Source organism: Triticum dicoccoides, chromosome 7A, assembly GCF_002162155.2.
Source record: "Triticum dicoccoides isolate Atlit2015 ecotype Zavitan chromosome 7A, WEW_v2.0, whole genome shotgun sequence".
Taxonomy (NCBI): Eukaryota; Viridiplantae; Streptophyta; class Magnoliopsida; order Poales; family Poaceae; genus Triticum; species Triticum dicoccoides.
In genome coordinates, this window is record NC_041392.1 from 314,018,607 (window position 1) to 314,090,695 (window position 72,089).

Genomic DNA, 72,089 nt, shown 5'->3' on the forward strand with positions numbered 1-72,089 from the left:
ACACTGGTATCAGAGTCTCTGCTATAGGATTTGGATTCAGATCGTATGCATATTAGATATGTGAAGGCGGCAGATGGGATATGTTGTCGTTTATGAAATGGGCTATGTGCATGGTTGATGAGATCAACTACACATGGGGATCGAGGTGGCTATGTTTTCTGATGATCGGAATCGACGAGGTCGTGACACAACCTACCCCTACCGGTCGGTATCCGTCATCGGGGTTAACAGTGAAGCATAAATCCGAATCAGATTCGTAATGATCGATAAGATCGGTCAGATCAGAAAATTCGGCGTGATCATAGTACACATGGGATCGCCGTGTGCATAGCGCTTGTATTCCGTACACGATCACTCAAACCGGTAGAATGCGATTTTATGCATAACTTTATTTTGCAGGCTTTGATATGAATAGTATGGCTCATGTGCATGTGATGCATGTGTGTAAATTATACATGGCCTGTGTGTCATGATTTGTCAGCCGGCAGGAACCAAAGTGTTGTCATTATAATGTATAACGACCAATGTGTCGACTTGTGGTTCTCTATAAAATTCATTACTGGTTGTAGTAGTTGGATAATAGAGATCAGGTTGGTGGCTTGGCATCCCGGTGTGACAAACAAGATGGAGTTGCTAGATGGTCATTGGAGTCAGAGCTGACCTAGAAAAACATCCATGAAGGAGCCATACTATTTCACAATATATGTTTATTTGTGATTGTCATGCTTCTTGTTTTCTATGCATGTTAAAATGGTAGAATGATCCCTCATAAATATCAAGCGAACTGTCATTCCCGATGTTGCACCTTCACACGTCAAGTACGTCTAGTAGTGGGCTCATTAAATTGGGGTGCTACTAGGTGTCCTTGAACTGAAGGGTTCATGTCGGACACAGACATGCACTGCATCATATTAACTTGACAAGGCTATCAAAACGATTTGAGCCTTGTGGAAAAGAAGGTTGGGGGCCGGGGTATGAGATACCTTTCCGACCGACAAGAGTCATATAGAGATACAATTAGCAAAGAGTTGCTATCCGGATAGGTATGTTGGCTAGTAGTGATGCTAAAGCTCACTAGTCGCATGCGCTAGTCGGATCCTAAATCACTGAGAGTTTTGATACATCTCCAACGTATCTATAATTTTTGATTGTTCTATGCTATTATATTATCTATCTTGGATGTTTTATATGCATTTATATGCTATTTTATATGATTTTTGGGACTAACCTATTAACCTAGAGCCTAGGGTCAGTTTCTGTTTTCCCTTGTTTTTGAGTTTCACAGGAAAGGAATATCAAAACGGAGTCCAATTGACCTGAAACTTCACGAAGATTGTCTTTGGACCAGAAGAAGCCCCTGAAGCCAAAGAGTTGGGCCAGAAGAGCCACGAGGCCTCCACAAGGGTGGAGGGCGCGCCCTTCGACCTTGTGGGCCCCTCGTGGACTCCCCTGACTTGTTCTCGATGCCAATACCTGTTATATATCCCCAAACCTCCAGAACAGAACCTATATCGGAAGTTCCGCCGCCGCAAGCCTCTATAGCCACCAAAAACCAATCGGGACCCTGTTCCGGCACCCTGTCGGAGGGGGGAATCATCACTGGTGGCCATCTTCATTATCCCGGTGCTCTCCATGATGAGGAGGGAGTAGTTCACCCTCGGGGCTGAGGGTATGTATTAGCAACTATGTGTTATCTCTCTCTCTCTCTCGTGTTCTTGATTTGGCACGATCTTGATGTACTGCGAGCTTTGCTATTATAGTTGGATCTTATGATGCTTCTCCCCCTCTACCTTCTTATAATGGATTGAGTTTTCCCTTTAAAGTTATCTTATCGGATTGAGTCTTTAAGGATTTGAGAACACTTGGTGTATGTCTTGCATGTGCTTATCTATGATGATAATGGGATATTCACGTGATTCACTTGATGTATGTTTTGGTGATCAACTTGCGGTTTCTGTGACCTTGTGAACTTATGCATAGGGGTTGGCACACGTTTTCGTCTTGACTCTCCGTTAGAAACTTTGGGGCACTCTTGGAAATTCTTTGTGTTGGTTTGAATGGATGAATCTGAGATTGTGTGATGCATATAATCAAACCTGCGGATACTTGTGGTGACATTGGAGTATCTAGGTGACATTAGGGTTTTGGTTGATGTGTGTCTTAAGGTGTTATTCTAGTACGAACTCTAGGGCTGTTTGTGACACTTATAGGAATAGCCCAATAGATCGATCAGAAAGAATAACTTTGAGGCGGTTTCGTACCTCACAATAATCTCTTCGATTGTTCTCCGCTATTAGTGACTTTGGAGTGACTCTTTGTTGCATGTTGAGGGATTTTTATATGATCTAATTATGTTATCATTGTTGAGAGAACTTGCACTAGTGAAAGTATCAACCCTAAGCCTTGTTTCGAAACATTGCAATACCGTTTTAGCTCACTTTTGTTATTAGTTATCTTGCTGTTTTTATATTTTCAGATTACAAAAACCTATATCTACCATCCATATTCCATTTGTATCACCATCTCTTCGCCGAACTAGTGCACCTATACAATTTACCATTGTATTGGATGTGTTGGGGAAACAAGAGACTCTTTGTTATTTGGCTGCATGGTTGTTTGAGAGAGACCATCTTCATCCTACACCTCCCACGGATTGATAAACCTTAGGTCATCCACTTGAGGGAAATTTGCTACTGTCCTACAAAAGTATGCGCTTGGAGGCCCAACACGAGTCTACAAGAAGAAGGTTGCGTAGTAGACATCAAGCTCTTTTCTGGCGCTGTTGCCAGGAGGTTAGTGCATGAAGGTATATCTTTAGATCTTGCAATCGAATCTTTTAGTTTCTTGTTTTATCACTAGTTTTGTTTCTAAAAGAAAAATGGAATTGAGGTTGCCTCATACGCTTCATCTTTATAATGTCTTTTGTGAAAATGATGGAAAGGAAAATCGTGCCAAAGTGTTAGAAGAAGAATGCATTAAAATGTTTGGCACTAAATCTTTGAATGATGAGCATGATTGCAATGTTGTTAGTATGAATTCCTTGAATATCCATGATGCTAATGATATGCAAAGCCACAAGCTTGGGGATGCTATGTTTGATGAAGATGATATTTTTTGTCCCCCAAGTTTTGTTGAGCAAATTTATTATGATGATAGCATGCCTCCTATTTCTGATGATTATATTGATGAAAGTGGGTTTGGAAGAGTGTCAACTTTAGATAATACTTATCCCACTATTTTGGAGGTGTTAAATCTTATTGTGATAATTATGAAAGTGGATTTGGAGAGTTCATGACTTTATTTAGTGATGAATCCACTATTTCGGAAGAGGTTCCAATTGATTATGAGAACAAAGTTGCTATTTATGATGATTATTGTGATGACATGTATGCTATAAAGAATAATGATAACCATGAGACTTGTCATCATGATTTTTAATTTTAAACTAGCAAAAAGGCCCGTGCGTTGCAACGGGATAAAAAATTCCACACGCTCTTAATTTACAAAAAATGATCTACAATATGAGAATTTGTAGCTACATCCCAAACAAAGATGGTCTTAACCTATAAAAGCGCAGGTTAAGATTCTACAGGTGTTCTATTTCAACACGGATTGCATTTAGATTTAATCCGTAAAAAGAAATGGGCAAGTGATCATACATTTATTCAGTCATGTTCAGAATGGGGTGTTGTTATGCGCGAGTAAAGAAAAAGGACAAAACAAACATTGACACATTAGCACACTGCAGAGACATATGTGCATCAATGGCAGTTTTTATTTTAAGAATCACCAACTTAGGGAACGCTTGAACACTTTTTTCACATGCATATTTCTTAAATACATGAAGAGTTGTTAAAAAGATACATAATTTTTTAATCATAAAAAGAGAATTTTATTTTGACTGGAAAAGAACATTTTTGTGTGGTCTCCTATGGACGCGGGTACTTGCGCCCCTATTTCATCACTAATTTTTGCTATACATGTCATATGTATTGGTCTCTGTTTCATCACTATTTATATATTATCAAACTTGTCTTTTATTTCATTTTTTTGTCGTGCATCCTTCTTTTTACTTTTTTTCATGGACGTCGTGTCTTTTTTATTCTTATATATAAGAGAATAGCGCAACATCTCATCTTTATCAGATCTCCTCTGCATTTTATTTTTTATTTATTTTATAACAGACATCCCATATTTGTTGGATCCTTCTTTTATTTCTTGTCATGCATATTCTTATTTTTTGGGTGTCGCTAGCAAATTTTCTTCAATTTCATCTCCAATCCTAATTTTGCTAAGGTGTTCGTCCCCAATCTGAATCAGTACCGGTATGAAAAAAAAGAATAGCGCAACATCTCCTGATTAACATTGCAGCCTATATAGTATTTTTAAAAATTGTTAACAGGTAAAATAACATCATATTCAGATTCTACATATTTTTCTAATAAAATTCCATATATAACATGTGGAATTTAAAGTTATGGTTTAGAAGATATGAGTATTTTAAAAAACATTTGATATCTACTGTGATTTTAACGTTAGAAAAATCAGGGGGTTTTCTATAAAATAGCATGACAGACTAAGAATACTTATTTCTTTTATTAGTAGGTATAGATTGGATTATGCCTCACATGATAGTTGTTTTGTTGAATTCGCTCCCACTATTCTGAATGAGAAGAGTTTTGCTTATGGGGAGAGTAGTAAAATTTCTATGCTTTTGGATCATGAAAGTAATGCTTTATGTGATGGTTATATTGTTGAATTCATTCATGATGCCACTGAAAATTATTATGAGAGAGGAACATATGCTTTTACATATTGCAATAATATCAAGTTTCCTCTATGTGCTTAAAATCTTGCAGTTTTGCTTGTTTTACCTTTCTATGCAAGATGATTCTTGTTCCTATAAGTTATTTTCTCACAAAATCCCTATGCATAGGAAGTGGGTTGGACTTAAATGTGATAGTCATATGCTTCATGATGCTCTCTTTATGTTTTAGTTCTTGTCCTTTATGTGAGCATCATTGAAATCAACATGCCTAGCTAAAAACACATTAAAGAAAAGCGCTTGTTGGTAGACAACCCAACACTTACCCCTACTTTTTTTGTGTGTTCACATGATTATGCTACTATAGTAATCATGTTTTATAGCTTTTGTTTCAATAAAGTGCCAAGTAAGACCTTTGGGATGATCTATGGTGATAGTTGATTTGATCTTGCTGAAAAATAGAAACTTTTGTGCCCAGGAGATTAGTTTTCATTTTTAACAGAAGCACGATAAAATACTGATTCTTTTTGCAGAGGATTAATAAACAAATTTCCTAGGACTTCCTAATTTCTAAGGATTTTTGGAGTTACAGAAGTATTTGAGAGTTATAGATTAATACAGACTGTTCTGTTTTGACAGATTCTGTTTTCGATGCATAGTTTGCTTGTTTTCTAGTTTCTATGGCTTATATTGCTTAATATAAATTGTAGAAATAATAGGGTACAGTAGGCATCATGTGACAAAAATTATGAATCTTTTCTTGACAGTACCTAGGTGGTGATTTGATTTATTATACTAATGGAGCTTACGAGTTTTCTGTTAAGTTTTGTGTTGTGATGTTTCCAAGTTTTGGGTAAAGTTTCGATGGACTATGGAATAAGGAGTGGCAAAAACCTAAGCTTGGGGATGCCCAACGCACCCCAAGGCAATACTCAAGGACAACCAAGAGCCTAATCTTGGGCATGCCCCGGATGGCATCCCCTCTTTCGTCTTCGTTCACCGGTAACCTTACTTGGAGCTATATTTTTATTCACCACATGATATGTGTTTTGCTTGGAGCGTCATGCCATTTTATTTTGTTTTGATTGCTGTTTGAATAATATCCCAAGATCTGAAATTCTTAAATGTTAGAGAGCCTTCACATAGTTACATAATTATTCAACTACTCATTGATTTTCACTTATATCTTTTGGAGTAGATTGTCATTTGCTCTAGTGCTTCACTTATATCTTTTTAGTGCACGGCGGTAGTTTTATTTTGAAGATATTGTTGAACTCTCATGCTTCACTTACATCATTTTGAGAGTCTTTAAACGGCCTCTTAATTTGCTTAGGTTATGAATTTAGTCCTAATATGATAGGCATCCAAGAGGGATATAATAAAAACTTTCATATAAAGTGCATTGTATACTATGAGAAGTTTATTTCCTTATGATTGTTTTGAGATATGAAAATGGTGATATTAGAGTCATGCTAGTGAGTAATTGTGAATTTGATAAATACCTGTGTTAAAGTTTGTGATTCCCATAGCATGCACGTATGGTGAACCATTATGTGATGAAGTCGGAGCATGATTTATTTATTGATTGTCTTCCTTATGAGTGGTGGTTGGGGACGAGCGATGGTCTTTTCCTACCAATCTATCCCCCTAGGATCATGCGCGTAGTACTTTGTTTTGATGACTAGTAGATTTTTGCAATAAGTATATGAGTTCTTTATGACTAATGTTGAGTCCATGGATTATACACACTCTCACCCTTCCACCTTTGCTAGCCTCTCTTGTGCCGTGCAACTTTCGCCGGTACCATACACCCCCATATACCTTCCTCAAAACAGCCACCATACCTACCTATTATGGCATTTCCATAGCCATTCCGAGATATATTTCCATGCAACTTTTCATCGTTCCATTTTATTATGACACACATCACCATTATCATATTGCTTTGCATGATCATGTAGTTGACATCGTATTTGTGGCAAAGCCACCATTCATAATTATTTCATACATGTCACTATTGATTCATTGCACATCCCGGTACACCGCCGGAGGCATTCATATAGAGTCATATTTTGTTCTAAGTATCGAGTTGTAATTCTTGAGTTGTAAGTAAATAAAAGTGTGATGATCTTCATTATTAGAGCATTGTCCCAGGTGAGGAAAGGATGATGGAGACTATGATTCCCCCACAAGCCGGGATGAGACTCCGGATGAAAAATAAAATAAAATAAAAAAAGAGGCCAAAAAAGAGAAGGCCCAAACAAAAAAATGAGAGAAAAAGAGAGAAGGGGCAATGCTACTATCCTTTTACCACACTTGTGCTTCAAAGTAGCACCATGATCTTCATGATAGAGAGTCTCCTATATTGTCAGTTTCATATACTAGTGGGAATTTTTCATAATAGAACTTGCCATGTATATTCCAATGATGGGCTTCCTCAAATTGCTCTAGGTCTTCCTGAGCAAGCAAGTTGGATGCACACCCACTTAGTTTCTTTTTGAGCTTTCATAAACTTAAAGATCTAGTGCATCCGTTGCATGGCAATCCCTACTCACTCACATTGATATCTATTGACGGGCATCTCCATAGCCCGTTGATACACCTAGTTGATGTGAGACTATATCCTTCTTTTTGTCTTATCCACAACCACCATATTTTATTCCACCTATAGTGCTATGTCCATGGCTCACGCTCATGTATTGCGTGCAAGTTGAAAAAGTTTGAAAACATCAAAATTATGAAACAATTGCTTGGCTTGTCATCAGGGTTGTGCATGATTTGAATATTTTGTGTGATGAAGATGGAGCATAGCCAGATGATTTTGTAGGGATAAGCTTTCTTTGGCCATGTTATTTTGAGAAGACATAATTGCCTTGTTAGTATGCTTGAAGTATTATTGTTTTTATGTCAATATTAAACTTTTGTTTTGAATCTTATGGATCTAAACATTCATGCTGCAGTAAAGAAAATTACATGGCTAAATATGTTAGGTAGCATTCCACATCAAAAAATATGTTTTTATCATTTACCTACTCGAGGATGAGCAGGAATTAAGCTTGGGGATGCTTGATACGTCTCCAACGTATCTATAATTTTTTATTGTTCCATGCTATTATATTATCTATCCCGGATGTTTTATATGCATTTGTATGCTATTTTATATGATATTTGGGACTAACCTATTAACCTAGAGCCCAGTGCCAGTTTTTATTTTTTCCTTGTTTTTGAGTTTCGCAGGAAAGGAATATCAAAACAGAGTCCAATTAACTTGAAACTTCATGAGGATTGTTTTTGGACCAGAAGAAGCCCCCGAAGCAAAAGAGTTGGGCCAGAAGAGCCACGAGGCCTCCACAAGGGTGGAAGGCGCACCCTCCGACCTTGTGGTCCCCTCCCGGTCTCCCCTGACTTGTTCTCGATGCCAACACCTCTTATATATCCTCAAATCTCCAGAATAGAACCTAGATCGGGAGTTCCTCCGCTGCAAGCCTCTATAGCCACCAAAAACCAATCGGGACCCTATTCTGGCACCCTGCCGGAGGGGGGAATCATCACCGGTGGCCATCTTCATCATCCTGGCGCTCTCCATGACGAGGAGGGAGTAGTTCACCCTCAGGGATGAGGGTATGTACCAGTAGCTATGTGTTTTATCTCTCTCTCTCTCTCTCGTGTTCTTGATTTGGCACGATCTTGATGTCGAGGTTTGCTATTATAGTTGGATCTTATGATGCTTCTCCCCCTTTACCTTCTTGTAATGGATTGAGTTTTCCCTTTGAAGTTATCTTATCGGATTGAGTCATTAAGGATTTGAGAACACTTGGTGTATGCACTACTAGGGAAAACCCTAGTAGTGGCACTTGAAATATGCATAGCAGTAGCGTTGGGTCTAGCGCTACTGCTACCGCGCTACAGCTAAGTTGTAGCAGTAGCACTGGTATTGGCAGCGCTACTGGTAAGCATTGTTAGTAGTAGCGCTTCCCGGACCAGCGCTACTGATAACTATCTGTAAGTGCATCTAGTGCCACCCCTAGTTGGTTTTGGAGTATTGATGACAAACTTGGTTGAGGGACTAATGTGTTTGTGAGAATTGCAGGATAACACAGGTAGTAGTCCCTCATTGATTCGGTTTACCTACTAGAGATGACCCCTAAAAATGTGTGAAGACATTGAAGACAATGGTGGTCTGTGAAGAGATTCACATTGAAGACTATGACATGAGAAGACATCGCATGAAGACTATGAATTGCGAAGACATAGTTATTTCGTAGTTTCCTTTTCTTCTTTGTTGAGTCATAGGAACCACCGTACTGTTAAGTGGGGTCCAAGTGAACAAAGTCAGTGTGACTGAAGTGATGCTCAACCAAATCCTATGTCTTCAAGTGAAGACAATGAGAGCAAATCTTATCCAGAGCTGGATGAGTCAGCTTTACTTGTAGCCCAAGTCAAGCTGCCGCCTGTGTTTGAAATCTGACCATTGGACACATGTCAGTTCCTTAGTGACCCAGGGTCATTTCAGACAAATCAGGTCGGGTTGCCTCCTGGCTATAAATAGCCCACCCCCTACACCATAAATTGGTGGCTGCTCAGAGTTAGTGCACGACTTTTTTCGTTTGAGAGCAACCCACCTCCGAAGCTTTTGAAAGAGAAATCCTTGCGAGGACAAAGCCCTAAACACACAGAGCCAAAGAGTGTTAGGCATCACTGAAGTCTTTCTGTCTGCGTGATCTGAAGACTTGTTACACTTGAGGACTGTGAATCCTCCAGCCGGTTAGGCGTCGTGTTCTGAGCATCCAAGAGTCATTGTGGATTGCCGGTGAACGAAGTCTGTGAAGGTTTGGAAGTCTACCTTGAAGACTTACCAGAGTGATTGGGAGAGTACTATGTGTCCTTAGCTCAAGGAGAATAAGGTGAAGACGCGGTCTTCTGAGTTGAATCTCAGCCTCCCTAACCATATGTACAGTTGTCACAACAACTGGAACTGGTCCAACAAATCCTTGTCCTCACCAAGCAACTGGTTCTATCCTTTACCTCTCTTTACTTACAGTTTGTCTTCGTGAAGTCATTGCCTGCTTGCATGATCTGATTGACTTCATTGTGTGAAGACTGTTGTTGTTTAGCTTCATACTATCTTCCGTTCTGATCCATACTACCTAGCTGCTGATAGTCTTCGCGCTTTCACTTCATTGCTTACTTGACTATGGCTTGTCTAGTGTAGTCTACCTTCCGCTGTATATCAATAGGTTCATTTCTACTGTTTGTCATCAAAGCCCCTATGTTTTGAAGACTTCCATAAAAATCATCTATTCACCCCCCTCTAGTCGATAACTAACACTTTCAATTGGTATCATAGCAAGGTGCTCCCTTGTTCTGTGTGATTCGGTTTAACCACCTGGAGTTTTAGCTATGTCGACTGCAGGGATAATCAAAGTCTTTGCTACGTGCCCTGTCTTCGATGGAACTGATTACCCCTGCTGGAAGAATAAGATGCGCATGCATCTTGAAGCCATTGATGTCGACCTCTAGTATATCGTCAAGAACGACGTTCCCAAGGCCGATGAAGGTGTCGTTCCTGCTGATGTCAAGAAGTTCATTCAACTGGATTCTACTGCCAAAAACATCATCTATGGTCATCTGACCAAAGGACAGTATGGTCATGTGAGTGCTCTGGAAACTTCGAAGCTAGTCTGGGACTGGCTCTCCAAGGTCAATGAAGGCGTCTCAACCCAGAGAGACTCAAGGATCAGTGTTATTCGCAACCTCTTCAACCGCTTCAAGAGAAATTACAATGAGAATGTTCAGCTGATGTTTGACCGCCTCACTAACATCACAAATGAGCTTCATGCACTCGACGCCACTGAGATCACCAAGCATGAAATCGTCAAGACACTCTTGAGATCACTCGACAGCTCATTTTACACCCTGGCCCTAATGATTCAAGAACGCCCTGACTTCAAGACTCTCGATCCGTCTGACATACTTGAGAGGCTCAACACACATGAGTTCCAGTTATCTGAAAAAAGAGATATCTATGGTCCCAACTATGGCCGAACTCGTGCTTTGAAGGCAAAGGCTGTTTCCTCATCTGAAGAAGAATCTGACTGCAGTTCTGAGGATCCTAAAGACATTGGAAAGGAACTTGCCATGCTAGTGAAGAAATTCCAGAGGTTCACCAAGAAGAAAGGCTCCAGACAGTCTTCAAGATCCAGCTGAAGCTTCATCCCGTGACTACAAGAAGAGAACGTGCCACACGTGCAAGAAACCTAGTCACTACATCTCTGAATGTCCTGAATGGGACAATGAGAACAACAAGAAGAAGAAGAGCAAGGAATATGATTCTGATGACAAGAAGAAGAAATCCTCAAAGTCTTCTTCCAAGTCTTCATTGAAGTCTTCATCACACAAGAAGAGCTCATCCAGCAAGGCTCGTGCGTTTGTTGGCAAGGAGATGGATTCAGAGGAGGAGCCTGCATCTGAGGAGGTGGAGATGGAGTCTGAAGAGGAATCTGATTCAAGCGTGGCAGGCCTGGCTCTAGCTTCAGCATACGTTGCCAAGTCCATCTTCAACACTGAAGACAATGGCCTCATCACCAACGCTGATGCTAATGGTGAGGATGACTCTGCACCCACCTACTGCTTAATGGCACGTGGTGCCAAGGTAAACTCACGCGATGCTTACTATCAAACATCAAGTGAAGATAACTCTGAATGTGAATCCAAACCTAGCTACAAAACACTTGCTAAAATTATAGCACAGCAACATAATGCTATGGAACATATTCAAAAATTGCTAGACAAAAGCGATGACTTGTCGGACGCAAAAATGAACCGATCTCAGTCCTTAATTGAAGACATTAAAAATCTTCATGTTAAGTATGGGGAACTTGAAAGTCGTCATGAAACACTCTCAACAACTCATGAAAAGCTTTCCTACGATTATCTTCAAAGGAAGCAAGAACCTGAGAACTTGACAACAGCTCATGAAGATCTTCAAAAAGAGAATGAGTCACTCCACGCTCAACAGACCAGTTCTGCTCAGGAAGGATTTGAACCACCATGTCTAAAATGCCTTGAGCGTGATAACGCTACTTCTGTTGCTGAATGTTCTACTACTGCTACTGTTGCAATATCTTCAACTGCTGATGTGGTAACTAACCCCTCTACTGAGGATGCCACTACTTTTGCTGATGAGAATGCCAGGTTGAAGACATTGCTTGAGACAGGAATGTACAAAAGTCTCAAAGGGCATCAAACACTATGTGATGTCCTCAAGAAACAGATTCTGAACCGAAACCCTAGGAAAGAGGGTGTAGGGTTCGGGAGGAAAATGAATGTTGATGGTTCTTACTGGAAGCCTGAGCAGTACCCCAAAACCTCATGGGTTGCTGCAAAGGGACCTTCAGTGGATCCATCTACATTATCTGGCTTCTCTTGTGCTAAATCGATTATCATTGATGAATCCTTTGATGCAAACTATAAACTGTTTAAGAATCAGAATGGTGAATTGTTTGCCAGGTGTATTGGTACTAAGTGCAGGAATGGACCACCTTTGAAGAAGATCTGGGTGCCCAAGAATTTTATTGAGAATCTTCAGGTGAATGTCATCATGAGACCACCTGGGAAGAAGACAAACCCCAGACCAAAGGCTTCGTATGGTCCAAAGGCTTCATACAGACCGAGGACTCAACAGAGTCACCCTAACGCCAATGTTTTGTAGGGAAACCATACTTAAGCCTATGAATATGAGCGTGTTTCATCAAACCGCCATGTTCATAAGACCAAGAACTATTTTGCCTATTCTTATGGGTATTATTCACCTCCTGCAAGACTATTTGCTAGGGCTCCAAAGCCAAAGTTCTCAGATGCTACACTTAGACTCATTGCTTCGAAGCCACCCCTGAAAATGTGGGTGGTTAAGAAAACTTAACTCCCTTTTGCAGGGAAGGGTCTCCAGCCGGAAATCAAAGGCGTCAGATGCTATTGCTGGGGACCTAAAACGTCTTGTGGGGCGCAGGATAAAATGCCCAAATGGCCTTACTATGTATTTTGTTCCTGGTTTTCTTGATAGTCATCCTATCTACCCTAACCAGGATCTGAACTTTCATAATCCACTCGTTCGTCAAATGTTTATGCTTCACATTTCCCTTGGTGAAGCCTATCCCCTGATAACCCACAAGTATAGGGGATCACATTAGTTTTCGATAAGTAAGAGTGTCGAACCCAACGAGGAGCTAAAGGTAGAACAAATATTCCCTCAAGTTCTATCAACCACCGATACAACTCTACGCACGCTTGACGTTCGCTTTACCTAGAACAAGTATGAAACTAGAAGTACTTTGTACGTGTTGTTGGATAGGTTTGCAAGATAATAAAGATTATGTAAATAAAAAGTAGGGGCTGTTTAGATAAAGAAACAATAAAGTAAATATAGAGAGTGCGGAAAAGTGGTGGTAGGAGTTGCAAAATTGCCCCTAAGCAATTGACTACTTTACTGGACCGATAGCAAGTATTATGTGGGAGAGGCCACTGCTAGCATGTCATCCCTGACTTGGAATTCTATGCACTTATGATTGGAACTATTAGCAAGCATCCGCAACTAGTAATGTTCATTAAGGTAAAACTCAACCATAGCATTAAGATATATTGGTCCCCCTTCAATCCCGTATGCATCAATTTCTATGCTAGGTTGAAGCTTCTGTCACTCTATCCCTCCAATACATAGTCCTATCAACATACAACTAACCCTAGGGTGTGATCCACGCGCGCAATCATATGATGGGCACCAAAGGACAACAACATAACCACAAGCAAATTAAATCAATCATAGCAATTCATCAACCACCTATAGGACAACGAAAATCTACTCAGACATCATAGGATGGAAACACATCATTAGATAATAATATAAAGCATAAAGCACCATGTTCAAGTAGAGGGTACAACGGGTTGTGGGAGAGTGGACCTCTGTAGATAGAGGGGGAAGGTGATGGAGATGTTGGTGAAGATGGCGGAGGTGTTGGTGTAGATCGCGGTGATGATGATGATGATGGCCGCGGCAGCGTTTCGGCGCCACCGGAAGAGAAGGGGAGAGGGGGCCCCTTCGTCTTCTTGTTCCTTGACCTCCTCCCTAGATGGGAGAAGGGTTTCCCCTCTGTTCCTTGGCCTCCATGGCATGGGAGGGGCGAGAGCCCCTCCGAGATTGGATATGTCTCTCTGTCTCTCTCTGTTTCTGCGTTCTCAGATTCTACCCTTTCACCGTTTCTTATATTCTCGGAGATCCGTAACTCCGATTGGGCTGAAATTTTAACACGATCTCTATCCGAAAATTAGCTTTCTTGCAACGGAAGAAGGGAATCAACCGCCTTACGGGTGGCCCACGAGGGTCAGGGGCGTGCCCAGGGGGGCAGGCGCGCCCCCTGTCTCATGGCCACCTCGGGCACCGTCTCGCGTGGATTTTTCTTCCCAAAAATCATATATATTTCAGAAAAAATCTCCATCAGTTTTTATCCCGTTTGGACTCTGTTTGATATGGATATTCTATGAAACAAAAAGCATGCAACAAACAAGAACTGGCACTGGGCACTGGATCAATATGTTAGTCCCAAAAACAGTATAAAAAGTTGCCAAAAGTATATGAAAGTTGAATAATATTGGCATGGAACAATCAAAAATTATAGATATGACGGAGACGTATCAGCATCCCCAAGCTTAATTCCTGCTCGTCCTCGAGTAGGTAAATGATAAAAAAGATAATTTTTGATGTGGAATGCTACCTAGCATAATCTTGATCATATGTCTAATCATGGCATGAATATTAAGACACGAGTGATTCAAAGCAATAGTCTATCATTTGACATAAAAACAATAATACTTCAAGCCCACTAATAAAGCAATCATGTCTTTTCAAAATAACAAGGCCAAAGAAAGTTATCCCTACAAAATCATATAGTCTCGCTATGCTCCATCTTCTTCACACAAAATACTCACATCATGCACAACCCTGATGACAAGCCAAACAATTGTTTCATACTTTTTAACGCGCTTCAGCATTTTCAACCTTCACACAATACATGAGTGTGAGCCATGGACATAGCACTATAGGTGGAATAGAATGGTGGTTGTGGAGAAGACAAAAAGGAGAAGATAGTCTCACATCAACTAGGCGTATCAACAGGCTATGGAGATGCCCATCAATAGATATCAATGTGAGTGAGTAGGGATTGCCATGCAACGGATGCACTAGAGCTATAAGTATATGAAAGCTCAAATTGAAACTAAGTGGGTGTGCATCCAACTTGCTTGCTCATGAAGACCTAGTGCATTTGAGGAAGCCCATCATTGGAATATACAAGCCAAGTTCTATAATGAAAATTCCCACTAGTATATGAAAGTGATAACTCAAGAGACTCTCTATATGAAGAGCATGGTGCTACTTTGCAGCACAAGTGTGGTAAAAGGATAGTAACATTGCCCCTTCTCTCTTTTTCTCTCATTTTTTTGTTTTATTTTTATTTTTTGTAGGCTTCTTTGGCCTCTTTTTTTGTGGGGCTTATTTGGCCACTTTTATTTTGATAACCTCACATGGGACAATGTTCTAATAATGATGATCATCACACTTTTATTTACTTACAACTCAATATTACAACTCGATATCTAGAACAAGGATATGACTCTATATGAATGCCTCCAGCGGTGTACCGAGATGTGCAATGATCTAGCATAGCAATGACATCAAAAACTGGACAAGCCATGAAAACATCATGCTAGCTATCTTACGATCATGCAAAGCAATATGACAATGAATGCTCAAGTCATGTATATAATGACGATGAAAGTTGCATGGCAATATATCTCGGAATGGCTATGGAAATGCCATGATAGGTAGGTATGGTGGCTGTTTTGAGGAAGGTATATGGTGGGTTTATGGTACCGGTGAAAGTTGCACGATACTAGAGAGGCTAGCAATGGTGGAAGGGTGAGAGTGCGTATAATCCATGGACTCAACATTAGTCATAAAGAACTCACATACTTATTGCAAAAGTTTATTAGACCTCGAAGCAAAGTACTACTACGCATGCCCCTAGGGGGATAGATTGGTAGGAAAAGACCATCGCTCGTCCCCGACCGCCACTCATAAGAAAGACAATCAATAAATACCTCATGCTCCAACTTCGTTACACAAAGGTTCACCATAAGTGCGTGCTACGGGAATCACAAACCTCAACACAAGTATTTCTACAATCCACAACTACCCACTAGCATGACTCTAATATCACCATCTTTATATCGCAAAACTATTGCAAGGAATCAAACATATCATATTCAGTGATCTACAAGTTTTATGTAGGATTTTATGACTAACCAGGTGAATGACCAATTCCTGTCATCTCTCTAAATAGATATAAGTGAAGAAATAGAGTTTAATTCTTTCTACAAAATATATGCCCACACTCTAACAAATATAAGTGAAGCAAAAGAGCATTCTACAAATGGCGGTTGTCTATGTAAAGAGAAACATGCAATCCAAACTTCAAATGATATAAGTGAAGCACATGAAGCATTCTATAAATCCATAGTCAAAAGATATAAGTGAAGTGCAAAGAGCATTCTATAAATCAACCAAGGACTATCTCATACCAGCATGGTGCATAAAAGAAAAATGAAAACTAAATGCAAAAGATGCTCCAAGATTGCACATATCGCATGAAAGAAACGAATCCGAAAACATACCGGTACTTGTTGAAGAAAGAGGGGATGCCTTCCGGGGCATCACCAAGCTTAGACGCTTGAGTCTCCTTGAATATTTACTTGGGGTGCCTCGGGCATCCCCAATCTTGAGCTCTTGCCTCTCTTCCTTCTTCTCACATCGAGACCTTCTCGATCATCGAACACTTCATCCACACAAAACTCCAACAGAAAACTTGGTAAGATCCGTTAGTATAATAAAGCAAATCCCTACTCTAAGTACTGTTGAAAACCAATTAATATTTTGTTTTTGCATTTTTTCTATTGTAATATAACTTTTTCATGGCTTAATCCACTGATATAAATCGACAGTTTCATCAAAACAAGCAAACTATGCATCAAAAACAGTATCTGTCTAAAACAGAAAAGTCTGTAATAATATGAACATTCACCATACTTCTGATACTTGAAAAATTCTACCAAAATTAGGAAAAATAAAAAATTTGTATAGTAAGACAGTGCAAAAAGAATCAGAACCATTTGACGTTCCAGCTAAAAATGTAAAATCGCGCACTACATCCAAAGTTTCTGTCCTGCACCGTACAAACCATCAAGCAAATGTAAACATCCTAAAGGCAAACCTTAGCACATTATTTTTATATTTAAACTTTATAAATTCACACAACATAGATAAAGGACTCTCTAAAACTTCTGGGTTGTCTCTCTGGCAGCGCTTTCTTTAAAGCCATTAAGCTAGGCATATAGTGCTCAAGTAATGAATCCACCCGGATCCCAAGGCATATCAAAGCCAATTTTAATTAACAATGATTTATAATTTAGTAGTGAGCACAAAGTAACATATATCATGTAATGAAGAAGTCTAACTCTCTTTCTATGCATGGGCATGTCATAAAAGAACAATTCATGCACACAAAGTAAATGCCAATGCATAGTATAAACAGTTTCTTGCAATTTTATCGTATTGGAAACATAGAGAGGTGGAGATATAGTTCCTCTCTCATAATAATTGCAACTAGGAGCAGCAAGCACATGCATATTATATTCATCAAAATCATCATGTGTAGTAGTAAAACTCAACCTATCAATGTAATCCTTAATAAGGGCAAACTTCTCCGATATAGTGTAGTTGGGAGAATTCAAAAAGAGAATAGGACTATCATGCGTGGGTGCAATAGCAACAATTTCATGTTTAACATAAGGAACTATAGCAAGTTCATCTCCATAAGCATAATTCATATTGGCATCTTGGCCACAAGCATCATCAAAAGGGATATTTCAAGAGAATCAACAGGATCATAGCAATCATCATAGCAATCATCCCTCGGTAAGCACGAAGGGAATTTAAACAATGTATGAGTTGAAGAGTTACTCTCATTAGAAGGTGGGCACGGGTAGCTAATCCACTCTTCCTCCTTTTGTTCTTCGCTCTCCTCATCATCTTTTTCATCCAATGAGCTCACAGTTTCATCAATTTCTTCTTCCATAGACTCCTGCAAAATATTAGTCTCTTCTTGGACAGCGGAATAGTACTCAATATATGGTTCAACATAGGCATTAGAAGCATAATTATCATAGCAATATTTAAGTACGGAAAATTTTTCATATTTGTAAAGAGTAGCATCATACTTTTCAATCAAAGAAGCAATTTCGTAAGCACCCTTAAAAGCAACAAATTCTTCAATTTGTTGAACATCATAGTAACTATAAACACCCTTAGCATACGAAGATACGATTCCATTATCACTAAACAAACATTGGTAGGGAAGGTGTTTCTTAGGGTCTTCAGAACAACAAGTATAATCATATATTTCACATAACTTCCAAGCATAGCATTGCAAACGATGAATTTGATCCAGTAAAGTTTTCCCTTTTTCAGATATTCGGTGTCGCACAAAACAAGCATGCTCATCTAAAGATTTTCCCTCAACTAAGCTAGTTGGGGTTTCAACACGAGCACATAGGATCGAAGATGATCCAAGTAATAAGCTTCAGCAGTGTGATATATTTTGAGTGGTTCTTCAGCCATTGGTTTAGTAGGTACAACTATTTTTTTTGGTATTTTGCATTTCCTACCCATAACTAAAGATAGAAAACAACTAAGAACAAAAAATAAAAATTACTTAGTGATAAAGCAAACAAGCACACACGAGAATATTCACCCCACGCTATTGCTCCCCGGCAACGGCGCCAGAAAAAGGTCTTGATAACCCACAAGTATAGGGGATCGCAACAGTTTTTGATAAGTAGGAGTGTCGAACCCAACGAGGAGCTAAAGGTAGAACAAATATTCCCTCAAGTTCTATCGACCACCGATACAACTCTACGCACGCTTGACGTTCGCTTTACCGAGAACAAGTATGAAACTAGAAGTACTTTGTAGGTGTTGTTGGATAGGTTTGCAAGATAATAAAGATTACGTAAATAAAAAGTAGGGGCTGTTTAGATAAAGAAACAATAAAGTAAATATAGCGAGTGTGGAAAAGTGGTGGTAGGAGTTGCAAAATTGCCCCTAAGCAATTGACTACTTTACTAGACCGATAGTAAGTATTATGTGGGAGAGGCCACTGCTAGCATGTCATCCATGACTTGGAATTCTATGCACTTATGATTGGAACTATTAGCAAGCATCCGCAACTAGTAATGTTCATTAAGGTAAAACCCAACCATAGCATTAAGATATATTGGTCCCCCTTCAATCCCGTATGCATCAATTTCTATGCTAGGTTGAAGCTTCGGTCACTCTAGCCCTCCAATACATAGTCCTATCAACATACAACTAACCCTAGGGTGTGATCCACGCGCGCAATCATATGATCGGCACCAAAGGACAGCACCATAACCACAAGCAAATTAAATCAATCATAGCAATTCATCAACCACCGATAGGACAACAAAAATCTACTCAGACATCATAGGATGGCAACACATCATTGGATAATAATATGAAGCATAAAGCACCATGTTCAAGTAGAGGGTACAATGGGTTGCGGGAGAGTGGACCTCCGTAGATAGAGGGGGGAAGGTGATGGAGATGTTGGTGAATATGGCGGAGGTGTTGGTGTAGATCACGGTGATGATGATGATTATGGCCACGGCAGCGTTCCGGCGCCACCGGAAGAGAAGGGGAGAGGGGGGCCCTTCGTCTTCTTGTTCCTTGACCTCCTCCCTAGATGGGAGAAGGGTTTCCCCTTTGGTCCTTGGCCTCCATGGCATGGGAGGGGCGAGCGCCCCTCCGAGATTGGATATGTCTCTCTGTCTCTCTCTGTTTCCGTGTTCTCAGATTCTACCCTTTCACCGTTTCTTATATTCCCGGAGATCCGTAACTCCGATTGGTCTGAAATTTTAACACGATCTCTATCGAGAAATTAGATTTCTTGTGGCGAAAGAAGGGCATCAACCGCCTTACGGGTGGCCCATGAGGGTCAGGGGTGCGCCCCCCTGCCTCGTGGCCACCTTGGGCACCGTCTCGCGTGGATTTTTCTTCCCAAAAATCATATATATTCCAAAAAAATCTCCGCCAGTTTTTATCCCGTTTGGACTCCATTTGATATGGATATTCCGCGAAACAAAAAGCATGCAACAAACAAGAACTGGCACTGGGCACTGGATCAATATGTTAGTCCCAAAAATAGTACAAAAAGTTGCCAAAAGTATATGAAAGTTGAATAATATTGGCATGGAACAATAAAAAATTATAGATACGACGGAGACGTATCATCCCCTAACTGCACTGTACGGTACGATACCAAAGGCTTCTGAATGGATTATGGACAGCGGAGGCACTAACCACATGACTGGTGATCGAAGTCTTCTCATGGACTCAACGTTACGTCCATCTAACAAGAGTCACATCACATTTGCTGACACTAGTAAAAGCAAGGTATTTGGTCTAGGTAGAGTTGCAATCTCAAAGGACCAGCACATGGATAAAATGATGCTTGTTGAATCCCTTGGTTTCAACTTAATGCCCGTCTCAATGCTTTGTGATCTGAATATGGTAGTAATATTTGGAAAATATCATTCCCTTGTGCTTATGGAATCTGAAAAATCTCTAGTCTTTGAAGGGTACCGAAAAGATGATCTGTACATGGTAGATTTCTCAGCAGGACCACATTTGGCCGTATGTCTTCTAGCAAAAGCTTCAGAGTGCTGGCTCTCGCATCGAAGGCTAGGGCATGATGGCATGAAGAACTTGTACACCCTCGCTAAGAAGAAGCATGTCGTAGGCATCGAGGGTGTCAAGTTCAAAAAAGATCATCTGTGTGGTGCCTGCGAAGCTGGGAATATGACTAGGGCCAAGCATCCCTTGAAGACAATCATGATGACATCACGTCCATTCGAGCTTCTTCACATGGACCTATTCGGCCCTACTCATTACTCCACTCTTGCGACCACTGCTTGTCCCTATGGTTTCGTTATTGTTGATGATTACTCTAGATATACCTGGGTGCATATAATTCTTCACAAGACTGTAGTACAGGATGTCTTCAGATGATTTGCCAATCGTGCCATGACGAACTATGGCATCTATATCAAGCACATCAGAAGTGACAATGGCATAGAGTTCAAGAACACCGGCCTCGACACCTATCTTGATACATTGGGCATCACTCATGAGTTCTCAGCTCCATACACACCTCAGCAGAATGGCATCATGGAGCGCAAGAACAAAACCCTCATTGAGATGGCTCGGATGATGCTTGATGAGTACAAGACTCCAAGGAAGTTTTGGCCTGAAGCCAGTGATACTGCATGCCATGTCATCAACCATGTCTATCTTCACAAGCTTCTAAAGAAGACATCATATGAGCTACTAACTGGTAAGAAGCAAAACATAAGCTACTTCAGAGTATTTCGTGCCAGGTGCTGGATCAAGGATCCGCATCACACTTCAAAATTTGCACCGAAAGAACATGAAGGTTTTATTCTCGGTTACGAAAAGGATTCACACTCCTACAGAGTCTTCAACCTCTTTCACTATAAAGTGGTTGAAACTGTGGATGTGCGGCTCGATGAGACTAACGGCTCGCAAAGAGAGCACCTGCCAAATGTGCTAGATGAAGTCCCTCCTAGTGAATTGATTAAGCTTATGGGAACTGGAGAAATCATACCTTCAGAGGCACAAGCTGAAGAAGAACTCATCATTTCTGCACCTAATCAACCCGAAGACACTGCTCAACCCGAAGTCAATACTGATGATGAAAACAATGATCAGCCAGAGCAAAGTCTTCGACCAATACATCCTCATGTTGCAAATGAAGTACAGATTGAGAAGATAATTGATAGCATCAATGCACATGGTCCACTCACTCATTCAAGAGCAACACAGCTAGGAAATTTCTGTGGGCACTTTGCATTTGTCTCTATATCTGAACCCAAGAAAGTTGCCAAAGCCTTCACGAAACCTGAATGGATTCAAGCGATGCAAGAATAGCTTCAACAGTTTGAGCTAAACAATGTGTGAGAATTGGTTAAGCGTCCTGACAGAAGCATAATATCATAGGCACCAAATGGATCTATCGCAACAAACAAGATGAGCATGGTCAAGTTGTCAGAAACAAGGCTCGTCTCATTGCTCAAGGATACACTCAAGTTGAAGGGATTGACTTCGATGAAACATTTGCTCCGGTGGCTAGGCTTGAAGCCACTCACATACTGCTAGCCTATGCCAACCATCACAACATCCTTCTGTATCAAATGGATGTAAAGAGTGCCTTTCTCAACGACAAGATTGAATAAGAAGTGTATGTTGCACAACCACCTGGCTTTGAAGATCCAAAACATCCTAATATGGTAGACAAGCTCAACAAGGCACGATATGGACTCAAACAAGCCCCTGGTGCTTGGTATGACACACTCAAAGACTTCCTGAAGAGCAAAGGCTTCAAACCTGGTTCCCTGGATCCCACTCTCTTCATGAAGACATACGATGGTGAACTATTTGTGTGCCAGATCTATGTGGATGACATTATCTTCAGCTGCACTGACAAAAGATACAGTGATGAGTTTGGACACATGATGCAAGAGCAATATCAGATGTCCATGATGGATTGCCTGAAGAAGTTTGGAATGCAAGGCTACAAGGGATACACGACGCCAATGCCAACCAAAAGTTATCTGGGCCCCGACGACAATGGTAAAGAGTTCGATCAAAAGGTATACCACTCCATGATTGGTTATTTACTCTATTTATGTGCATCTAGGCCAGATATCATGGTTAGCGTTTGCATGTGTCCCCGATTCCAAGCGGCACCAAAGGAGTCGCATCACTTAGCTGTGGAGCGAATTCTTTGATATTTGGCTTACACCCCAACACTAGGATTATGGTATCCAAAGGGCTTAGAGTTTGATCTAGTTGGATTCTCAGATGCTGATTATGCTGGTGACAAGGTTGATCGCAAGTCCACATCAGGCACATGTCACTTTCTTGGACGATCTCTTGTTTGTTGGTCTTCAAAGAAGCAGAACCAAGTGTTTCTCTCCACTGCTGAATCTGAATACATTACTGTTGGATCTTGCTATGCTCAGCTTCTATGGATGAAGCAAACTCTCAAGGACTATGGCATTCATCTGAAGCAAGTGCCACTATACTGCGATAATGAAAGCGCCATCAAGAATGCCAACAACCCAGTTTAGCACTCGAAGACAAAGCACATTGAAATTCGTCATCACTTTCTCAGAGATCATGTCATGAAGGAAGATATTGATATCATTCACGTCAACACTGAAGAGCAATTGGCTGATATCTTCACAAAGCCCTTGGATGAGAAAAGGTTTTGCAAGTTGCCGTGTGAGCTAAATATCTTAGAATCCTCAAATGTCCTGTAATTGGACACACATCCTAACGCTTATGCATGTTGATGACTTAGATGTGCAACACATGGAGTAATGTATATCTTCAATCAATGAAGACGTACACTCTAAGTGTGAATACATCAATGCGGAATTTGACTTCGGAGCGCCATGATGATTGTGCGCCGTGTCTGGGTCTAATACTTCCTATACGGTGGGTAATGCCACCACCAAAGTCTTACTTGAAGTGTTTTCAATTGGCATCACATTTTCATAATCTTCGCATTTGGTTTTATCTTCAACATTGATTCGACTTCATGTTTATCTTCACAATGTTGATTTGGTATCATATTGATATATACATATATTGGTGTTCTGTCCTCTACAACATTCACTTATAGCTATGGCCTCATGTTTGAATCTTTTGATCTAAGTGAATGTGATCGGACCCTAACCCCCTCTATGCTTCTACCTCAGATTCTATCTATCCAAATCATATGCGTTCTATTGAAACTTTCGATTGTCTTCTCTGAGTCCTTGTCAGCAGAAGACACAGAGACAAAAATTAAATTTTTTAATGCTATATCCTTATTGCCTGAAACCCGGAGAAGCCGGAATGACCACCCGACAAGCCAGGCATGTGTGGGAACATGGAAAAACTTCCAATGTGTTGCATGCATGCCACGTGTCCTTCAGATGTAAACTGCTAGGGGCACCTGCGTAATTACACTGTGCTGTCCCTTTCCTTATAAATACTCAACTCACCACTTCGCCACCCCGCACAAACCCTAGTGCCTCTGCTAGCTCATGACGACGCCGGAGACGAAGCGCTTAGCTGCCGCGACTTCTTCGACGCCGTCCTCACGCCGGCCGCGGACCTCATTCTCTCCGCCGCTGCCGTAGGTGCCTTCCGCCGTCAAGTTAGGGCACGGGAAATTGAATTGTTCGGCCTCCCTCTCAACTTCGTCTAGCAGTTCTTCGTGTGGTAATTAAATCTTACTTTTACTTCCCTTTTGATCCGTCAGATCCATCCACTTCAACCAGAAGTGGTTTCTAAACTTGCAAATCTGGATCTATCTTGTTCTGCATCTCATATCATGCCAAGTATATTCACTTATGCTTCACAACTAGTTAGATTCCTCACTTTTACTTATTCATGGATTCGTACAAATCTGGAACCAACTCTCTCCAAATAAGTGAATGTCTTCGCACCATGAGGTCAATGTATTCAAACTGATTTATCTTCAAAATCTTCTAAGAATGCATATGACCTATTCTCCTTCGCACCTCTAATGCTGTCACAGGTACATGTCCGTGGGAGAATCCCCTGGTTCTCATAGTCTGCATTCGTTTGCAGAATTCTTACAACGACACATCAATTCTCCTGAAGCCAGTTCCTGTTTGACCAGCAGACGAAAGCCATTCATAGTCTTGAAGCCTTTCAGCTTGAATACAATGGCCACTGAGAAATCAGCTAGGAAGGGTGACAGACAACACCGTGGGAATACAACCAAGGACCTGCCACCAGATCTCTTTGAAATGTACAAGGTAGATCCTGAGGAAACCTACAAAGAACGCATGAACCTAATCCAATGTATTCGAAGATATTGGGCAGAGGAATGGTACAAATACAGATTTGTAACTGCCGATATGCTAAAAAGAACGCCATCAAGGGCCCCTGGGGAGATATTGTATACAGAGGTCTTCAGCCCAAGTCCAAGTCTGAAGCCATAGCTCAAGGCTTCTATCCTTGCATGGTCCGTGGACCGCAGCCAGACAATGCCGACCCGTCATCTCTGCTATGGTGTCGTGAAGACAATCTCTTCAAGCGCAATTTCCAGTTTGCAAAGGAGTCTGCTGCAAAGAACAAGGACCTGGGACTCAATTTCAACCCTGGCCCGTCTGCTCCAAGGGCTGATGGCACACGTGATGCCAATCCCAATGAAATTGGCCCCTTCTACAACCTCGAAGGCCTCATCACTTACATAACTGTACAAGGGGCTACGGTGGACCACTCAGCTGACGATGCAGCTTCTGAAGATGCGCCGACACCACCAAAGTAGAAGCCAAAGAAGTCAAAGGCTTCGAAGCCCTCTACCGCACCAAAAGCTTCACGTGCGAAGCCATTGGCCACTGCACCTCCTGAACCCAGTGTGCAATCTGAAGATCTTTCTCGTGTCTCCAAGAAGACGGAGAAGCCCAAGAATATTTCTGGGCATGAACTTGCACCTGCTACCATTCTGCGGAACAAAGATGAAACCATTGATCTGTCTAGCGATGACGAGCTTGGCGATGAAGCCCTTGAGCAGCTGATCAAGAGCAAGCAACAGGTAGAGATCTTCAACGATCTGCCCCTCTTTGCCGTTGATATTTTGAACAATTTCATTGATGAATGGTTCAATGATCAAAGCCTCAGCATTGATGATCTTCAGCTGCCAATCAGCATAAGCGTCATGTTTCATGGAGCCATTGCAAACAAACTGGCCTTGGCTTAGAAAATCGTCGAGCTGAAGAACAAAATTGATTATGAAAAGGCGCAGTTCAAGAAGAACATGGCAAAGCTCAGTGTGGCAGAAGTTCAAAGCTTCAAGGTGATGATGATTGAGCTCAAGGAGCAATTTCACAAGAAACACAAGGAAGCTAAAGGTTCAAGAGAGCAGATGAAATACTTCGCTGAGAAATGTGTTCAAGCACACAATGAGGTTGAGAAGCGTAAGGCTCTGGGGCATCCTGGCATCGACCCCAGAATGGCTGCCAAACAGAAGAAGAAGTCTGCTGCGGCACGCACTGAAGCACCAAGGTAGGAAGCACCTAGCATTGTCTTCCCTGCCAGCATGACAGGCTCGAGGCCTAAGGTCCCCTCAGCAGCTTCGGAACTGAAGAAGACAAGGGCAGCTAAAGCCGATGCCAAGAAGCGCAAGCACAAGAATGCCTCTAATGGTACTCCATCAACAAAGAAGCCGAAGCCAAAGTCTTCGCGGAAAGAGCGTGCTGCTGCCACAGAGTCACTTGTTGTTGAGCCCATCTCAGTTGCACGTCCTGCTTCCTCCAACCAAGAGCATCAACTTGTAGTTCACGAGCCTACTACCACAGAGGCTCCTGAAGACGAAGAAGTACCAGCTGTTGACCCCATCATAGCTGAAGACATTGGTCGTGAAGACAATGTAGAATATGATGAAGTCCTTCCTCAGATCAAGCACAAACTGGTATCATCGCCTGTTCTCACGAACATCGAACTCATCAGCATTGGTCGTCCTTTGACGCCAATCGCTTAGGATGCTTCGTGGGATGATCGCCCTCAACAAGAGACCCCAAGTAATTAAGACACACCCCGTACTCCACCATCTCAAGTCACCACTCTGGTGATTGACAACGACTACATGGTCCAGACCACTCTATCAGCACAAGCGTCGCCCGCACTCCACAGGCTTCGCAAAGGCCCTAGGCCACAGGTCGCTATGTTGAGCATTCCAGAGGGAGAAGTGCAACAAAGCTCGGTGACACGCCAAGTGTTTCCTAAAGCCACTCCCACTGCTAATGTCTCTGAGTCTGAAGCCAATGTTGTTGAAGACATTCCGGCTACATCAGCCGATGAAAATCAAGAACCGAGTCAAGAAGAAAGAGTTGCCACACCCCTAGTCACTCAAGAAGTTGTTCTCGAGGAGAACATGTTAGTGCCCGACCCTCCTGTTACTGAAGAGGAGGTTGAAAACATTGAGGTGGCCACAAACACCACTGCTGAAGCCAATGACGTTGTCATGGCTGAAAATATTGTGGCGCCTGAAGCTAATGTTGCACCTGAAGCTAGTGTGCAACCTAAAGCCACAGTCAATGCCAAAGCTGTTGTTCTACCCCCAAGGCCTCACACTATTGAGCAAGCATTTGACCGCGGCCAACCTTTCACTGTCAGATGGTCTATTCTGGTTCCTCCCACTGCTCCTGAACCACAATATGAATATCATGTGGAGCACAAGCCTCAGGTCCACAAGCCAAAGCCCAGACTGCCAAGGTTTCCCAGTGTTGCAACATCGCCAGGATCGTTCAGTGTGAACAGCTTCAGGGCACACAACACATTCTTTGACAGTGCCAAGAACCCGTACTCGAAGCCAAAGATCTCATCTGATCACTTCTGGAGCTTTCAGCAGCGCAGTTATTACTCATGTATCTTATACAATCAAGGGCGGATCTTTCCTCACATGCGTCTGGATTGTGAAGCCATTGCTGGACTGCCCTGCTTGGAAGAAGCTCTAGACTGTTTCAGAGATGTTGGCCTTCTGCAGTTTGTCACTGACAAAGAGCATTGGAATGAAGAGCTTCTGCTACAGTTCGATGCTACTCTTCATATTCGTGGCTACAACAGGGATCCGAAGACTTGGGTCCTTGAGTGGATGATAGGCGATGTGCATCATGAAGCCAAAGCTCAAGATATAATCGAGCTTACTTCCCTTCCCACTCCAAGTGAGTTCTATGAACCTAGTTTTCAGCTACATAGGAATGCATCATAGAGCATATTTCAGAAGCCTGAGCCCAACATGAGTCAGATGCTCAGCATAATGAAGCCACTGCCACAAGATGCTGAATATCCTAAGGAATTCTTTGTCGAAGACCTCGAGTATCTGCCCCGAACCATTTATCACATTGTAACTCTATGGCCCGTCAAAGGACATTCTCCCGCAGCCAAGCTTGAAGGCACGATGAAGACATTGGTGTTCTATATTCTCAATGGCAACAGCTTCAATGCTCAAGATTTCTTCATCAGGCAACTTGCTGCATCTGGAATTGATCTATTTGGCTTGAAGTTTTATGCTCCATGGGTGATGCGCTTAATCAAGCTTCACTCTTCTATCGACTATCAGCCCTCTGCGCGCAACCATCTTATCTTCTTGCCTGAGGTTGATATGTCTGTCGAAGCCATCTACACTGAGCCTGCCAAGGAGCCAATTTATCTTCATAATATTGATCGCCAAAGCTTCTCGCAACCAATTGAGGGATTTCTTGCTGCAACTCATGTCTATCCTCTGGCTGGCAATACACGCGCACCTCATCGTGCAACTACTGAAGCCACTGAAAGCACCATTGCTCAATGGCCTCGAAAGTGATCTCGTGTGCTCAGTGACCGAGAGCTTCTTATGGCCTTGCATCAGAAACAAGATAGGCACCATGAGTGGCTCAAGCGTCAGATTCATAGCATCTTGGTGGACGTCAATCACATCAGAAACTTGGCCACCAAGAACTCATTTGTTGCCCATGAAGCCTGTAGGAGGTCCTGGAAGAGTCTCACACTTCTATGCCCTGAAGAAGATCTTCGCGAAGATGGCTTCACTGAGGGTTACAAATTTGACTCCACTCCTCCTCGCAATGCAAGCTGGCATCGAACTCCACCCACTGAAGATTCTGAGTATTCATCTTCAGCTGCAACTGTTGTTGCGAGAGTCGTCGAAGAAGAAGACGATGCCACTTCACCAGCCATGGCTTCTCTGCGTCTCAACACTGCACCAGGCTCCTCTGCACCACCGAACTCCAACACCGACCCTGCACTTTCATCTACTCCTGATGGGAACGAGTAGATGCTCTATGTCTTAAAACCTTTTTGGTCCTTACTGACAAAAGGGGGAGAAGCATATGAGTTGATAGTCTTCAAGCGGGTCCATATGGGTGGTTGCTATTTTTTTGCTAAGTGGTTACAACTCTCATTTTTGATACATTTGGTTCTTTGGGTTGTAACACTTAAACTTGATGGTCATCTGCTACTTTGTCTGCCACTTTGTGATGCGATGATAAATTCCGCATGAAGTCATTCCGCAGACGTCCATTTTTCATTATGCATGTCATTATTTTCGTTATATCTTTATATGCATAATGAATTGTCTTCATAGGTTGAAGAGGATCTCCACAAGTAAAACCTGCCATGTGCATTTGCATTCAAGAGCAAACTACTTATATGCACATCTTCAGGGGGAGCCTTTTGCTACTTATGAAGACAATGCCTTAAATCTCTAAACTTTCACATACTTTTATCCCCGTTAAAAACTTCAACTAGTTTGTCATCAATCACCAAAAAGGGGGGGATTGTAAGTGCATCTAGTGCCACCCCTAGTTGGTTTTGGAGTATTGACGACATACTTGGTCGAGGGACTAATGTGTTTGTGAGAATTGCAGGATAACACAGGTAGTAGTCCCTCATTGATTCGGTTTACCTACCAGAGATGACCCCTAAAAATGTGTGAAGACATTGAAGACAATGGTGGTCTGTGAAGAGATTCACATTGAAGACTATGACATGAGAAGACATCGCATGAAGACTATGGATTGCTAAGACATAGTTGTTTTGTAGTTTCCTTTTCTTCTTTGTTGAGTCATAGGAACCACCATACTGTTAAGTGGGGTCCAAGTGAACAAAGTCAGTGTGACTAAAGTGATGCTCAACCAAATTCTATGTCTTCGAGTGAAGACAATGAGAGCAAATCTTATCCAGAGCTGGATGAGTCAGCTTTACTTGCAGCCCATGTCAAGCTGCCGCTTGTGTTTGAAATCTGACCGTTGGACACATGTCAGTTCCTTAGTGACCCAAGGTCATTTCGGACAAATCAGGTCGGGTTGCCTCCTGGCTATAAATAGCCCACCCCCTACACCATAAATTGGTGGCTGCTCAGAGTTAGTGCATGGCTTTTGTCGTTTGAGAACAACCCACCTCTGAAGCTTTTGAGAGAGAAATCCTTGCGAGGACAAAGCCCTAAACACCCATAGCCAAAGAGTGTTAGGCATCACTGAAGTCTTTCTGTCTACATGATTTGAAGACTTGTTACACTTGAGGACTGTGAATCCTCCAGCCGGTTAGGCGTCGCGTTCTGAGCATCCAAGAGTCATTGTGGATTGCCGGTGAACGAAGTCTATGAAGGTTTGGAAGTCTACCTTGAAGACTTACCAGAGTGATTGGGCGAGGACTGTATGTCCTTAGCTCAAGGGGAATAAGGTGAAGACGCGGTCTTCTGAGTTGAATCTCAGCCTCCCTAACCAGACGTACAGTTGTCACAGCAACTGGAATTGGTCCAACAAATCCTTGTCCTCACCAAGCAACTGGTTCTATCCTTTACCTCTCTTTACTTATAGTTTGTCTTTGTGAAGTCATTGCCTGCTTGCATGATCTGATTGACTTCATTGTGTGAATAATGTTGTTGTTTGGCTTCATACTATCTTCCATCCTGATCCATACTACCTAGCTGCTGATAGTCTTCGCGCTTTCACTTCATTGCTTACTTGACTATGGCTTGTCTAGTGTAGTCTACCTTTCTCTACATATCAATAGGTTCATTTGTACTGTTTGTCATCAAAGCCCCCGTGTTTTGAAGACTTCCATAAAAATCGCCTATTCACCCCCTCTAGTCGATAACTAGCACTTTCACTATCTGTAGCGCTTGTTCATATGAAGCGCTGCTGCTAAGCCAGCGTTACTGCTAGGTGCTTTCCAGCGCTAGTGCTAATGTTCCCTCTTTCACCGATTCACACCCCTCTACATATTTGTGCTGTATTTATACAGGCTCTATATAATAGTTTCATCAGATCATACTAAACATACACTATTCTCATCATATCATAGACATACAGTAGTCTCGTCATACCATCATCATCATCATTCAACAGAAATATCATCAGATCTCGAAAATAGCGATACAGAAGTGCGATCATGTCATGTCTCGAATAAGTGCAACTGCATGGTCATGGCACACACACAAGTTTCATCATCTCCCTCTAAACCATGATGTAGAAGAGAAGAGCGATCAGCATGAGCAAGAGTGCGACTATGTAGTACCGGCGGTCCCGCCCCTGCTCATGCTGGAGTGTCCACCTCAAGTAACTACTTTCCACTTCGGCTCTGCTCTCGAACCTACAGTGGCTAGCACCCGGGTACCTGTGCACCTGGGCCTGAGTGAAGGAAATATGCCCTAGAGGCAATAAAAAAGTTGTTATTTATATTTCCTTATACTATGATAAATGTTTATTATTCATGCTAGAATTGTATTAACCAGAAACTTAGTACATGTGTGAATAGATAGACAAACAGAGTGTCACTAGTTTGCCTCTACTTGACTAGCTCATTGAATCAATGATGGTTATGTTTCCTAACCATAGACAAGAGTTGTCATTTGATTAATGGGATCACATCATTAGAGAATGATGTGATTGGCTTGACCCATCCTTTAGCTTAGCATGATGATCGTTTAGTTTGTTGCTATTGCTTTCTTCATGACTTATACATGTTCCTATGACTATGAGATTATGCAACTCCCGAGTACCAGACGAACACTTTGTGTTCTACCAAATGTCACAACGTAACTGGGTGATTATAAAGGTGCTCTACAGGTGTCTCTGATGGTACTTGTTGAGTTGGCATAGATCGAGATTAGGATTTGTCACTCCGATAGTCGGAGAGGTATCTCTGGGCCCTCTCGATAATGCACATCACTATAAGCCTTGCAAGCAATGTAACTAATGAGTTAGTTGCGGGATGATGCATTACAGAACGAGTAAAGAGACTTGCTGGTAACGAGATTGAACTAGGTATTGAGATACCGACGATCGAATCTCGGGCAAGTAACATACCGATGACAAAGGGAACAACATATGTTTTTATGCGGTTTGACCAATAAAGATCTTCGTAGAATATGTAGGAGCCAATATGAGCATCTAGGTTCCGCTATTGGTTATTGAACGGAGACGAGTCTCGGTCATGTCTACATAGTTCTTGAACCTGTAGGGTCCGCACGCTTAACGTTCGGTGACGATCAGTAATATGAGTTTATGTGTTTTGATGTACTAAAGGTAGTTCGGAGTCCCGGATATGATCAGGGACATGAAGAGGAGTCTCTAAATGGTCGATACATAAAGATCAATATATAGGATGACTATGTTTGAACTTCGGAAAGGTTTCGGGCAAGTTCGGACAAATACCGGAGTTCCGGGGGTTACCGGAACCCCCCGGGGAATGTAATGGGCCTGTTGGGCCTTAGTCGAGAAGAGGAGGGGAGGCCAGGGCAGGCCGCGCGCCCCTCCCCCTCTAGTATGAATTGGACAAGGGGGGTGCCCCCCTTTCCTCCCCCCTCTCTCCTCCTTCCCTCTCTCCTACTCCTACTCTTGGAAGAGTTGGAGTCCTACTCCTGGTGGGAGTAGGACTCCCCTTGGGGCGCGCCTAGGAGGGCCGACCTCTCCCCCTCCTCCACTCCTTTATATACGGGGGAGGGGGGCACCCCATATACACACAAGTTGATCATTGATCTTTTAGCTGTGTGTGGTGCCCCCATCCACCATAATCCACCTCGGTCATATCGTAGCGGTGCTTAGGCGAAGCCTTGCGTCGGTAGCTTCATCAATAGACGAAACTCTCCCTCGAAGCTCTATTGGATCGTGAGTTCATGGGACGTCATCGAGCTGAATGTGTGCAGATCGTGGAGGTGCTGTACATTCGGTACTAGGATCGGTCAATCGTGAAGACGTACGACTACATCAACCGCGTTGTCATAATGCTTCCGCTTACGGTCTACGAGGGTATGTGGACGACATTCTCCCCTCTCATTTCTATGCATCACCATGATTTTGCATCTGCGTAGGATTTTTTTTGATATTACTGCATTCCCCAATAGTGGCATCTGAGCCAGGTTTATGCGTAGATGTCATATGTACGAGTAGAACACAAAGGAGTTGTGGGCGTGGGTATATACATATCGCTTGCCATCACTAGTTGATTCTTGATTCAGTGGCATTGTTGGATGAAGCGGCCCAGACCGACATTACGCGTAGGCTTATGCGAGACTGGTTCTACCGACGTGCTTCGCACACAGGTGGCTAGTGGGTTTCTGTTTCTCCAGCTTTAGTTGAATCAGATTCAATGAACAAGGTTCTTTTTGAAGATCAAAAAGCAATCACTATACCATGTTGTGATTTTTTTTGATGCTTAGGTAAGAACGGTTCTTGCTCAGCCCGTAGCAACCACGTAAAACTTGCAACAACAAAGTAGAGGACGTCTAACTTGTTTTTGCAGGGCATGTTGTGATGTGATATGGTCAAGACATGATGCTAAATTTTATTGTATGTCATGATCATGTTTTGTAACACAATTATCGGCAACTGGCAGGAGCCATATGGTTGTCGCTTTATTGTATGAAATGCAATCGCCATGTAATTGCTTCACTTTACCACTAAGCGGTAGCGATAGTCGTGAAGGAAATAGTTGGCGAGACGATAATGATGCTTCGATAGAGATCAAGGTGTCAAACCGGTGATGATGGTGATCATGATGGTGCTTTGGAGATGGAGATCATAGGCACAAGATGATGGTGGCCATATCATATCACTTATATTGATTGCATGTGATGTTTATCCTTTATGCATCTTATTTTGCTTAGTTCGGCGGTAGCATTATAGGATGATCTCTCACTAAATTTTAAGGTATAAGTGTTATCCCTGAGTATGCACCGTTGCTACAGTTTGTCATGCCAAGACACCACGTGATGATCGGGTGTGATAAGCTCTACGTTCACATACAACAGGTGCAAGCCAGTTTTGCACACGCGGAATACTCGGGGTTAAACTTGACGAGCCTAGCATATGCAGATATGGCCTCGGAACACTGGAGACCGAAAGGTCGAGCGTGAATCATATAGTAGATATGATCAACATAGTGATGTTCACCATTGAAAACTACTCCATCTCACGTGATGATCGGACATGGTTTAGTTGATATGGATCACTGATCACTTAGATGATTAGAGAGATGTCTATCTAAGTGAGAGTTCTTAAGTAATTTGATTAGTTGAACTTTAATTTATCATGAACTTAATACCTGATAGTAGTTTGCATGTCTATGTTGTTGTAGATAGGTTGCCCGTGCTATTGTTCCATTGAATTTTAATGCGTTCCTAGAGAAAGCTAAGTTGAAAGATGATGGTAGCAACTACATGGACTGGGTCCGTAACTTGAGGATTATCCTCATTGCTGCATAGAAGAATTATGTCAAGGAAGCACCGCTAGGTGACAAACCCGCTGCAGGAGCAACGCCAGATGTTATGAACACCTGACAGAGCAAAGCTGATGACTACTCGATAGTTCAGTGTGCCATGCTTTACGGCTTAGAACCGGGACTTCAACGACGTTTTGAATGTCAGGGAGCATATGAGATGTTCCAGGATTTGAAGTTAACATTTCAAGCAAATGCCCGGATTGAGAGATATGAAGTCTCCAATAAGTTCTACAGTTGCAAGATGGAGGAGAATAGTTCTGTCAGTGAACATATACTCAGAATGTCTGGGTACCACAACCACTTGACTCAACTGGGAGTTAATCTTCCTGATGATAGTGTCATTGACAGAGTTCTTCAATCACTTACACCAAGCTACAAGAGCTTCATGATGAACTATAATATGCAAGGGATGGATAAGACGATTCGCGAGCTCTTCGCAATGCTAAAGGCTGCTGAGGTAGAAATCAAGGAAGAGCATCAAGTGTTGATGGTCAACAAGACCATCAGTTTCAAGAAAAAGGGTAAAGGAAGAAGGGGAACTTCAATAAGAATAGCAAGCCAGTTGCTGCTCAAGTGAAGAAACCCAAGTCTGGACCTATGCCTGAGACTGAGTGCTTCTACTGCAAAGGAACTAGTCACTGAAAGCAGAACTGCCCCAAGTATTTGGTGGAGAAGAAGGATGGCAAAGTGAAAGGTATATTTGATATACATGTTATTAATGTGCACCTTACTAATGCTCGAAGTAGTGCCTGGGTATTTGATACTGGTTCAGTTGCTAACATTTGCAACTCGAAACAGGGGCTACAGATTAAGCGAAGACTAGCTAAGGACGAGGTGACGATGCGCGTGGGAAATGGTCCCAAAGTCGATGTGATCGCCGTCAGCACGCTACCTCTACATCTACCTTCGGGATTAGTATTAGACCTAAATAATTGTTATTTGGTGCCGGCGTTGAGCATGAACATTATATCTGGATCTTGTTTGATGTGAGACGGTTATTCATTTAAATCAGAGAATAATGGTTGTTCTATTTATATGAGTAATATCTGTTATGGTCATGCACCCCTGATGAGTGGTCTATTTTTACTAAATCTTGATAGTAGTGATACACATGTTCATAGTATTGAGGCCAAATGATGCAGAGTTGATAATGATAGTGCAACTTATTTGTGGCACTGCCGTTTAGGTCATATTGGTGTAAAGCGCATGAAGAAACTCCATTCTGATGGACTTCTGGAATCACTTGATTATGAATCACTTGGTACTTCCGAACCATGCCTCATGGGCAAGATGGCTAAAACTCCATTCTCCGGAACAATGGAGCGAGCAACAGAGTTATTGGAAATCATACATACTGATGTATGTGGTCCAATGAACATTGAAGCTCATGGCGGATATCGTTATTTTATCACCTTCACAGATGATTTGAGCAGATATGGGTATATCTACTTAATGAAACATAAGTCTGAAACATTTGAAAAGTTCAAAGAATTTCGGAGTGAAGTGGAAAATCATCGTAACAAGAAAATCAAGTTTCTACGATCTGATCGTGGAGGCGAATATTTGAGTTATGACTTTGGACTTTATTTGAAACAATGCGGAATAGTTTCGCAACTCACGCCACCTGGAACACCACAACGTAATGGTGTGTCTGAACGTCGTAATCGTACTTTACTAGATATGGTGCGATCTATGATGTCTCTCACTGATTTACCGCTATCGTTTTGGGGTTACGCTTTAGAGACAGCTGCATTCACGTTAAATAGGGCACCATCTAAATCCGTTGAGACGACACCTTATGAACTGTGGTTTGGCAAGAAACCCAAGTTGTTGTTTCTTAAAGTTTGGGGCTGCGATGCTTATGTGAAAAAGCTTCAACCTGATAAGCTCGAACCCAAATAGGAGAAATGTGTCTTCATAGGATACCAAAAGGAGACTGTTGGGTACACCTTCTATCACAGATCCGAAGGCAAGATATTCGTTGCTAAGAATGGATCCTTTCTAGAGACGGAGTTTCTCTCAAAAGAAGTGTCTGAGAGGAAAGAAGAACTTGACGATGTAATTGTACCTTCTCCCTTATTGGAAAGTAGTTCACCATTGAAATCAGTTCCAATGATTCCTACACCAGTAAGTGAGGAAGCTAATGATGATGATCATGAAACTTCTGATCAAGTTACTACCGAACCTCGTAGGTCAACCAAAGTAAGATCCACACCAGAGTGGTACGGTAATCCTGTTCTGGAGGTCATGTTACTTGACCATGATGAACCTAGAAACTATGAGGAAGCGATGATGAGCCCAGATTCTGCAAAATGGCTTGAGGCCATGAAATCTTAGATGGGATCCATGTATAAAAACAAAGTATGGACTTTGGTTGACTTGCCCGATGATCGGCAAGCCATCGAGAATAAATGGATCTTCAAGAAGAAGACTGACGATGACGGTAATGTTACTGTCTATAAAGCTCGATTTGTTGCGAAAGGTTGTCGACAAGTTCAAGGAGTTGACTACGATGATACCTTCTCACCCGTAGCGATGCTTAAGTCCATCCGAATCATGTTAGCAATTGCCGCATTTTATGATTATGAGATTTGGCAAATGGATGTAAAGACTGCATTCCTTAATGGATTTCTGGAAGAAGAGTTGTATATGATGCAACCTGAATGTTTTATCGATCCAAAGGGTGCTAACAAGTGTGCAAGCTCCAGCGATCCATTTATGGACTGGTGCAAGCATCTCGGAGTTGGAATAAATGTTTTGATAGTGTGATCAAAGCATATGGTTTTATACAGACTTTGGGAGAAGCCTGTATTTATAAGAAAGTGAGTGGGAGCTCTATAGCATTTCTAATATTATATGTGGATGACATATTGTTGATTGGAAATGATATATAATTTCTGGATAGCATAAAAGGATACTTGAATAAGAGTTTTTCAATGAAACACCTCGGTGAAGCTGCTTATATATTGGGCATCAAGATCTTTAGAGATAAGATCAAGACACTTAATTGGACTTTCACAAAGCACATACCTTGATAAATTTTTGAAGAAGTTTAAAATGGATCAAGCAAAGAAAGGGTTCTTGCCTGTGTTACAAGGTGTGAAGTTGAGTCAGACTCAATGCCCGACCACTGCAGAAGATAAAGAGAAAATGAAAGGTGTTCCCTATGCTTCAGCCATAGGCTCTATCATGTATGCAATGCTATGTACTAGACCTAATGTGTGCCTTGCTATTAGTTTAGCTGGGAGGATGTCGGTGGGAATGACACCTATGGGATCACAAGAATCCCTACTATGGTTGCGGGGCGCGGGGTCGTGAGAAGAGCGGATCAAACAGATAGCACACAGTTCGTTTATCCAGGTTCGGGCCGCGAGGATGCGTAAAACCCTACTCCTGCTTTGGTGGATTGTATATCTTTGTTCTTGAGCTAGCTATGGGCGTGAGGAGCTCCAAAAAGCCGAATCCTCCTCCTGGTCGCCTCGGGCCTCCTTTTATAGGGAAGGGGTTGCCACAGTGGCACACAGGAGGTGGAAAGGGTACAGTGATGTGAGGTTATCCCTCGCATTACATGACAAGGCGCATTTAATGCGTCTTGCCAGGTGTCCTTGCTTTATCGGGGATGGGGGAGAGCCCTGTCTCGTCCATCGCTGCTCCCTCTCGTGTCGACACGCGCCCTAGCCAGCGGCACCCGCGGTGCCATGTAGGCAGGTAGGCAGCTGAGGTGGCGCAGTGGTGGGTCTCCACAAAGATCCGCATGCCGCCACGCAGGTGCCTGCCCAGCTGGTTGGGTCGGCAGCTGCATGCGAACGGCGGTGGAGGTTTGACTGGCGTGGGCCTGATGGTGGCCCTACGGGTGTTCTTGGCAAGGGCCGTGCCGGGGCCTCGGCAAGGGTCTTGCCATGGCGCCTGCTGTCATCCCCGGCAAGGCTCTTGCCGGGGGCCTTGTGGTCCTCCTTGGCTAGGATCCCGCCAAGGATCATCATCTTCTAAAGGGTGTATCTGATCTTGAATGTCCTCACAAAGTTCTGCATGCTACCACGGGGATGTCTCCCGAATCCTTGCCCCATGGGGGCAGTGGACTCGAGGGTGACTCACTCCGTAGGTGTGGGGCGAGCTGCCATGGCAAGGGTCTTGCCGGGTTTGCTAAAACCACCTCCCGGCAAGGATCTTGCCGGGGGGGTCCGCTTCGTCCCCTTTGCTCTTTGTGGTCTTGGTCTTGGCGTCGTTTTGCTTCTCCTGAGCTTCGGCCTTACCTTGGCTCACCTCCCTTGCGTTGCTCAGTGTGGTGGTGCCCGTGGCTCAGACTGCCCGTGCACAGTTATAGGGGTACAAAAAGTGTACCCCTCTTTTTGTACACCGACAGGAGCCCCCGGGTCTGGGCCACACGTAAGCGCAGTCGCGTCGTTGGGCTAGGCCCAAAAACGATGCACGGGCAGGCGGGGCGGTTTTTACTGCGGTAAGTCTCTTCGCGCGCTGGGCTTCCCATACTTCCCGCGCGTGGCGCGGCGTGGGGAGGCGTGTGTGACGTGGGTGGCATGCGTGGGGCTGAGCTCTGCATGCATGCGCCATGTCGTAGTAAAGGGGGCGGTTCGCGCCTTCCCCATAAACGGAGGGAGGCGTGGAGGCGTGGCCCATTTACTGAACGGGGCCGAGGCGTGGTCTTCAAGGCGTCCACTCCCCACGATCATAGGGTGGGGAGAGGTCGCCTCACCTGTCGCCTCGGTCCTGCACGCCTGCCACGTGGCTCTCATGCGCTTGGGGTGGCGAATGGTGGAGGCGGGAAACTGGGCCGCCGCGGGCTGGGGCGGCGGGTCGGTCCCAGTTCCCTGCGCCTTCCGCGTCTTGATTGGCTGAGCGGGGCAGCCGAGCCCCCACCCTGTTCCTTTATAAAGAGCGGGAGAGGGGATGGTGTCCCGCATTCCTTCATCTCCTCCTCCATTCAGCTTCTGGTCCCCCTTCCATCTGCCATGGAGAGAGGGAATCCTGGTCCTTCAACGGTGGCGGCGAGGGTCGCCGCTCGACAACGCGTCCCTCCTTCTCCTGCACCCGTGGTGGCAGAGCCAGCCGCAAGGGGAGGGGGCGAGGCCGTGGGCGAGGCCGAGGCGCTCGGGGAAGAGGAGGACGGGGCGGCGCGCCGGCCTCGCCTCCGCCAGCAGTTCTTCCCCCCATGGAGGGCCACGTTGGGGATGACCCTTGCGAGTTCTTCGTCAGGCTGCGCCGGCCGCCTCACCGTCGCCTTCGTCTCCCGACTCCATTCGCGCGGGAGATGGAGCTGGATCCACCGGAGTCGTTGTGGCTGCACATGAGGGGCTGCAGGATCAGTGGCACGCGGGCCCGCGTCAACTTCCCCGCCCCTCACGTGATGTATCTCCGTCGGGGATGGAAGACGTTTGCCCATATCCACCGCTTGACGGAGGGGCTCACTCTCCATTTTAAGATGATGGAGGGTGGCCTTCTCTCCGTCAAGTCTTCGGGTGTTTTGGGACCCGTGCAAGGTGCTGCATGGAGAGCTCTTCTGATAGCGAAGACTTCTCCTCGGGCGAGAGGGACGAGGAGGACAGTGGCAGGGACGACGAGGGTAGTAGGCGGCAGGATGACGGGTCCGATTAGGTGTCGGGTGCCGCTCCGTGCGGCACCGGCGACCCCATCATCCGCATCGCCGGCTCCCTGAACTTCTCGGGGTCGTCTCCTTGGGCGGCTGGCGTTGGGAGGCTGCGGAAGAGGAAGAGGGCAGGCGGCAAGGCCGTCAAGTCGGAGTACGCGGGCACCGATGCCTTCGACGCGTGCTGACGTCCTGCCGCCTTGTCTTCGAGCTCTGCTTCCGGTGCCGCCATCACCATCCAGCCTTTGGACGGCCACCAAGATGTTCTCTTGGTGTCTTCTGCCACCCGTAGCTCGCCTAGGCGCTCTTTTTGTCTCTTTCGCCTCCTTGACCTGCCTCCTGAGGAGAGGGACAAGAAAGGGATCACAGGCACCTTATCTCTTTTTAGTTTGTGAGCCTTCGGGCCTTTGTTGAATTTAAAACTTGTAATCCCATCATTCATGTTTTTCATTCCCTATGGACTGTACCTGAGTGGAATGTTTTTAATGAAAAAGGGATGCTTGACGGGTCATTTGTTTGCGGGTGGAACCCACGACAAGGAGTAAATCCTTGATATCTTCAAGATAAACATTTCCTTGCCCGGCAACAGGCCTTGCCGTCTCCCCACTTTGCTCAACCTTCCTCACGCCTTTGGCGGAGGCAGGGATGAGGCGGAACGGGGCCGAGGTGTGGTCTTCAAGGCGTCCACTCCCCACGATCACGGGGTGGGGAGAGGTCGCCTCACCCGTCGCCTCGGTCCTGCACGCCTGCCACGTGGCACTCATGCGCTTGGGGTGGCGAATGGTGGAGGCGGGAAACCGGGCCGCCACGGGCTGGGGCGGCGGGTCGGTTCCAGTTCTATGTGCCTTCCGCGTCTTGATTGGCTGAGCGGGGCGGTCGAGCCCCCACCCCGTTCCTTTATAAAGAGCGGGAGGGGGATGGTGTCCCACATTCCTTCATCTCCTCCTCCCTTCAGCTTCTTCTCCCCCTTCCATCCGCCATGGAGAGAGGGAATCCTGGTCCTTCAACGGTGGCGGCGAGGGTCGCCGCTCGACAACGCGTCCCTCCTTCTCCTACACCCGCGGTGGCAGAGCTAGCCGCAAGGGGAAGGGGGAGGGGGCGAGGCCGTGGGCGAGGCCGAGGCGCTCGGGGAAGAGGAGGACGGGGCGGAGCGCCGGCCTCGCCTTCGCCAGCAGTTCCTCCCCCCATGGAGGGCCATGTTGGGGATGACCCTTGCGAGTTCTTTGTCAGGCTGCTCCGGCCGCCTCGCCGTCGCCTTCGTCTCCCGACTCCATTCGCGCGGGAGATGGAGCTGGATCCGTCGGAGTCGTTGTGGCTGCACATGAGGGGCCGCGGGATCAGTGGCCCGCGGGCCCGCGTCGACTTCCCCGCCCCTCACGTGATGTATCTCCGTCGGGGATGGAAGACGTTTGCCCATATCCACCGCTTGACGGAGGGGCTCACTCTCCATTTTAAGATGATGGAGGGTGGCCTTCTCTCCGTCAAGGTCTTCGGGTGTTTTGGGACCCATGCAAGGTGCTGCATGGAGAGCTCTTCTGATAGCGAAGACTTCTCCTCGGGCGAGAGGGACGAGGAGGACAGTGGCAGGGACGACGAGGGTAGTAGGCGGCAGGATGACGGGTCCGATTAGGTGTCGGGTGCCGCTCCGTGCGGCACCGGCGACCCCATCATCCGCATCGCCGGCTCCCTGAACTTCTCGGGGTCGTCTCCTTGGGCGGCTGGCGTTGGGAGGCTGCGGTAGAGGAAGAGGGCAGGCGGCAAGGCCGTCAAGTCGGAGTACGCGGGCACCGATGCCTTCGACGCGTGCTGACGTCCTGCCGCCTCGTCTTCGAGCTCTGCTTCCGGCGCCGCCATCACCATCCAGCCTTTGGACGGCCACGAAGATGTTCTCTTGGTGTCTTCTGCCACCCGTAGCTCGCCTAGGCGCTCTTTTTGTCTCTTTCGCCTCCTTGACCTGCCTCCTGAGGAGAGGGACAAGAAAGGGATCACAGGCACCTTATCTCTTTTTAGTTTGTGAGCCTTCGGGCCTTTGTTGAATTTAAAACTTGTAATCCCATCATTCATGTTTTTCATTCCCTATGGACTGTACCTGAGTGGAATGTTTTTAATGAAAAAGGGATGCTTGACGGGTCATTTGTTTGCGGGTGGAACCCACGACAAGGAGTAAATCCTTGATATCTTCAAGATAAACATTTCCTTGCCCGGCAACAGGCCTTGCCGTCTCCCCACTTCGCTCGACCTTCCTCACGCCTTTGGTGGAGGCAGGGATGAGGCGGGTTCTGGCTCCTTGTTTCATCCTTTCGCTGCCGCGACTATGACCAAACTTGGCCTCAGGAACGAGCCCTAGGGCCTAGAGTTATGGGAGCACGGTAGCTTAGGGGAAAACGAGGTTTCACATACCTCAGTCTATAATGGAATGCATGATAAGGGATGAAGAACTTATCTGAAGATGCAACCCCCGGCAACCCTGGTTCGCCGTGGGTGAATATTTGCTCTTGCAGCCCCCGGCAATGCTGGCTTGCCGGGGGCTAGATGCTGGTCTGTTCATCTTCTTTTCCTCCCCAAGTGCTTCAGCACGGATATCCGTGTGTCCTGTGAACCAAAGAAGACAAAAGAAAGACAAAGAGACGCACACTCAACCTCTAAGCTAGGGGTTAGTCGCCGCTAAGCACTATCAATCCTAACCAAGGACGAGACTCGACCTAGCATGCATGTTATAACTTAGGGCGCCAGCGCTTCATTTATTTATGCTCAGGGTCTGCGCCTGGCTTTGTACAAAGGGTTACATGCATCATCGGCAATGCTTGTACAAAAGGTGGCTTGCCAGGGGGGCCAGCAAGCCGCACCTTACGGGTAAAACTTGCGAACATGCTCAATGTTCCAGGAGTTACTCACCGGAACGACATCTTCGGTCTCTAGGCAGACTGCGCCGGGCCTGGTGACTCGTATTACCCGATAAGGGCCTTCCCACTTTGGCGTCAACTTGTTGGAATTCTTGGCTGATTGAACGCGCCGAAGGACAAGGTCGCCTTCCTCAAGGCTTCGGGCATGAGCCTTGCGGCTATGGTAGCGGCGCAAGGCTTGCTAGTAGCGTGCTGCTCTCACAGCCGCCCAAAGACGATATTCCTCAAGGAGCATTGCGTCATCTTGCCGCAGTTGCTCTTGCTCAAGCTCATCATAAGCGAGCACTCGAGGTGACCCATATATGAGTTCAGTGGGGAGAACTGCTTCTGCCCCGTATACTAGGGAAAAGGGTGTCTGGCCGGTGGCTCGATTTGGCATCATCCTCATCGACCAAAGAACCGTCGCCAACTCATCAATCTAGCGCCTTCCACTCTTGTGCAGCCTGTCAAAGGTCTTGGTCCTTAAGCCTCGCAGTACTTCAGCGTTTGCCCTCTCAGCTTGACCATTGCTTCGTGGGTGAGCAATGGAAGCGAAATAGACTTTGCTGCTGAGGTCTTGGATATATTGCATGAAGGTGCGGCTTGTGAACTGTGTGCCGTTGTCAGTGATGACCCTGTTGGGTACACCAAAATGGCACACTAGTCCCTTGAAGAACTTGACGGCTGACTGAGCTGTGACCTTCCTCACTGCCTCCACCTCCGGCCACTTTGTGAACTTGTCGATTGCAACATACAAGTAGTCAAAGCCCCCGACAGCGCGGGGGAAAGGGCCCAGTATGTCGAGCCCCCAGACCGAGAAGGGCCAGGAGAGAGGAATGGTTTGAAGGGCTTGAGCTGGCTGATGAAGCTTCTTTGAATGGAACTGACACGCTTCACACCTGGTGACTAGTGTCGTCGCATCCTGGAGGGCGGTGGGCCAGAAGAAGCCTTGCTGAAATGCTTTGCCGGCAAGGGCCCTTGACCCGATGTGGGATCCACATATGCCTCCGTGTATCTCCGCCAATAGCTCCAGTCCTTCCTCCCGAGGGATACACTTCAATTTCACACTGTTCGGCCTCTTTCTGTACAGGACGTCATCGACGAACTGGTACATGGTAGAGCGACGGGCTACTTTTTCCGCTTCTTCCCGCTCTTCAGGAAGTTCCCCTGTTTGGAGGAATCGGACGGTATGTTGTGCCCACGCTGGAGCCTGGGGCTCGATGCTGAGGACTAAAGGCATTTCCTCTGCTATGGGAGTGGCTGTCTCGACGGCAAGAGCTTGACGCTCCGCCGGAGCTAGCCGTCCCATGGCGGGTTCAGTGTCCCTGGCAACATCCTTGCCGGCGGCTCTGGGAGCTCGGCGGGAAAGTACGTGCCGGGTCCTGATTTCCTCCTCTTGTTCTGCTCTGTTGATGGATCAACAGATGGTTGAGTTAGCTGGAGCACTAAGGTACCTGGTTCGACAGGTAGCTTGAGGGCAGCGCGTTTTGACAGGTAATCAGCGATATCGTTCTCCACTCGGGGAACGTATTCAGCCTGTATACCGTCGAAACGCTCTTCCAGCTTTCTCTTTCATCGACGTAGGCCTTCATCAACGGGCTCTGGTAGTCCTTGTTGACTTGCTTGACGACGAGCTGCGAGTCGCCCCTGACGATGAGCTTCTTGATTCCGAGGTCCGCCGCGATCCTAAGACCGGCAAGCAGCCCTTCGTACTCTGCCGTATTGTTTGTTGACACTTCCCTGGGGAAGTGCATCTGGATCACGTACTTGAGGTGCTCTCCGGTGGGCGCGACAAGCAGTACGCCAGCGCCGGCGCCGTGTAAGGAGAAAGCTCCATCAAAGTACATGATCCAACTGCAACTTGCGTCCTTGCCGGGGAGAGCAGTCTCTTGGGCTTCTTCATCAGGCGTTGCTGTCCACTCTGCAATGAACTCCGCCAGGACTCAGCTCTGAATCGTTGAAGTACTTTCAAACTTGAGGCCAAAGCCGGACAGCTCCAGTGCCCATTCCACAATTCTTCCCGTTGCATCTGGATTGTGCAATATTCGTAGCAGAGGGAGGCGAGTGACGACAATGATCTCGTGTGCCTGGAAGTAGTGACGCAGCTTCCTCGAGGCCATAGGAAGGCCGAAGAGCAGTTTCTGCACGCCGGAGTACCTTGATCTAGCTCCCTGCAGGAGGGAACTAACAAAGTAGACCGGGTGCTGCATCATTTTCTTCTTCAGCGGCACTTCAACTGGTTGTGTCATCTCTGCATTGGTGCTGTCGGGCCCTGTCGCTGCCATTACCTCGTCGTCAACCTCTCTCTGCGCCACTAGTGCGGCGCTGACCACCTGGTTCGTTGCCGCCAGGTATAGCAGCAACGGCTCCTGTGGCCTAGGCGCAACTAGTATTGGCGCGGAGGAGAGGTACTTCTTCAAATCTTGCAATGCTGCTTCGGCTTCTGGCGTCCACTCCATCGGGCCCGCCTTTTTCAGGATCTTGAAAAAGGGAAGGGCGTGCTCGGCAGACTTGGAAATGAATCTGCCCATGGCGGCGACGCAACCAGCAAGCCGACGCACATCCTTGATTCGCTTGGGTGCTTCAATCTGCTCTATAGCTTTGATCTTGTCCGGATTGGCCTCTATCCCACACTGTGATACAAAGAACCCGAGAAGCTTGCCGGACGGGACGCCAAAGATGCACTTCTCAGGGTTCAGCTTGAGATTGATCTTGCGCAGGTTTGCAAATGTTTCTTGCAAATCCGATATGAGGGTTGCCCTGTCCTTGGTTTTGACCACTATGTCATCCATATAAGCTTCCATATTTCTATGGAGCTGGGGTTCAAAACCAATCTGGACCGCCCTTGCAAACGTCGAACCAGCACTCTTCAGCCCGAAAGGCATCCGCATGAAACAATACGTACCACATGGGGTGATCAATGCTATTTTCTCTTTGTCTTCTCTTGTCATGAAGATCTGGTGGTAGCCGGAGTAGGCATCAAGGAATGACAACAGATCACACCCAACTGTGGAGTCAACAATCTGGTCGATGCGCGGCAATGGGCAGGGGTCCTTAGGACAGGCCTTATTGATATCTGTGTAATCAATACACAACCTCCACTTCCCATTAGCCTTGCGCACTACGACCGGATTGGCCAACCACGTTAGATGGAGCACTCCTCTTACCAAACCCGCTGCTTCCAGTTTCCAGATCTCCCCTGTGATGAACTCTTGTCGTTCCAAAGCTTGCTTTTTGACCTTCTGCTTGACGGGCCGCGCATGAGGACAGACAGCAAGGTGGTGCTCAATCACCTCCCTAGGAACGCCGGGGATGTTGGAAGCTTGCCATGCAAACACATCGACATTCGCCCGCAGGAAGGTGACGAGCGCGTCTTCCTGTTTGTCGTCAAGGGTGGAGCTTATGGTGAAAGCCCCTCCCGTGCCGTCCTCATTGACAGAAACCTTCTTGGTTCCCGGAGGTATGGCCCTGGGCTTCTTGTTTCCGCCGGTGGAGCTCTCTAGCACGTCCTTGACGGGAGCGCTACACTCCGAAGAGGTGCGCTTGCCGGAGTGGGTGTCCGAGGTCTCACTGGTCTTCTTCTTCTTCTTCTTCCCTCCCGGGGTCCCAGCGGCAGGAGCAAGTGCCCTAGTGGCGGCAGCTGCTGCAACTGCTTGCTGGTATAGTTGGTCAGCGCAAATCAGCGCATCTTTCTTATCGGAGGGGATGGTGATGATCGTCACAGGTCCTGGCATCTTCAGGGTGTTGTAGGCGTAGTGTGACGCCGCCATGAACTTGGCCAGCGCTGGGCGGCCAAGGATCCCGTTGTAAGGCAAGGGGATCTTGGCAACATCAAACACGATCCTCTCCGTCTTGTAGTTTAGATTGCTTCCAAAAGTCACGGGCAGCGTGACCTTTCCCTTAGGTTGTCTTCTTCCCGGGTTGACCCCCTGAAACGTGCCCGTCTCTTCGAGGTCTCCATCAGGAATCTACAGTTTCTTGATCACGGCAGGCGAGATCAAGTTCAGACTGGCCCTGCCATCGACTAGCATCTTTGTCACCTTGAGGTTGCGTATTGTTGGTGAAACCAACAATGGCAAGCACCCGACCACAGTAGTGCGATCAGGGTGATCCTCAGTGTCAAAAATGATAGGTGTGCTAGACCACTTCAGCGGCCTTTGGGCATCAAACGATGGCTCTGCCGCTGTAATCTCTCGCGCCCACTGTTTAAGCTGGCGGTGAGAAGTATGCAGCGAGGCGCCGCCGTCGACGCACATGGCCTCTGTAGCTTTCTGAAACTCTTGGTCACCGGATTCCTCGTCCTCTTCGTGATCGTCGTCTTCCGGCTTTTTGTCACGGCCCCGGGCGGGCCTCTCCTGTTGTTTATCCTTGCCGCGACGGCCCGCCTGGCCGTCACGCTTCTTGCTGGACCCCTTAGCACCGTCTTGGCCCTTCTCCTTGTCCCGCCTCTCATATTCAGCCCTCTGCTTCTCAGCGAGGAGCTCAACCTGTTGGCAGTCTTGGAGAGCATGGCCTTTGGTGCGATGGATCTTGCAGTATCGCTTGTCGGAGTTTCCTGGCTTCTCGGCAACCGCAAAGGCCCGGCAGGCGACACATCTGGCAATTTCCTTGCTGGGGTCGTCTGCCTTGGTTTTCTTGGTGGAGCCGGTGTCATCAGATCCCTCGACGGCAAGCACGGCTTTACCTTTGCGCTTCCTGTTGCGGCGCCGGCCCTTCTTCGCCGGGGCGGCAGTATCTTCATCTGAGGAGTCGGTTTCCACGCTGGCGTCTTCGTCGAGGTACTTCCTTCCTTCTTTAGCCCGGGCGCATCTGTCAGCAAGAACATAGAGTTCTGCTACATCTTTCACCTTGTTCATTGCCAGCTCTTCGCGCATCTTGCGGTTACGCACGTTCTGATGGAACACGCCGATGATGGCAGCAGGGTGAACGTCAGGGATATTGTACTATATCCGGATGAACCTCTATATATACTTGCGGAGACTCTCGCCTCCCTTCTGGGGAATGATGTGCAGGTCGCTCGCTTGGCCATGGGCTTGGTGGCCTCCAGTAAAGGCGCCCACAAACTCATGGCAGAAATCCGACCAGGAGGAAATAGAGTCTACCAGCAAGTGCATCAACCATGACATGGCGTTGGGTTTAAGAGCCAATGGAAAGTAATTCGCAAGCACCTTATCGTCGCGGGCTCCGGCAGCTTGCATCGCAATGGTGTAGATGCTGAGGAACTCGGACGGGTGGGTCTTGCCGCTGTACTTTTCGCCCACGTCAGGTTTGAAGGTGCAGTGAGTGGGCCACTGGAACTGCCGTAGCTCACAAGTAAAAGCCGGACAGCCTACCTCGTAAGGTAGGCCTCCAGGGCTCTCCGGTGCCGGGTGGTTCACAACAGGCCCTGCTCGACTGTTTGACTGGTGGCGCGCTCCGCGCCAGTGCTCGATAGTGGTTCGAGCGTCTTCATGTTCTCGTTCCCGAAGGACTTGGCGCTCGTCACAGTGGGTCCGCGGGTCGGACGACGCTATGGAGATTTCGTCGCCCGTAACATCGCGACGGGCTGGCGTCCGTGGTACCGGGCGAGGAGGAGGCGAGTGCACCATGGTCGCGGCGCCGCCGGCTTTCTTGCCACTGGTGCGTGGGACTCCGTCGGAGCGTTGACCCGGGGGCTCCACCAGACTCGGTTCGTCTCTGTTGGCCACCGCAACAAGGCTTCGGATAGTGGCTCTCCATTCGTCAAGTTTCCCAGTAGTGGGAGGAAAATTGAGGAGCAACTGCGCGTGCCAGGGCTTCTGCTGGCGTTGGTGGCAGCGAAACCTGCACGGATCGCGACGCGCTTCGACTTCTGACCATGTCAGAAGGAGCTCTATCACGACCCCGCGGTCGCATGCCATCTTCACCAGCGCCTCGGCGAGCGGGCAGGTCTTCTACCTCCCGGGAGTGGCGCTCGGGGCTCTTCCCGTGGCGACGCCCGGGGTCTTCGGCGTGATTACGCCATTCGTCGTGCGCCGCTTGAGAGGAGCGCACCGTCGGCGCCGGCGTGGGAGTCTTGGAGGCCCTCGCATCGCCTTCGGGCGGGGTGGCAGTGATCTTGGAAGGCCCCGCATCACTCGCGGAGGGCCTGGCTCCCTCTTTGGATTTGGCGGTGTGCGGCCCGTTACCAGGCGCACGAACATCGCCGCTTCCCAAACTCCGGCTGCTGGGACGGTGTTGGTGTTCACGAATGGCGCCCCGGGTCCTTTGTGCGACCGGTCCGCTGCTCGCCCGCGTCGGGATGGGATGTCCGGCTTCCGACGGGCCAACCGCCACCGTCGTCTTCTTCTTGGGCGCCATGACGATGAAGAAGCGTCGAACTAACTGCTAAAGCCGATTCTCACAACTGCGCCCCCTACCTGGCGCGCCAAAGATGTCGGTGGGAACGACACCTATGGGATCACAAGAATCCCTACTACAGTTGCGGGGCGTGGGGTCGTGAGAAGAGCGGATCAAACAGATAGTACACGGTTCGTTTATCCAGGTTTGGGCCGCGTGGATGCGTAAATCCCTACTCCTGCTTTGGTGGATTGTATATCTGTGTTCTTGAGCTAGCTATGGGCGTGAGGAGCTCCAAAAAGCCGAATCCTCCTCCTGGTCGCCTCGGGCCTCCTTTTATAGGGAAGGGGTTGCCACAGTGGCACACAGGAGGTGGAAAGGGTACAGTGATGTGAGGTTATCCCTCGCATTACATGACAAGGCGCATTTAATGCGTCTTGCCTAGGTGTCCTTGCTTTATCGGGGACAGGGGAGAGCCCTGTCTCATCCGTCGCTGCTCCCTCTCGTGTCGACATGCGCCCTAGCCAGCGGCGCCCGCGGTGCCATGTAGGCAGGCAGGCAGCTGAGGTGGTGCAGTGGTGGGTCTGCACGAAGATCTGCATGCCGCCACGCAGGTGCCTGCCCTGCTGGTTGGGTCGGCAGCTGCATGCGAACGGCAGTGGAGGTTTGACTGGCGTGGGCCTGATGGTGGCCCTACGGGTGTTCTTGGCAAGGGCCTTGCCGGGGCCCCGACAAGGGTCTTGCCGTGGCGCCTGCTGTCATCCCCGGCAAGGCTCTTGCCGGGGGCCTTGTGGTCCTCCTTGGCTGGGATCCCGCCAAGGATCATCATCTTCTAAAGGGTGTATCTGATCTTGAATGTCCTCACAAAGATCTGCATGCCACCACGGGGATGTCTCCCGAATCCTTGCCCCATGGGGGCAGTGGACTCGAGGGTGACTCACTCTGTAGGTGTGGGGCGAGCTGCCACAGCAAGGGTCTTGTCGGGTTTGCTAAAACCGCCTCCCGGCAAGGATCTTGTCGGGGGGTCCTGTAAGTGCATCTAGTGCCACCCCTAGTTGGTTTTGGAGTATTGACGACAAACCTAGTTGACGGACTAATGTGTTTGTAAGAATTGCAGGATAACACAGGTAGAAGTCCCTCATTGATTCGGTTTTACTACCAGAGATGACCCCTAAAATTGTATGAAGACATTGAAGTCAAAGGTGGTATATGAAGATATTCACATTGAAGACTATGACAAGAGAAGACACGATATGAAGCCTATGGAGCTCGAAGACTTAGATCTTTCGTAGTTCTTTTTCTTTTGTGTTGAGTCATAGGAACCACCGTACTGTTAAGTGGGGTCTAAGAGAACCAGTCAGAATGACTGAAGTGATGCCTAAACCAAAAACCTATGTCTTCGAGTGAAGACAATGAGAGCGAATCTTGTCCAGAGTCGAACAAGTCAGCTTTGCTTGTAGCCCAAGTAAAGTTGCCATGTGAGTTTGAAATCTGACCGTTGGAACACGTGTCAGTTCCTCAGTGACCCAGGGTCATTTCGGACAAATCAGGTCGGGTTGCCAAGTGGCTATAAATAGCCCACCCCCTACAACCATCAATGGTTGGCTGCTCAGATTGAGAGTACGACTTTTGTTGTTTGAGAGCAACCCACCTCGAAGCCTTTGAGAGAGAATTCCTTGCAAGGATAAAGCCCTAACCACCCAGAGCCAGAGAGAATTGGGCATCACTTAAGTCTTCTTGTCTGTGTGATCTGAAGACTTATTACACTTGAGGACTGTGTATCCTCCAGCCGGTTAGGCGTCGCGTTCTGAGCTTCCAAGAGACATTGTCGATTGCCAGTGAACGAAGTCTGTGAAGGTTTGGGAGTCTACCTTGAAGACTTACCGGAGTGATTGGGCAAGGTCTATGTGACCTTAGCTCAAGGAGAATACGGTGAGGACTGGGTGTCCGGGACTGTGTGTCCTAAGGTTTAAATACCTAGCCGCTCCAACCAGACGTACAGTTGTCACAGCAACTGGAACTGGTCCAACAAATCATTGTCTTTAACGAGTCACTGGTTTCATCTTCACTTCACTTTACTTACTGTTCCTCCTTGTGAAGACATTGTATGTTTGCTCTATCATTTGTCTTCACTGAGTGACTGCGTGTTCTGTTTGGCTTCACAATATCTTCCTAACTGATCCTTACTACCTAGCTGCTATTAGTCTTTGTGCATTCACTTCATTGAATACTTGACTATGGTTTGCCTAGTGTAGCCTACCTTCCGCTGCATGGTAATAGGTTTAATTTTATTGTTTGTCTTCAAAACTCCCATGTTTTGAAGACTTTCATAGAAATCGCCTATTCACCCCCCCCTCTAGTCGATATAATGCACTTTCAATTGGTATCAGAGCAAGGTGCTCCCTTGTTCTGTGTGATTCAGTTTAACCACCTGGAGTTTTAGCTATGTCGACTGTAGGGATAATTAAAGTCTCCGCTGCGTGCCCCGTCTTCGATGGAACTGAATATCCCTACTCGAAGAATAAGATGCGTATGCATCTTGAAGCCATTGATGTCGACCTATGGTATGTCGTCGAGAACGGCGTTCCCAAGGCTGGAGAAGGTGTCAATGCTGTTGATGTCAAGAAATTCGTTCAACTGGACTCTACTGCCAAGAACATCATCTGTGGTCATCTGACCAATGGACAGTATGGCCGTGTGAGTGCTTTGAAGACATCCAAGCTGGTCTGGGACTGGCTCTCCAAGGTCAATGAAGGCATCTCAACCCAGAGAGATCAGAGAATCAGTGTCCTTCGTAACCTCTTCAACCGCTTCAAGAGAAATGACAATGAGAATGTCCAGCACACATTTGACCGACTCACTGACATCACAAATGAGCTTCAAGCCCTCGACGCCACTGAGATTACCAAACACGAAATCGTCAAGACGCTGCTGAGATCACTTGATAGTTCGTTTGACATCCTGGCCCTGATGATTCAAGAACGTCCTGATTTCAAGACACTCGAACCGTCTGACATACTTGAGAGGCTCAACACACATGAGTTTCAGCTTTCCGAGAAAAGAGAGATCTACGGTCCAAACTATGGGCGAACTCGTGCCTTGAAGGCAAAAGCTGTCTCCTCATCTGAAGAAGAATCTGACAACAGTTCTGATGACCCTGAAGACATTGGAAGGGAACTTGCTATGCTTGTCAAGAAGTTCCAAAAATTCACCAAGAAGAAAGGCTTTAGAAAGTCTTCCCGATCAAGTTTAAGGAATGATGAAGCTCCTGCTCATGACTACAAGAAGAAAACATGTCACAAGTGCAAGAAACTTGGCCACTTCATCTCTGAGTGTCCACAGTGGGACAATGAGAACAAAAAGAAGAAGAAGAGCAAGGAATATGACTCTGACGACAAGAAGAAGAAGAAGAAATACTCAAAGTCTTCTTCCAAGTCTTCCTCAAAGTCTTCATCACACAGGAAGAGCTCATCTGGCAAGGCACGTGCGTTTGTTGGCAAGGAAATGGATTCAGAGGAGGAGTCTGCTTCTGAAGAGGCGGAGGTGGAGTCTGAGGAGGAATCTGACTCAGGCGTCGCAAGTCTGGCTACAGCATACGTTGCCAAGTCCATCTTCAACACCGAAGACAATGACTTCATCACCGACACCGATGCAAATGACAAGGACTACTCCGCTTCTACCTACTGCTTCATGGCACGCGGTGCCAAGGTAAACACATGCACTACTCACTATCAAACATCTAGTGACGATGACTCTGATTGTGGTTCAAAACCTAGCTACAAAACACTTGCTAAAATTGCAACTGAACAACAGAAAGCTATGGAACACATTCAAAAACTGTTAGACAGAAGCGATGATCTGTTAGGTGCTGAAATGACTCGATCTGAATCCTTAATTGAAGACATAAAAAATCTTCACGTTAAGTATCAGGAGCTTGAAAGTCATCATGAAACTCTCTCAACCACTCATGAAAAGCTTTCCTATGATTATCTTCAAAGGAAGCAAGATCTTGAGAAATTGAGAGCGGTTCATGAAGATCTTCAAACGGAAAATGAGTCACTTCGCGCCAAACAGATCAGTCCCACTCAGGAAGGATTTGAACCACCATGTCTTAAATGCATTGAGCGTGATAATGCTACTTCTGTTGCTGAATGTTCTACTGCTACTGCTGTTGCAATATCTTCAACTGTTGATGCGGTAACTAACCCCTCTGCTGAGGATACCACCGCTATTGCTGATGAGAATGCTAGGTTGAAGACATTGCTTGAAACAGGGATGTACAAAAGTCTTAAAGGGCATCAGACACTATGTGATGTCCTCAAAAAGCAGATTTTGAACGGAAACCCTAGGAAAGAGGGTGTTGGGTTCGTAAGGAAAATGAATGCAGATGGCTCTTACTGGAAACGTGAGCAGTACCCCAAAACCATGTGGGTTGCTGCAAAGGAACCTTCAGCAGATCCATCCAATTTAACTGGCTTCACTTGTGCTAACCCCATCATCATTGATGAATCCTTTGATGCAAACTATATACTGTTTAAGAATCATAATGGTGAAGTGTTTGCCAGGTACATTGGTACTAACTGTAGGAATGGACCGCCTGTGAAGCAGATCTGGGTTCCGAAAATGTGTCTGGAAAATCTTCCTGTGAATGTCTTCATGACACCTCACTTGAAGAAGACAAACCTCAGACCAAAGGCTTCATACGGTCCAAAGGCTTCATACAAACAAAGGACTCACCTAAGTCGTACTAACGCAAATGTTTTGCAGGGAAACCATACTCAGGCATATGAATATGAGAACGGTTCATCAAACCGCCATGTTCATAAGACCAACTATTCTGCTTATTCTTATGAGTACTATTGTCCGCCTGCAGGACTATTTGCTAAGGCTTCAAAGCCAAAATTCTCAGATGCTGCACTTAGACTTATTGCTTCTAAGCCACCCTTGAAAATGTGGGTGGTTAAGAAGACTTAATTCTCTTTTGCAGGGAAAGGTCTCCAGCAGAAAACCAAAATCGTCTGACACTATTGCTGGGGACCTTAAACATCTTGTAGGGCGCAAGATCAAATGCCCAAATGGTCTTACTATGTACTTCGTACCTGAATCGCTTGCTACTCTTCCTATTAGTCCTAACCTGGATCTAAGCTTTCATAACCCTCTGGTTCGTCAAATGTTTTTGCTTCACAATGCTCTTGGTGAAGCCTATCCCCCTAACTGCACTGTAGGGTACGACACCAGCGTCTTCAGAATGGATTATTGACAGTGGGTGTACAAATCACATGACTGGCAAAAGAAGTCTTCTTATGGACTCAACCTTACGTCCATCCGACAAGAGCCACATCACATTTGCTGACACTAGTAAAAGTAAGGTATTGGGTCTAGGTAGAGTTGCAATCTCAAGGGATCAACACATGGATAAAGTCATGCTTGTTGAATCCCTTGGCTTCAACTTAATGTCTGTCTCAATGCTTTGCGATTTGAACATGATCGTAATGTTTGGAAAATATCGTTGCCTTGTACTAATGGAATCTGACAAGTCTCTAGTGTTTGAAGGGTATCGAAAAGATGATTTGTACGTAGTAGATTTCTCAGCAGGGCCACAGCTTGCAGTATGTCTTCTAGCAAAGGCTTCAGAATGCTAGCTCTGGCATCGGAGGCTTGGACATGCTAGCATCAGGAACCTCCACACCCTTGCGAAGAATAAGCATGTCATAGGCATTGAGGGCGTCAAGTTCAAGAAAGACCACTTATGGGGTGCCTGTGAAGCAGGGAAGATGACGAGGGCCAAACATCCCTCGAAGACAATCATGACTACTACTCAACCCTTCGAACTGCTTCACATGGATCTTTTCGGTCCCACTCATTACTCAACTCTAACTACTACTGCTTGCCTCTATGGCTTCGTTATTGTTCATGATTATTCTAGATACACTTGGGTGCACATAATCCTTTACAAGGCTGAAGTGCAGGATGTCTTCAGACGCTTCGCCAATCGAGCTATGAACAATTTTCGCGCCAAGATAAAGCACATCAGAAGTGACAATGGCACTGAATTCAAGAACACTGGCCTTGATACATATCTTGATACCGTGGGCATAACACATGAATTCTCAGCCCCGTACACGCCACAGCAGAATGGCGTCGTCGAACGCAAGAACAGAACACTAATTGAGATGGCCAGAACGATGCTAGATGAATACAAGACCCCAAGAAAATTCTGGCCCGAAGCCATTGATACTGCATGCCATACAATCAATCGTGTTTATCTTCACAAGCTACTGAACAAGACATCTTATGAGCTCCTTACTGGCAAAAAGCCAAATGTCAGTTACTTCAGAATATTTGGCGCAAGGTGCTGGATCAAGGACCCACATCACACCTCAAAATTTGCACCAAAAGCACATGAGGGTTTTATGCTTGGATATGGAAAGGATTCGCACTCCTACAGAGTCTTCAATCTCTTTCATTACAAAGTGGTTGAAACAGTGGATGTGCGGTTCGATGAGACCAACGGTTCACAAAGAGAGCAGCTGCCAAATGTGCTAGATGAAGTTCCATCCAGTGAATCAATCAAGCTAATGGGAACTGGAGAAATTATACCTTCTGAAGCTCATCCTGAAGAAGAACTTATCATTTCAGCACCTGATCAACATGAAGACAATGCTCAGCCTGAAGACATTCCTTCCAACAACAGCAATGAACAGCAAGAGCAAAGTCTTCGCCCTGTACATCCTCATGTTGCCAATGAAGTGCAGATTGAAAGAATAATTGATAGCATCAATGCACCTGGTCCACTCACTCGTTCAAGGGCAACTCAGCTAGCAAATTTCTGTGGGCACTTCGCATTCGTCTCAATATCAGAACCCAAGAAAGTTGAAGAAGCCTTCATGGAACCTGAATGGATTCAAGCTATGCAAGAAGAGCTTCAACAGTTTGAGCTGAATAATGTATGGGAACTGGTTAAGCGTCCTGATCCACGGAAGCACAATATAATAGGCACCAAATGGATATACTGCAACAAGCAAGATGAGCATGGTCAAGTTGTTAGAAACAAAGCTCGTCTCGTTGCTCAAGGATATACTCAAGTGGAAGGCATTGACTTCGATGAAAGATTTGCTCCTGTGGCTAGACTTGAAGCCATACGCATACTGCTGGCCTATGCAAATCATCATAACATACTTCTATATCAAATGGATGTGAAGAGTGCCTTTCTCAATGGCAAGATTGAAGAAGAAGTGTATGTTGCACAACCGCCTGGCTTTGAAAATCCAAAACATCCTGATATGGTATACAAGCTCAACAAGGCACTGTATGGCCTCAAACAAGCCCCTAGGACCTGGTATGACACACTCAAATACTTCCTGAAGAGCAAATGCTTCATACCTGGTTCCCTAGATCCCACTCTTTTCACGAAGACATATGATGGTGAACTGTTTGTGTGCCAAATATATGTGGATGACATTATCTTCGGCTGCACCAATCAGAAGTACAGTGAAGAGTTTGGATATATGATGCAAGAGCAATATCAGATGTCCATGATGGGGGAGCTGAAGTTCTTCCTTGGTCTTCAAATACGACAACAACGCAATGGCATATTCATATCTCAAGAAAAGTATCTCAAAGATTGCCTAAAGAAGTTTGGTATGCAAGACTGCAAAGGCTTCACAACACCAATGCCAGCCAAACATCATCTGGGTCCTGACGACAATGGTAAAGAGTTCGATCAAAAGGTATACCGCTCCATGATTGGTTCTTTACTTTATCTATGTGCATCAAGGCCAGATATTATGCTTAGTGTTTGCATGTGTGCTTGATTTCAAGCGGCACCAAAGGAGTCGCATCACTTAGCTGTGAAGCGAATTCTTCGACATTTGGCTCACACCCCAACTCTAGGATTATGGTATCCAAAGGGCTCAGAGTTTGATCTGGTTGGGTTCTCGGATGCTGATTATGCTGGTGACAAAGTTGATCGCAAGTCTACATCAGGCACGTGTCACTTTCTGGGACGATCACTTGTATGTTGGTCTTCAAAGAAGCAGAACTATGTATCTCTCCCCACTGCTGAATCTGAATACATTGCTGCTGGATCTTGCTGTGCTCAGCTTCTGTGGATGAAGCAAACACTCAAGGACTATGGCATTCATCTGAAGCAAGTGCCACTTTACTGCGACAACGAAAGCGCCATCAAGATTGCTAACAACCCAGTTCAGCGCTTGAAGACAAAGCACATTGAAATTCGTCATCACTTTCTCAGAGATCATGTTGTGAAGGAAGACATTGATATCATACACGTCAACACTGAAGAGCAATTGGCAGATATCTTCACCAAGCCCTTGGATGAGAAGAGGTTTTGCAAGTTACGGTGTGAGCTAAATATCCTAGAATCCTCAAATGTCCTGTGATCAGGCACACATCCTAACCCTTATGCATATTGATGACTTAGATGTGCAACACACGAAGTAAAGTATATCTTCAATCAATGAAGATATACATTCTAAGTGTGAATACATTAATGTGGAATTTGACTCCGGAGCGCCACGATAATTGTGTGCCGTGTCTTGGTCTAATACTTCCTATACGGTGGGTAATGCCACCACCAAACGTTCTATTTTGAAGTGTTTCACTCATGGCGTTACCTTGCAATGTCTTAACATTTGGTTTGGCTTCGAACTCAACAAGTTTTCATGATTATCTTCACTATGTTGATCATATATATATATATTAGTGTTCTGTCCTCTACAACATTCACTTATAGCTATGTCTTCGTGTTGAATTTTTGAACTAAGTGAATGTGATCGGACCCCAACCTCTCTATGCTTTCTATCTCAAACTCTATCTCTCCAAGTCATATGCATTCTATTGAAACTGTCGAATGTCTTCACTGCGTCCTTGTCAGCAGAAGATACAGAGACAACCATTAAGTCCGTTTTCAATGCTCATTCCTCCACATGAAATCCAGAGAAGTAGGAACGACCACCCGACAATCCAGGCGTGCGTGGGACGTGGAACAAACCCCAAAATTCCGCATACTGGCCACGTATTCCTCAGATACGAATCGCCAGGGGCACCTGTGTAATAGCACAGTGCCGCCCCTGTGCCTATAAATACACACTCACAGCGGTAATTATCTCTTCTTCCACCCTCGCACGAACCCTAGCGCCACCGCTAGCTCTCAACGACGCCGACGACGAAGCGCTTCGCTACCGCAACCTCTCCGACGCCGTCTTCACGCCGACCGCGGACATCGTCCTCTCCGCCGTCGCCGTAGGTGTCCTCCGTCGCCAAGTTAGGGCACGGAAGATCGAACTGCTCGGCCTCATCTCCCACTCCGTCTAGCAGTTCTCAGTGTGGTAAATAAAACTCCCTTTTACAGCACTGTTGATCCTATTGATCTGTCACTTTCTACCACAAGAAGTTTCTGTTCACACAAGCTAGATCTCTCTCACACTGCATCTCATAACATGCCTAGTATATTCACTTGTGCTTCACAAAGTAGTTAGATTCCTCACTTGTACTGATCTGTGGGTTCGTACAAATCTGGAACCAACTTCTTATCTATGAGTGAATGTCTTCGCACAATGAGGTCAATGTCTTCTAAACTGATTTATCTTCAAAATCTTCTGAGAATGCATATGACCTCTTCCCCTTCCCTCGCACCTTAATGCTGTCACAGGTACATGTCCGTGGGAGAATCCTTTGGTTCTCATAGTCTGCATTCCTTTGCAGAATTCTTACAGCAACACATAAATTCTCCTGAAGCCAGTTCCTGTTGGTCCAGCAAGAGAAAGCCTTTGAAGCCTTTGAACGTCTTGAAGCCTTTCAAGTTAAAGTTTATGGCTTCAGAGAAAGCAGGAAGGAAAAGGGGCAGACAATGTCGTGGCGGAACATCCAAAGATCTGCCTGATGAACTCGCAGAAATGTATAAGACGGATCCTGAAGAGGATTATGGTCAGCGCAAGACCCAAATCCAATGGATTCGACGCTATTGGGCAGAACAATGGTTCAAATACCGCTTCACAACCCAAGAGTATGCTGAGAAAAGTGCCATCAAAAGACCATGGGTAGACATCTTATACAAGAATCTTCAACCCAGGTCCAGAGATGAAGCTATTGCCCAAAGCTTCTATCCATGCATGGTTCATGGGCCACAGCCTGATGATGCACATCCGTCGTCACTACTCTGGTGTCGTGACGACAATCTGTTCAAGCGCAACCTCCAGTTTTCCCAAAACTCAGCGAAGCAGAACAAGAAGAAGTTTGGGTTAGACTTCAACCCTGGTCCCTCAGCACCAAGGGCAGATGGCACACGTGATGCAGAACCCAATGTCATTGGTCCTTTCGCCAACCTTGACGGCCTCATCACCTACATCCCGGTTCAAGGGGCTGCAGTAAATGAGCTTGCGGCTGACACTGAGTATGATGACGCGCCTGCAGTGGCGAAGCCAAAGAAGTTGAAGAAGAAGCCAAAAACTTCAAAGCCATCCCCTTCACCAAAAATCTCAAGGGTGAAGCCACTTGCAACTGCACCTCCTGAAGACAGTGTGCAGTCTGAAGACGTATCCCGCGTCTCCAAGTCCCAGAAGGCCAAGATGCCTCTGTCTCACACTGGCAAAGAGCTAACAGCTGCTGCCATTCTGCGCAACGAAGACATTGATCTATCAAGTGATGAAGATCTTGCAGATGACGCTCTTGAGCAACTCATCAAGAGCAAAGAAGAAGCAGAAATCTTCAATGATCTGCCTCTCTTTGATGTCAACATCATCCACAACTTCATTGACGAGTGGTTTGACACGCCAAATATCAGCTTTGAAGATCTGCAGCTGCCCATTGGCCTCAGTGTCGCCTTCCAAGGCGCAATTGCTTCAGAACTTGCAATTGCCCAGTGCATAGTTGAACTAAAGCAGAAGATTGACTATGAAAAGGCTCAGTTCAAGAAGCATATGGCCAAGCTCAGCATGCAAGAAGTGAAGAACTTCAAGACAATGATGCACGAGCTCAAGGAAGCCTTTGTGAAGAAGCGCGCAAAAGCTCAGGGTTCGCGTGAGCGCATGAAGACTCTGGCTGACAGATGTGTACAAGCCTATAATGAGGCTGAGAAGCGCAAAGCACTTGGGCGTCCTGGCATCGACCCCAGGATGGCCGCAAAGAAGAAGAAGCCTGCTACGGCTGAAGATGATGCACCAAGGCAAGAAGCAGTTCCAATTGTCTTCCCAACAAGAACGACTGGCTCGAAGCCAAAGAGCCGGTCAACAGCTTCAGAGCTCAAGAAGACAAGAACTGCTGAGGCAGAAGCCAGGAAGAGGAAACACTCTGAAGCCTCTCCTACTGCCACAAAGAAAAAGAGAAAGACCAAGAAAACTCGGGCTGCTCCCACAGAGCCCTTGCTAGTTGAACCCATTTCTATGGTTCATCCTGACGCAGAACGTCAACTGACAGTTCATCACCCTGCTTCCACAGAGGCTCCTGAAGCTGAAAACATTCCAGCAGCCGATCCCATCGCTACTGAAGACATTGGTCATCATGATAATGTAGAAGATGATGCAGTCCTTCCTCAGTTCGAAAACAGCGAACTCATCAGCATTGGTCGTCCACTGATGCTAATTTCACAGAATGCTTCATGGGAGGATCGCCCTCAAGAGGAAGAAGACTTTGAGGCCCAGCCCACTCCAACTCCGCTGGCGTCGTCTGTGTTCCGCAGGCTTCGCAAAGTTCCAAGGCCTCAAGTCTATGCTGAAGACATTCCGGCTGCATCAGCCGCAGAAGAAGATGTACCACCAGAGCCCACTCCCCTACTCCACCAAGAAGCAGTTTTCCAGGAGAACGTGCATGTGACCGACCCTCCAGCGTGTCAAGTGGGGGATGAAAATCTTGAGGCTGCCACAACCAACAACGAAGCTAATGTGGAGCCCTCCCCAGCAAAAGCTTCAGAAGACAGCGAAGCCACTGATCCTGCCACTTCTGTTCCCGAGTCTGCTGCAAGTCCCCAATTCAACTATCATGTTGAGCACAGGCCTCAGGTCCAGAAGCCAATCCCAAGACTGCCAAGGTTTCCAGGTCCTGCATCAGCACCTGGCTCCTTTAACATCAATGGCTTCAGGGCAGACAACACGTTCTTCGATAGCTCCAAGAACCCCTATTCAAGGGAAAGAATATCATCTGATCGGTTTTGGAGCTATCCTCAGTGAAGCTATTACTCTTGCATTCTCTACAACCAAGGTCGCATCTTCCCACACAAGCGCCTTGATGTTGAAGCTATAGCTGGTCTGCCCTATCTAGAAGAAGCGTTGGATTGCTTCAAGCAAGTAGGTCTGCTGCAGTTTGTTACAGATGAAGAGCATTGGAATGAAGAGCTGCTTCTACAATTATATGCCACACTTCACATCAAAGGGTACAGCAGAGATCCGAAGACTTGGGTCCTGGAGTGGATGGCTGGCAACGTTCATCATGAAGCCAATGCATTTGACATCATTGAGCTCACTGGCTTGCCCACTCCTGGCGATCTCTTCGAGCAAGGCTGTCAGCTGCATACTGAAGCTATTGAGAGCATCTTTCAGCGGCCAGAACCCAATATGAGTCAAATGCTCAGCATGATGAAGCCATTGCCCCAAGATGTTGCGTATCCCATAGAGTTCTTCGTTGAAGACCTTGAGTACCTGCCCAGAACTATCTATCACATCATCAGGAGAACTCTCTGGCCTATCAAAGGGCACTCTCCAAATGCCAAGCTTCAGGGTGCAATGAAGACTATGGTCTTCTATATACTTCATGGCAAATGCTTCAATGCACAGGACTTCTTCATACGCCAACTTGCTGCATCAGGCATGGATCTATTTGGTTTGAAGTTCTACGCCCCTTGGGTCATGCGGCTGATCAAGCTACACTCCGCCATCTCGTATCAGCCCTCAGCCCGCAACCATCGGATCTTCTTGCCTGACGTGGACATGTCTGCTGAAGCCATATATTCTGAGCCTGCTAAGCAACCCCTAAGTCTTCAGAATGCAGAACATCAGAGTTTTACACAAAACGTTGAAGGTGTTGAAGCAATTTCTCGGGTGTATCCTTTAGCTGGCACTACACGTGCACCACACCCTGCATCAACTGAAGCCACTGACAGTGCCACTGCTTCAAGACCCAAGAAGCGCACTCGTGTTCTCAACGACCGAGAGCTTCTTGTGGCCCTTCATCAGAAACAAGATAGGCATCATGACTGGCTGAAGCGTCAGATGAAAAGCCTCTTGGTGGATGTGAATCGCACTCGAAATCTTGCCACCTTCGTTGCCCATGAAACCTGTCGCCGCACATGGAAAGGGCTAATGATGATGCTTTCTGAAGCTGATCTTCAAGAGGATGGCTTCACTGAGAGATTCAAGTTTGACTCCACACCTCCTCGAAGGGCTGTGCTGCTAGGAACTCCATCCCTTGAAGACTCAGAGTACTCTTCCTCTGCTGCCACAGTCACTGCCAAAATTATTGACGAAGAAGACGATGCTACTTCACCGCCATACTCTTCAGCACCTCCAAGCTCTTCTGCACCACCAAACAACACCAACAACCCTGCAACTTCATCTACTCCTCATGGGAACAAGTAGAGACTCTATGTATTCAAACTTTTTGGTCATTACTGACAAAAGGGGGAGAAGCATACGAGATTGATAGTCTTCAAGCGGGTTCATATGGGCAGGTACCTTATATTTTGCTTCGTGCTTACAACTCCTTTTTGCTACATTTGGTTCTTATGAGTTGTAACACTTAAACTAGATGGTCGTCTGCTACTTATTTGCCACCTTGTTTTGCGAAGATAAATTCCGCATGTGTGACGATAAATTCCGCACTTAGCTCATTCTGCAGACGTCCATTTTCCATTATGCATGTCATTATCTTCATATACTTTTACATGCATAGTGGATTGTCATCATAAGCTGAAGACGATCTCCACAAGTACAACCTGCCATGTGCATTTGCATTCCAAAAGCAAATTAACTTATATGCACATCTTCAGGGGGAGCCCTTGCATCTTATGAAGACAATTCCTTATCCTTCACAATTTCACAGTTTATATTCCCCGTTGAAAACTTCAACTAGTTTGTCATCAATCACCAAAAAGGGGGAGATTGTAAGTGCATCTAGTGCCACCCCTAGTTGGTTTTGGAGTATTGACGACAAACCTAGTTGAGGGACTAATGTGTTTGTAAGAATTGCAGGATAACACAGGTAGAAGTCCCTCATTGATTCGGTTTTACTACCAGAGATGACCCCTAAAATTGTATGAAGACATTGAAGTCAAAGGTGGTATATGAAGATATTCACATTGAAGACTATGACAAGAGAAGACACGATATGAAGCCTATGGAGCTCGAAGACTTAGATCTTTTGTAGTTATTTTTCTTTTGTGTTGAGTCATAGGAACCACCGTACTGTTAAGTGGGGTCTAAGAGAACCAGTCAGAATGACTGAAGTGATGCCTAAACCAAAAACCTATGTTTTCGAGTGAAGACAATGAGAGCGAATCTTGTCCAGAGTCGGACAAGTCAGCTTTGCTTGTAGCCCAAGTAAAGTTGCCATGTGAGTTTGAAATCTGACCGTTGGAACACGTGTCAGTTCCTTAGTGACCCAGGGTCATTTCGGACAAATCAGGTCGGGTTGCCAAGTGGCTATAAATAGCCCACCCCCTACAACCATCAACGGTTGGCTGCTCAGATTGAGAGTACGACTTTTGTTGTTTGAGAGCAACCCACCTCGAAGCTTTTGAGAGAGAATTCCTTGCAAGGATAAAGCCCTAACCACCCAGAGCCAGAGAGAATTGGGCATCACTTAAGTCTTCTTGTCTGTGTGATCTGAAGACTTATTACACTTGAGGACTGTGTATCCTCCAGCCGGTTAGGCGTCGCGTTCTAAGCTTCCAAGAGACATTGTCGATTGCCAATGAACGAAGTCTGTGAAGGTTTGGGAGTCTACCTTGAAGACTTACCGGAGTGATTGGGCGAGGTCTATGTGACCTTAGCTCAAGAAGAATACGGTGAGGACTGGGTGTCCGGGACTGTGTGTCCTAAGGTTTAAATACCTAGCCGCTCCAAGCAGACGTACAGTTGTCATAGCAACTAGAACTGGTCCAACAAATCATTGTCTTCAACGAGTCACTGGTTTCATCTTCACTTCACTTTACTTACTGTTCCTCCTTGTGAAGACATTGTATGTTTGCTCTATCATTTGTCTTCACTGAGTGACTGCGTGTTCTGTTTGGCTTCACAATATCTTCCTAACTGATCCTTACTACCTAGCTGCTATTAGTCTTTGTGCATTCACTTCATTGAATACTTGACTATGGTTTGCCTAGTGTATCCTACCTTCCGTTGCATGGTAATAGGTTTAATTTTATTGTTTGTCTTCAAAATTCCCATGTTTTGAAGACTTTCATAAAAATCGCCTATTCACCCCCCCTCTAGTCGATATAACGCACTTTCAGGTCCGCTTCGTCCCCTTTGCTCTTTGTGGTCTTGGTCTTGGCGTCGTTCTGCTTCTCCTGAGCTTTGGCCTTACCTTGGCTCACCTCCATTGCCTTGCTCAGTGTGGTGGTGCCCGTGGCTCAGACTGCCCGTGCACAGTTATAGGGGTACAAAAAGTGTACCCCTCTTTTTGTACACCGACAGAGGTACCAAAGTAATCCAGGAGTGGATCACTGGACAGTGGTCAAGAACATCCTGAAATACCTGAAAAGGACTAAGGATATGTTTCTCATTTATGGAGGTGACAAAGAGCTCGTCGAAAATGGTTTCGTCGATGCAAGCTTTGACACTGATCCGGATGACTCTAAGTCACAAACTGGATACATGTTTGTATTGAACGGTGGAGCTGTCGTTGGTGCAGCTCTAAGCAAAGCGTCGTGGCGGGATCTACATGTGAAGCGGAGTACATAGCTACTTCGGAAGCAGCAAATGAAGGAGTCTAGATGAAGGAGTTCATATCTGATCTAGGTGTCATATCTAGTGCATCGGGTCCAATGAAAATCTTTTGTGACAATACTGGTGCAATTGCCTTGGCAAAGGAATCCAGATTTCACAAAAGAACCAAGCACATCAAGAGATGCTTCAATTCCAACCGCGATCAAGTCAAGGAGGGAGACTGAATGTTGTAGACTCATTGACTAAGCCTCTCTCACGAGCAAAACATGATCAACACCAAGACTCCATGGGTGTTAGAATCATTACAATGTAATCTGGATTATTGACTCTAGTGCAAGTGGGAGACTGAAGGAAATATGCCCTAGAGGCTATAATAAAGTTGTTATTTATATTTCCTTATATCATGATAAATGTTTATTATTCATGCTAGAATTGTATTAACCGGAAACTTAGTACATGTGTGAATACATAGATAAACAGAGTGTCACTAGTTTGCGTCTACTTGACTAGCTCGTTGAATCAATGATGGTTACGTTTCCTAACCATAGACATGAGTTGTCATTTGATTAACGGGATCACATCACTAGAGAATGATGTGATTGACTTGACCCATCCGTTAGCTTAGCACGATAATCGTTTAGTTTGTTGCTATTGCTTTCTTCATGACTTATACATGTTCCTATGACTATGAGATTATGCAATTCCCGAGTACCAGAGGAACACTTTGTGTGCTACCAAACGTCACAACGTAACTGGGTGATTATAAAGGTGCTCTACAGGTGTCTCCGATGTACTTGTTGAGTTGGCATAGATTGAGATTAGGATTTGTCACTCCGATTGTCGGAGAGGTATCTCTGGGCCCTCTCGGTAATGCACATCACTATAAGACTTGCAAGCAATGTAAGTAATGAGTTAGTTGTGGGATGATGCATTACAAAATGAGTAAAGTTACTTGCCGGTAACGAGATTGAACTAGGTATTGAGATACCAACGATCGAATCTCGGGAAAGTACCATACCGATGACAAAGGGAACAATGTATGTTGTTATGCGGTTTGACCGATAAAGATCTTCGTAGAATATGTAGGAGACAATATGAGCATCCAGGTTCCGCTATTGGTTATTGACTGGAGACGAGTGTCGGTCATGTCTACATAGTTCTCGAACCCGTAGGGTTCGCACGGTTAACGTTCGGTGACGATTGGTAATATGAGTTTATGTGTTTTGATGTACCGAAGGTAGTTGGGAGTCCCGGATATGATCACGGACATGACGAGGAGTATCGAAATTGTCGAGACATAAAGATCTATATATTGGATGACTTTGTTTGAACTTCGGAAAGGTTCCGGGCAAGTTCGGACAAATACTGGAGTACCGGGGGGTTACCGGAACCCCTGGGGAGTGTAATGGGCATGTTGGGCCTTAGTGGAGAAGAGGAGGGGCGGCCAGGGTAGGCCGCGCGCCCCCTCCCCCTCTAGTCTGAATTGGACAAGGAGGGGGCCCCCCTTTCCTCCCCCCTCTCCTCCTTCACTCTCTCCTACTCCTACTCTTGGAAGGGTTGGAGTCCTACTCCCGGTGGGAGTAGGACTCCCCTTGGGGCGCTCCTAGGAGGGCCGGCCTCTCCCCTCCTCCACTCCTTTATATACGGGGGAGGGGGGCACCCCATAGACACACAAGTTGATCATTGCTCTTATAGCCGTGTGCGGTGCCCCCCTTCACCATAATCCACCTCGGTCATATCGTAGCAGTGCTTAGGAGAAGCCCTGCGTCAGTAGCTTCATGAACACCGTCATCACGCCGTCGTGCTGACGGAACTCTCCCTCGAAGCTCTACTGGATCGTGAGTTCGTGGGACGTCACCGAGCTTAACGTGTGCAGATCGCTGAGGTGCCGTACGTTCGGTACGAGGATCGGTCGATTGTGAAGACGTACAACTACATCATCCACGTTGTCATAACGCTTCTGCTTACGGCCTACGAGGGTAAGTGGACGACACTCTCCCCTCTCATTGCTATGCATCACCATGATCTTGCGTGTGCGTAGGAATTTTTTTGATATTACTGTGTTCCCCAACACTGAGCGGCTGGCCAGTGGTCGTAGACTCCTAGAACCCTCCCAACGTAAATGGCCTAGTAGCCCTTTGCCATCTCTGATCTATGTACCTGCATCGTGAGTTGATGAATTGAACGATAATATGCAACATAATGTACTTAAGAAAACAAAGAGGTATAATTAGCAAAATACAAGCAACCAATAGTAAACATAAATGAAGAAGTTCCTCATACCCAAACTAATTAACTAGAGCGATCTACGGTAGTTCAGGACCATGGTTTAGTTACATCACATAGTTTCACCGTGCATAAATTCAAAGTTTTGCCATAAAAAGACATTAGTAACACATTGTCATCAACAATCAGTCCTCCATGTCGGTGGTCCAATCTTCATAGTCAGGGAGGAAGCACCCGTGCTTCTTGAAAGGCTTCTGGTCCAGACGCTGAGCGAGTAGCAGTGCTCGGACATCTTCCCGCGTGATTGGTCCATGGTAGAACATCCCTATTGGTTCGAGGACCTGCTTTATGATCACTTGGGCAAGTTCACACTATACATGATAAAAATCAGCTCTGATTTGATGATCCGGTGTCTTTCCTATGTTTGTGGCCCAGCTAACAATCTCGGCATCATTGGTAGTAGGTGACATGCGAAGGCGTTGATTATCCCTTCTGTACTCAAGCAGGTGATGCATGAGGTAGAATCCATCATCCATACTGGTGTGCGGTTGCTGGATGCAGCAGAAGTCGGTCGTATGACCGAAAGCCAGCTCGCGACCCCTGTACTTTTTCACCTTGATATATCCACCAGACAGGCTGAAGGTTAACATGGCACTATCGAGAACACTCTTTATGTGCTTGTAATCCTTTTTCCGGAGGTTCTTCGATGAGTCCAAGTAATTGCATGGGAGTATTCCGGGTACAGAACGATGAGGACGACACCCCTCCCCCGCTGCGCAAATTAAGTACACCTCAAATTAGCCTCCATGCTTGCAAAGGAATGATTAACACTTACGAAAGGATATGTGTGGATGACTTACGTGGGATGATAAGGCATGAGAATCACTTCCTTGTCCTTATTAGCGATCATGAAGTCACCGAGGTACTTGCTCGCATAGTCATGGTGCTCTTTGCAAACTGCCAAGAAGCTCTCGTGCATATAGAACGGGTCCGTGACGCAGATATATTGTATGTTCTTGACCCTGATGAAGTAGTTCAGATACAGCGCATACATGCAGATGAACTGGAAATCCAGCTTGGTCATGTGGAACATGTTGTAGATGTAGTCAAATCGCAGGATGAACTTATTCGCGGGCCATCTCTTGACATACAACTTCCCACCTGGCATCTCAGCCGCGTAAAGCGGGTATCCTGGATTTTCCACCATCAGAAGGCTTTTCTCTCTGGCCAGCACATCTTCATGCAGTCTCCTTAGATCATTGTTCACTAGGTGCTCTAGCACTTTGGCAGGTAGGATCGGCTCGCCGGTGACATGGAAGCGCTTCGCACCTTCGATAGGTATTCTGTCTACCACCCGAGAATTCAGAGGCGCCTCGAGATGAAGAATAGACTTCGGCCAAGGCAAGAACCAGCTCTTGCATGCGCCAATCATCTTAGGGGTCTCGTCATCATCGACTGGTACCGGAGGAGGCAAATCCTCGAAGCCCTCTAAGACACTGGCCATGTTAACCTTCAAGACGCCATCGGGCATCTCTTGGTTGTGGAACATGCGGTCCTTCGGCTTCACGATCGTTGCCTTTCCCACGACCACCTTTTGTCCCTTGATGTCGTAGAGTAGGGTGCACGGGGTCTCGTCGTCCTACGAAGGATACATGTCTGCGATGTCAAACATCCGAAAGGCAACTGAAACAGAAGACTATAGACATGCTGGTGAAAAGGGTATGACATGCAATTATCGTGAGGGCGTTGAGCTCAGCCAGCGATGAAGGCCCACCGAGCATGCAAGAGACGGAGGTCGGGCTGCTATGAACAGGAACGGGACCTGTTGTGGTTGCTTGAGCAGGTGCTAGTGCTGTGGTGTTCACCGAATTGCTCCCGAAAAAGCTGGGAATGGGAAAGTCCTCCGGCCGTGCATTTCGATTGTTCTTCGTGAAATCAAAAAGTGCCGAAATTAAGCTGACCACCGCGTCAGTGAACGCTGTACTAACGGCCCCGAGTAACTCCTTTGGTCTTATTGACCGCAATCGCGACCTTCTCATCGATGCTCTGCTGAGTGACGACCGACCGTCTCTTCCTTCTTTCCTCTAGCTCCTCGTGGTAGCACGTCTTCCACGAGACGCCATCTCCGACGCCGTGCACACGTCCATAGGACGGCGACTTGTCCACCGGGACCATTTTCAGTATGTTCAGGGCCTGGTTGAATGGGGTGTCCCACTTGGGCCTCACCGATGACTGTGACGACTCGTCGCTTTCGGCTGCCTTTTGGTGTTGCTCTTTCTACAAAAGGAATGTGGATGGTTTACTAATGTGAAAAAACTTGTAGTCGAATAGATTGGAAGCTAATATGATAATGTGGTAATATAACAATTACCAGAAGTCTCATGAACTCCCTCGTGTTTGGGTCAGTGTAAAAGATCTTTTTGAGTTTGTCCCACTTGTACCGGGCCCTGATCTAGTCATGCTCCAGCGGGTCGGTGAACTCCTCCAAGGGGTTTGGGATTACGTGACTTTCACGTTCGGCGTCCTCCTTGGCCCATATGTGCCTCTTCCCCTCGTAACCATGGCTTCCGAGGTAGTGGGGAGGCGTGTTCCTAGCCTAGAGCGCCTTCATTTTCTCCGACTTTGCCTTGACACTTTATTTACCGCAATTCTCCTTGAATTTTGCAAAGTCCTCTTCCGTTATTAATTTATTATCAGCATGAATCTTGGACCACGGTTCATTCTTCGCAATCGCTTTTTTCACCCGAACTTTCCAGGCGGACAAGTCATTGGTGAACGTCACCATTGCCTTGTCGTTTATCTTTGTCATGGCGATGTCTTCCCACGGATCTTTATATTTGACTTCATCCCAGCCGGGGAACAAGAACCTATTGTGCAACTTCTTTAGGAGCATGTTCTCCATATGCGGTATGAGCTTCAACCTCTAATCGTTGATGTTGGCGGTTTCCCCGAGGATGCATCCAAGTTGATTGCCCCAGCACGAGCACGCTTCCTCCGGCGCTGTTGGCTCTAACTTCTTGGGGTGCATCTCCGTGACCAAAATTTGTCCGATGCCAAGCTCGCTTCGTCTTCATGTCCTCTTCTTCTTCGTTGCTTTACCGGCTACGACAGCATTGTTGCCGGTCTCGGGGGTGGTCTCGGTGCCAGTGCCAGTGTCGGCGTCGGTGTCGGGGTTGGTGCCACTGCCTCCACCATGCAACCCCATCTGGTGTTCGTCCAGGTAATCGAAATAGTGATTTGCTGCCTCGATGGTGTCTTCGAGGCGAGCAGAACTACCCACGACTTCGGCGTCGGTAGACATGTTTCCTATTCAACAATTGTAAATAAAAGATATAATGAAGAGAAAAGGGGGCCTATATTTGGTGGGAATGTTGATTCATTCTCCTTCCGGCAAATCTCGGGTACTCCATATGTCCTAGTTTCTAGCACAAGTCATGACGAAAATCACGGAAATTTTTGGCATGAACTTTGCTAAGAAATGGACATATGGAGCGCCTGAAATTTGCCAGAACAGAAATGAATCAACATTCCAGCAAAACATAGGCCACTGAGATATTTTTCGACAATTGGCACAAAAGTTCATATAACAGATTTGATGCTATCTGAAGAGAACATGGCAACATTATATGACAAATTTCCAGGACTTTGCAAACTAACCAAGTGTTAAAAACAACAACATTGTATAGGCTATATGCTCCTAAAACATCATCTAGGGTTTTATTTGCTACTGGTTTTTATTTGCTACAGTTTTTTCCTAAATGATCTCTCTCTCTCTCTCTCTCCTACTGACCCTAATTAATTAGCTATTGCATTAGCTACTGCCCTAAACAAATTCGCCCTAGCTAAATTTGCTCATTTGCTAAAAAATTGGCTCTAACTATATTTGCTACTGCCCTAATTAGCTATAGTTTTTTATAAAAATTTTCTATTGTTTTTATAGCTAATTTATATACCTACAAAAACTAATTAGCTACTATTTTTTATAAATTTTAGCTACTATTTTTTATACCTACAAAAAACAATTTGCTACTGTTTTTTATTTATAGGTATTTTATATACCCTAAAATAAATTTCCCTAAACAAAATTGCACTAAACTAAATTGCACTAAAATAAATTTCCTAAATTTCCTAAACTAAATTGCTCTAAACTAAATCTCTCTCTCTCTACTACATCTCCTAGCTAGGGTTCATACATCCAACACTTAGCTAGGCTAAATTCAAATTAGAGAGCAGAGATAGAGAGAGAGGAGGGCAGGGTAGAGGAGAGGGAGAGGCTTATGGGGAAGTGGAGAGGGTGGCGTCATCAAGGTCGAGGGCGGCGGAGGCTACAACAAGGGGTCAAGGGCGGGCATAGGGGAGATGGCAGATGAGGTCGAGGGCGGGCATAGGGGCGACGACCTGCGAGATCGAGGGCGGGCGCAGGGGTGACAGCCAGCGGCGGAAAGGTCGAGGGTTCAACGGCGGTCGCAGGGGCAAGGTGGAGATGGGGGGGGGGGATGAGACTTGGTGAAATTTTGAGCCCGCGCGGTAGGGGGGTTAACTCAAAATAGCGGTAGCGCTGGTTTGGAAACAACCGCTATAGCTAACTTAGCTATAGCGCTTGTCCTAAACAAGCGCTATTGCTAACTATTCCAATTTCTGTTTTTTAATTCTAAAATACTTAGCTATAGCGCTGGGTAGTAAAGCAGCGCTACTGCTAATGGCACATAGTAGTAGCGTTGTTTCAGGATCCAGTGCTATAGCTAAAGATTCAGCGGTACTGCTAACTGTTCCCATTTTGTTATTATTATTTTACTTTTCTAGTTTTTAGTTTTCTTTTCTTTTGTTATTTTCCTTTTCTTTTCTATTTACTTTTCTTTTTATTTTGTACTGCTTTCTTCCTTTTCTTTTATTATTTTCCTTTTCTTTTTCT